The 72,089-nt window shown below is 39.1% G+C and overlaps 1 non-coding gene across 1 annotated transcript; it reads right to left on the minus strand.

Moving 5' to 3' along the window:
* Nucleotides 1-26,732: 26,732 nt before the first annotated feature.
* LOC138803730 (U6 spliceosomal RNA) lies at nt 26,733-26,837 on the minus strand. Its single transcript, XR_011365029.1, has one exon. It is a non-coding gene; the product is annotated as a U6 spliceosomal RNA (small nuclear RNA).
* Nucleotides 26,838-72,089: the final 45,252 nt, after the last annotated feature.

Here is a 72,089-nt window from a genome sequence, read left to right on the forward strand (position 1 = left end):
AAAGACTTTACATAGAGCTCCCCTACCACCCAGAAATCCCACTTTTGGGCATTTATCCAAATGTTACAAACAAAACCACACTAAAGCTACCAGCACAACTATGTTTATAGCAGCATTATTTACTATAGCTAAGATATGGAACCAACCCAGATGCCCATCAGTAGATGAATGGATCAAGAAAATATGGTATATATACACAATGGAATTCTATGCCTCTATCAGAAAGAATGACATTGGCCCATTTGTTAGGTAATGGAAAGGATTGGAAAAAATTATAGTAAGTGAAGTAAGCCAGGCCCAAAGAAACATAGGTCCCATGGTTTCCCTTATTTGCAATATCTAGTATATGTATGAGTCAAGGAGAAAAGTTCAGATAATGTGATGTTAGGGAAATGAAAGCTTAGATATGTATTTTAATGTTTTTTTCATGCCTTTGTTTCTAATGTATTTATAAGATTATTTCTTTGTTGCTTAGTATGTCCCTCGCCCACAGTACAACCCCTGTTTTCACTATATTTGATGTCGGTATAATTTGTGGAGGAGATGGGGAAAAACATGTCGTTTAAGGATACAGGTGGACCTGTTGCATCAATGAGAAGTACAAGTTTTCATGTCAAAAACGAACTTTGGTGGTGGTGGTGGATTTGGTGGGGTGTGGGGGAAGGGCGGGAAGGGAGGTGAAGGGTAAACAAAGGAGGAGGCTGCAATGTTTGATAAGAAATGGACTCATTATCTTGCCCATGTAATTGTAACCTCTCTGTACACTATGTTCACAAAAATTAAAAATTAAAATTAAAAAAGAAAAAAAATGTACTCATTATCTTGCCCATATAATTGTAAGTCCTCTGTACAGTATTTTCAATGAAATAAATAGATAAATAAAAAAAAGATTTTCACAGAAAGGAAAACAGTTCAACATTGGCTTCTTACTCCACCAATTGACTTGGCATTGCTGGGATTTGAACTCAGGGCCTGGAATGCCCAATTCATCAAGTGGTCAGTATACGCACAGCAGTCTCAAAATACTCACTGCCAGGTAGTTCCCAGGACCTGAGTTTTAGCCCAAGGAGTCCCCAATGTATAAATAGATAGGTGTGTAAATTATGGCAAATATATATATATATATATATATATATATATATATATAGAGAGAGAGAGAGAGAGAGAGAGAGAGAGAGAGAGAGAGAGAGAGAGAGGGGAGGGCTAGGGAAGAGAGAGAGATTTACAGGTTTATTCCATTGTATATTTAAATACATAAAAATAATTACAGAATGTGAAATGTCTATATATTAAAGTACATGTAATGTATTACTAATAATTAATAGGTATTGAATTATGCCTCCATTTAACGATGTATCATGTTTTAAGGCACAATAAAATGTTTCCTTGAGCAAAAGGAGCTCAGGGACAATGTCTAGGCTCATAGTTCAAGATTCAGGACCTGCCACCAAAAACAGAGCCATTAACTCCACGTATCTGTGTATGTATGAATGTATTTCTATCGGTGAAAATTCAGTTACGATGAAGAATGGAACTCAGCTAGGAAATAAGTTTGAACAGAATGATTTCATAGCACAGAGTGCTTTCAAGACAGTGCATGTTCCAGAGCTCCCGTCACTGTTCCCAGTGTACCCTGAAGGTTTCTCCACACCCCCTGCTCTAGGGGGAAGTCTGCCTCATTGATGGAACAGGCAGACAAAAGGCCTCACTCCTGTACAGCTGTGTAACAAACAATCCATCCTGGCCAATTAGTGAGGATGAGTGTGGGCAGGCTCTGAAGGTCAGGAGAAAAAGGCCTCTTTGTACCCCAAGCTATTTCTCTCCCCAGTGCTCTGTTTTGACAGGACTCTTCATTTGTGCCACCTCTTGTGGCAGGCCACATTCCCTGCACTCATCCTGTCTTTGTTACACTATGTTCCAGTGTTGAGACAAATTGCTACAATTAATTAAAGAGTCCTTCTGGCAGACAACTAAGGCCCTGAATCTAATGAAATTATTCATTATTGTCAGTGTTGCCTCCCTAGGTTTCCGGAAGTTTGCTAAATCTAAGCACTTGTGCAAAATCACAATGCTTCCTGTCATCTAGGGCTGGTGAAGCTCATAAGAATTTGAAACTTTTGACCTCTCCTAGTTGGGCCCTCGGTGGCTAGGTTTTGGGGTTGAACAGGGCGAAGGTGCTGACCATGAGTTCAAAGCAGAAGCTCAATGCTTTCCCATTTGGTTCACAGCTTCATTTTTGGCCGTGTGTGTGTGTGTGTGTGTGTGTGTGTGTGTGTGTGTGTGTGTGTGTGTGTGTGTGAAAGTGTTTGTGTGTGTGCATACACCAGTCCTGAAGGACTCAGGACCTGACCACTGTACCTGAGTTTCTCCTGTACAAGGACAGCACTCTACCATTTGAGCCACAGATCACTTTAGATTCTTTTTTCTAGTGATGTGGTACTGAGGATTCAAGCCCAGAGTTTCATACATGCGAAGCACTCTACCCCTAAGACACATTCCCAGCACTCCACTTCACGGTTCTCTTTTCTTATAAGTTGGAGGGTTGAAGTCTGGGCCTAGGTCCTGTCTCTGAGGTCTTCAGCTCAAGCCTAGAGCTCTACCATTTGTGCTAAAGAGCCCCTTCAGTTCATTGGTTTATTGGAGATAACCATCTCAAGGAATTTCCTGCTCAGGCTGGCTTTGGACTGTGATCCTCAGCTCTCAGCCTCTGAGTAGCTAGGGTGACAGGCGCGAGTTACCAGTGCCCAGCTTCCACTTCAAATTTCTAAATGGTGAATAGGAGATAACAGTCTCATGGGACATTTTGTGTCTGGGATAGTTTAGATTCCAGATCATCTGATTTCAGCTTCCTGAGTAGGCAGGATGACAGACCTCAGCTAAAGACACCTAAGCTGTGACACCTAGCTGCAAGGGGTCCTTGGCTCCACGTGGTAGAGTGCTAAACATGAGCACAAGATGAAAGTCAGAGCCTAGGCTCTGAGTTCAAGGTTCATGATGGAGAAAACTAAACCAAAATAATTGTCTACAGGAGACAACTCACTAGATTTCAGTACATACATCACTTTGGCTCTGTCATGTGGGCATATCTGAGCCTCAACTTTCCCATCTGTGCAATCAACTTACTTGTGGATCTCTTACAAGGACCAGATGAAAGAATGAACCCCATGAAGGACTAAGAACACAACAGCTTATGTAGAACTCATCACATGGCTGTATCCCACATGCTGTCATTAGAATTAGGGTGCTATCAACAGTATCACCATTCTTTCAGAAACACATCACAAACCTCACAAAGTTCACATCTAATGATTTAGAGAGGTGTTTTTTTGGGGGGAGTCAGCCACGTGGATTGCACTCAAAGGTTTGGGGTACTAACCTAAGATCTTTAGCTCAAGGCTAGTGCTCTACCACCTTGAGCCTCAGGTCAGAGTTTCACAGACATCCTGCCAGGGCTGGGTTCTAAACCCACCAGTGTCAGATCTCAGACCCCGAATAGCTTGGATGACAGGTGTGAGTGAGCCAGCAGCATCTGGTTCCATAGAGCTGGGTTGTAGTGGTTTACGTCTGGCTAAGTCAGGTTAGATGTCACCTGTCAACACCAGACCCCCAGCTTGCTCCCTGATGAGGTATTTGCAGTCCTATCTTTAATCATTGCAGTCAGAACATTTTATCTTTTTTTTTTGGTGCCAGTCCTAGGGTCTTGAATAAGGGTCTAGACACAGTCCCTATGCTTTTATGCTCAAAGCTAGTATTCGACTGCTTAAGCAAGACAACACAAGTTCAGGATTTTTCTGTGCATGTGGTAGTAAGGAATCGAACCCAGGGCTTTGCATGTCCTAGGTGAGCACACTACCACTGACCCCCAGGAGTGACAAGTGTACAAACAGATAAATGTGTAGATTGGTATATAGATAGGTAGGTAGGTAGGTAGGTAGAGAGAGAGAGAGACAGAGAGAGAGAGAGAGAGAGAGAGAGAGAGAGAGAGAGAGAGAGAGAGAGAGAGAGAGAGAGAGAGAGAGAGAGAGAGAGGTATATGCTTAAAACAAGAAAAAGATGTCTGTATATTATGAAATTGCATACATGATATTACTACCGATTATTGGCAATTAAATTATTCTTTCCTTTTTTTAGTATCATGATTGAATACATAATAAAGTATTAATTGAAAATTAATGTAGTATAATTGTTGTATACAGTTTTATATTATAATCATATACTAACTAGTAATTTATTTGTTACTTTTATAACATTTCATTTGTATGGATATATATCAGAATGCGTCTTAGGTTCTCCCACCATTCATTAGTGGCAGTACCAGGATTCGACATCCAGGACTAAGTTGCCTCTTTTGGCTATGGCTTCCCTAATAGCCCGCCAAACATCAGCAATGCAAGGTCATGTACACTTTCTGGGCTTTGTCATTTAAACCCAGGATGGCCACAATACAAAGGGAAAAAAATGTAAAACCACCTTATTGAATGACTCAGGGTTTTTTTTGTTGTTTGTTATTGTGAGAATACGGTACAGAGGAGTTACAATTACATGGGCAAGATAATGAATACATTTTTTATCAAGCATTGTTGCCTCCTCTTGTTTCCCCTTCCAATCTCAGTTTTATCCTTCTCTTTTGATTTTTTTTTTTGCCAGCTCCGAGATTTGAACTCATGTCCTGGGATCCCAGGGACAGTTGTGGCAGAGATGCCATGACCTGAGTTCCAGCCCCATGCTTGGCCAAAAATATAATAATAATAAGGCCCTGGCTTGGAATTTGTACCATTTTTCTGTCCGACCTTTGATTTGAACTCGGGGTCTGGGTAAATCTGTGAAACTGTTGGTGAAGGGTATTCTCCCAATCCTTGAAATCAAGAAATTCAGACCAGTTCCCAGGGCCTGAATTGAAGCCCCAGCACTGGAAAAATTAATATTTATATATGAGATTCATTTATATTACATGGGTTTACTGCGTATGATGTTTATTACCCTTATTAATTTAGTATTATTACACATATAATGATTCGTTACATGATATGAACTAGAATATATTTGCATATGGATTATACATGATACTGAGACCCAGGACTTTCACAGAGAAGGAATAAAATGTATCAAAATTATCTTAGTACTCCACGAATAAATTTTTGGCCATGCTGGGGTTTCAACTCACAATGCCCAATCCATAAATGGGGTCACAGTCTTAAAAGAGCTGCCAGGAAGTTCTGAGGACCTGTGATCAAGCCACAATAGTGCCCAGTATATATACATTGATAGATGTATACATATATGTATATATGAGTGTGTGTATATATATCTGCATATATATATATATATATATGTATATATACAGAGAGGGAATGTGAGGATATTGTTATATATATATATAACCAATTATTAGTGATTACATTATGCCTCCATTTAATGAAGTATCATGGTTGAATACTTACAAAAATATTAACATAAATTAGTGAATATCCTTCCATTAGGTGCTAGAATGGAAGATATAAATCCAATAATTTGTGTGTGGCATTCTAAAATAAAATCATGAATTAACTTCAAATTATTACTTTTATAACATTCCATTAGCATTCACATGAATAAGAATGAGTTTGTCAGATTCTCCCTCCATTTGTGGGGGGCAGTCCTAGCATTCGAACTCCAGGCCTGGGTAGTTTGCTTTGAATGCAAACTATTTGAATGGCACTGTGAAGACTTCAGATTGTCAGGATTAAAAAAAGAACAACAAGAAAAACAAAGCCAAGTGTCAGAGGCATCTGCCTGTAATCCTAGTTCCTCAGGAGGCTGAGATATAGAGAATGCCAGTTTGAATTCAGCTGGGGCAAGAAAGTTCCTGACACTCTTATTTCTAAGAGACGACAGGGGGAGAAATACACACATGGGTGGGCTGTGGCTCAAGGGCAGAGCACTACCCTTGAGCAAAAGGAGCTCAGACACAGGGCCTAGGCTCATAGTTCATTCCTGGACCTGCCAAAAAAAAAAGGAGGCAGTAATTCTAAGTCTCTGTGTATGGACGGATGGTGTATGGATGATGGGCATTCAGCAGGATGCCCATGCCCAGCCCCAAAACCTGAGCAAGCTCAGACAAGCACTCAGACAATACTAAGTCTGAGCCAGCAGCTTGAACAAAGCATCCTTCTCTGTCATTTAAGTACTGAAACCCCAAAGGCTTTGCCTGGGCTGGTGTGTGCAACGGGTGCATTATGTTCTGGGTGAGATGTCCCATCAGGACACCTAGAAGCCAGCCACTTCCTCCAGAAAGACCACACTTCCTAGGCTTTGGGAGTTGTCCAAGGTTCTGGCTCCATATTCTAGATCCCTCTGTAGGATGTGGGGCCTGGTGGCAATCACTCATTCATCATTCCTGATTGCCGAGTCTCAAGTTGGTCCCAAATTCTGGGAAAGATAGGAAATAGGCAGTGATTTCTGTGCTGAAAAGGGGTAAGCCAATAAATCCAATCCTCATATCTCCTGTTAGAAGTAAGCCTTGTGCTGCGAATGTGGCTTAGTGGTAGAGTGCTTACCTAGATTGCATGAAACCCTGGGTTCAATTCCTCAGTAACAGAGAAAAAGAAAAAGCTAAAAGTGGTACTGTGACTTAAATGATAGAGTGCTAGCCTTGAGCAAAAGAAGCTCAGGAACATGCCCAGACCTTGAGGTTAAGGCCAAGACTGGCAAAAAAAAAGGAACCCTGGTGAGACATATTCTTCTGGGACTCAGAGGAGGGCTGAGGATAAAAGTAAGAGGTAGAGGTCAGGTGATGGTGGCTCACCCCTGTAATCTTAGCTACTTAGGAGGCTGAGATGTGAGGACCAAATTAGAAGCAGGAAAGACTATATGAGACACTTTTCTCCAATTAAACACTCAAAAAGCCAGAAGTAGAGCTATGGTTCAAGTACTAGAGTGCTAGCCTTGAGCACAAAAGCTCAGGGATACTGTCAAGGTGATGAATTCAAACCCCCAGACTGGCACAAACACACACACCAAGATAGAGCATTTGCCAGTCGGCCTTCACAAGTTCCATATCTAGCAATTCAATATTTTTTTTAAAAGACCGAATGGAATTCTATGCCTCCATCAGAAAGAATGACATTTCCCCATTTGTTAGGAAATGGAAAGGCTTGGAAAAAATTATATTAAGTGAAGTAAGCCAGGCCCAAAGAAGCATAGGTCCCATGGTTTCCCTTATTTGCAATATCTAGTATAGGTATGAGTCAAGCAGAAAAGGTCAGATAATGTGATGTTAGGAAAATGAACCCTTAAATATGTATTTTAATGTTTTCGTTTCTTTCATGCATATGTTTCTAACGCATTTATAAGATTATTTCTTTGTTGCTTTGTATGTCCCTCCCCCACAGTGTAACCCCCGCTTTCACTATATTTGATGGCATTATAACATGTGGAGGAGATGGGGGCAAACAAGTCGTTTAAGGATTCAGGTGGATCTGTTGCAACAATAAGAAGTACAAAATGTCATGTCAAAACCAGCTTTACAATGTCGGTGTGGGGGGGGAGGGGGGTATAATTGGGTGGGGGGAGGGGGGAAGCTGGGAAGGGAGGTGAAGGGTAAACAAAGGAGGAGGCTGCAATGCTTGGTAAGAAATGTATGCATTATCCTGCCCATGTAATTGTAGCCCCTCTGTACAGTATGTTCTCAAATAAAATAAAATAATATTAAAAAAATAAATAAAAACAGGAATTATACTTCCATACAGATATTCAGTAAAATAAATAAATAAATAAATAAAGACCGAAAAGAGAAGGAAAGACTTACTCCAGGAGGTGATATAACCAGTGCTAAAATTCCACAGGAGTTCTAAGATGTGGATTCAGGACAAAGGGCCTCAGGCAGAAGGTGCAGCATGGGCAAAGGTCCTGAGGTGGGGTTTAGAGCAGGTGGTGTGGGTGGAATTAAGGTTCTTTTGCTTCAGACAAGTGTGGCAGGACATTCAAGGCTGGGTCAAGTTTTGTACTTGAGTCACAGGTAGGGAAGAGGGTGGGGTCCCAGAATCAGGCCCAGGGGGAAGATTAACTTGGCTTTTCACAAAGGACCCTATCCATTTCCAGTGGCTGGAACCCTATTTTTCAAAGTTCCTGACCCTCAGAGGCCTCCTTTGCATTTAGGAGTCAGGGCAAATGCAGGGAAGAACTCTTTTGTAAGAAAATCTTCTTGCCCAATGCCAATCGTGGCTCAACCTCTGTAAATCCTAGCTACTCAGGAGACTGAGATCAGATATCGTGGGTCAAAGACAACTCAGGGGAAGAACATTAGTGAAACTCTTTTCTTGCCAATGAACTACCAAAAGCCAGAAATGGAAATGTGGCTCAAGTGGTAAACTGCCAGCCTTGAGAAAACGTTAAGAGACCAGGGCCAAGACTCTGAGTTCAAGCCCCAGTACTTGCACAGAAAAAAAAAAAAAAGAAAAGCTTTCAGAAGCTCCTAGCCCACTGTGGTGAAAGGCCAGATCAGCTAAGTGCATGTGACTCACACATGTCCTCCTAGTTCCTCAGGAGCGTGAGATCTGAGGATCATGGTTTAAAGCCAGCCCTGGCAAGAAAGTCCAGGAGACTCTGATCTCCAAGGAACCACCAGAAAACCAAAAGAGGTGCTGTGGCTTAAGTGGTAAGCTGAAGAGCTGAGGGACAGTGCCCAGGCCCAGAGTTCGAGCCCCATGACCAACACCTACTTGGACCTCACTCTGTGGCTCTAGACAGAGTAATTTCTAATGGACCCCAAGGATCGGGTCTCCCAATGTCTAGGTGTCTTCAGAGCAGCCTCTTTGTTGGCCTTTGTGTATGGGATGGGCCACAGTATCAGAGAAGGGTCCAGCCTTGGGGCATGGAGGTTATCAGCCGGGTCATCAGAATGGCATCAGTAATGGGTGCAGTGTGCATCTGAGCAGTAAACCGATGTCTCAAACCACGTTACTTGGCCAGGAGGGGCAGGAGCTGCAAGATGGCACTCCAGGTAACACCCACTCATCCGGGTATCACAAGAGTGTGAATCTGTCAGGCACACCTTGGGCAGGTGTTGAGTTGGGCTCATGAAAGAGTTGTAGGATCAGGAATCCACAGCTAGCTGGCTGATGCTTGTAGCAGTTGCTATCCCAGGAGTCCCAGGTCTTGGATCCCTGCTTTCCTCTCCAGTGCTTGGGGGCAGATGAAGGTTTGCAATCCTGGACCGACTACAAAGGAGCATCCATAGTGTCCTTCCCTTGGTCCTATATGGTCCTGTGCACGGATGGAAGGGCAGATTCCATGGACCTTACTGCCATGGACCAGACCCACTCAGCCCAAGAAGGACTTAGAAGAAACCACTTGATCTGCCTTGAGAGTTTATTATGACTATGCCTCAGGACTGCCCCCAGTTCTAGCTCAGCTTATCATTACCACCTTCCTCTGTGTGTGTGTGTGTGTGCACGTGCAGCCGTACATCTTGGTGCTAGGGCTTGAACTCAGGACCTGGGCTCTGTCCCTCAGTTTTTTCGTTCAAAGCTATCACTCTACCACTTGAGCCATTGCTTTTCTTATAGCTTTTGGGTGGTTATTTGCAGACGAGAGTCTCACACACTTTTCTAACTGGACTGGCTCTGCATGGTAATCCACACATCTTAGCCTCCTGAGGAGCTAGGAATAGGACAGCATCAGCTATTAGCATCTGGCCACACTTCCTTCTTGGCTAAAACAGAGTACCTCTCTCCTAGCCCAGTACCCATCTGCAGCTATCCCTCCTATGCCAGGCTTCAGAGGAAACATTCCCTCCCCTGGGGACAAAGAAATAAGATCAAATTTGAGCTTTATGTTCTCCACACCGTCAGGGGCTGCTGGGAGCTGATGTGGAGGTCAGAGGATCTAGGGCAGGGCAAATAGGCAATGTGTTACAACAGAAGAGAGTATGAGAAGACATCCTTGTAGCTAGATGCCAGTGGCTCATGGCTATAATCCTTCCTACTCAAGACTGATGCCTGAGGATCAATCAAGATTCAAAGCTAGCCTGGGCAGACTCTTCTCTCCAATAAATCACCAAAAAGCTGGGAAGTGGAGCTATTATAGTTCAAGTGGTACAGCACCAACGTTGTGCAAACAAGCTAAAGGATACCACTTAGGCTCTGAGTTCAAGCCCCGGTAAACACACACACACACACACACACACACACACACACACACACACACACACACACACACACACACACACACACACACAGTTCCATGTGCACATAAATGCACATACACATGGTAATATCTTTAGCAGTTGCCAATGGCTCATACCAGCTACTCAAGAGGCTGAGCTCTTAAGATGGCAGCTTGAAGCCAGCCCTGGCAGGAAAGTCCATGAGACTCTTCTCTCCACTAAATTACTAAAAAAGATGAAAGGTTATCTGTGGCTCAATTGGTAGAGTGTTAGCTGAAGGACAGTGCCTCGGCCCTGAGTTCCAGCTCTGAGATGTTTTTTTCTTTGTAAGTTTTTTTTTTGGGGGGGAGGTCCAGTCGTGGGGCCTGAACTCTGGACCTGGGCGCTGTCCCTCAGGTCTTCAGCCCAAGGCTAGTGCTCTACCACTTGAGCCATAGCACCACTTCTGGCTTTTTTTTTCTGCTTATGTGGTGCTGAGGAATCAAACCCAGGGCCTCATGCATGCAAGGCAAGCGCTCTACCACTTAGACATCTTCCCAGCCCTGAGATGTTTTTTTCTTAATAGACACCCTTTGCCATCCCCATCCCCACAGGCCAGAAATCCAGATTTTGGTCATCCTAGATCTCACTTCCGCTACTGCCACTTCCACAGCACTGCCACAAATGGCCTGTGTGTGGCCAGCACTGGATTAAGAAGTGAATATACACAAGGGGGCATAGCCAGGTCAAGGCTAATGCCCCAGAACATTGAGGTATTGGCCATACCACTCTCTCACCCCCAGTTCCCTGGCCCTGGAATCTGAAGTCTGTGCGTCTGTATTCTGAGCATCTGCAATTGTCTAAAGGAACTAGAGAGGCCCAGCTGGGGCCAGAAGATAGACTTTCCTGTAAGGTACGTTGATATTTCCTAGACACTGACGGATACTTCCAAGCCACCTTGGCCTCATCTCCCATGTAGTCCCGGAAGCTCCTTGGTTGGGCAGCCTTCAGTCAGCTATCATGTTCAACTTGGCCAAAGCCACTGGCAACCACCCTTCCCCAACTCCACTGCCAGCCTCCAAAGAGGGACATGCAGCCAGAGGCCCAGCTGAGGCAAAGAACAGGGCATTGCATGACTGAACCCCTGTACCCTCCCCACCCTGTGGAAGGGGAGAACCTATGCCAGCCGGCCCTGTTAACCCAGAATCCCCTGGAGGTAGCCAAAGATATGGATAACCAGACTTGAGCCCCAAAGAAAAGCTGGAATATGCAGGTCTGTGGCAATTTAAGACTCATTTTAGACCCTGATAGGGGGCTAAAGGCAAGATTGCTGTAGAGGAGGGGCATCAGAAAGAGGCAGATAGGCACCCAGGAAGGGGACAGAGAAAGATGAGGAAAAAATACACACACACACACACACACACACAAACACGCGCGCGCACACACACAACACACACACACACACACACACACACACCAAACACGGGTAACCCAAGGCTTCAGCAGTCCCTGAGCATCTAAACATCCCAACCCTTGAGAAGATGGCACTATCATCCTCAGACCAACTGTAGACAAAACTCAGAGACTCTCACATGTTTGGAATGTCTCATGATACAGCATACCATTTCCTACGGTCCAGAACACTATGTAGAAAACTCAGCTACCTTATTCTTGGTTGTTGGTCATGGGGTTTGAATTTGGGCTTGTGCGCAGTCCCTCAGCTCTTAAATTGAAGGTGCGCGGTCTACCACTGGAGCCACAGAGCGACTTCCGGTTTTCTGTTGGTTCACTGGAGATAAAGTCTCACAGATTTTCCTTCCCAAACTGGCCTTGAAATGCGATCCTCAGATCTCAGCCTCCTGAGTAACTAGTATGACAGTTGTGAGCCACTGGCAGCATCTGGCTTCAGACACCTTCGTACACCCAGGGAAACCGAACTTGTCAGGCCACAAACCCCAAGCAACCCTTCACTTCAGACTTTGACACCAGCATACAAAACCATTCTTCCATGGATGGAGAGAATATAATTGACACTACCCACCCACCCCTATTCCCATTCGCCTACTCCCTGCCTAAGAAAGGCCACGAACTCTGGAGTTCTTGGTAAGGCAACACCCACCATGCTGTAACTTCACACTTGGGCAAATCTGGGGAGTTCTTAGAAATGTCTGTACACTGAGGCCAGCAGCTGGTCTCCCAACCATAGAAACCCCACTCCTTCACCATATCTTGCAGGCAAGGGGTGTCTTTCATTCTTGTCTTTTTTTTTTTTTTTTTGGTTGGAGGGGTTGAACTCAGGGCTTGATGATGAATTTTGCTCAAGGCCAGTGCTCTACCATTTGAGCTATAGTGTCACTTTTGGTTGGAGATTGAAGATAAGACTCTCATGAGACTTTCCTGCAGGTGCTGGGGAAACAAGATCCTCTGGATCTCAGTCTCCAGAGTAGCCAGGATGACAGGCATGAGCCATCGGCGCATGATTTATGGTGTGTCATTCTTTAGAATTTCCAACTAGTCCTCCTCTAGACACTACCACCTAGTCACTCCTCTAGATCCCTCAGGGACAGCAAAGGGAGGCTCGGAATCTGGGTAGGGCCATAGGCATTTAAGGGCCCCTTCCACATAATTAACCCTCTCTAAGCTCCCATCCACCTCCTCTGGATGGCCTGGTCATCTGGGGCAGATCAGACCCACTAGGACTTCTGAGTTCTGCCCTGTATGCCCCCGCCCAACTCAACCTGTATCTAAGGATTTCTGGTGCAAGTTGCTCCATGTCCTGGTGGAAGATGATGGGAGGGTTTCTGATAACTGGGTCCAGGGGATCCCAAGGCAGAAGGAGTGTCCAGCTCCCTTCTGTCAAAGATGGAGACACAAAAAATTCTACCAAGAGCTAGAGGGCATAACCATCCACCTGTCACCAAGGTCCCTCGGAGTGATGTTTTATGTTGACAGTCCTGGGGCTTGACCTCGGGGCCTGGGCTCTGTACCTAAGCTTCTTTTGCTCTACATGAGCTCTCTTCCACCTGAGCCACGGTGCCACTTCCAACTTTTTCTGTGTATGCGGGACCTACGAATCGAACCCAGGGTTTCATGTGTGCTAGGCGTGCCCACTACTGCTAAGACAACCCTGGATCCAACCCTGGATAGCTGTTCTTCTGTAACCCTTCGGGCCTGTCTCAGGAAAGTCTTGCACATCTGTACCGTATTTCTCAGCAGCAGCCCTGGCTTGAAATGAACATGCTCCTCTATGTTGTCCTTTATGTACAGCATCTTTGCTCTCTGTGCTTCCTGTCAGATCCTCCTTGTTAAGCAGGACCCCTTTTCAAGTGCTGCTTCTAAGAAGCCTGCTCCAATCACCCTAGCAGAGTGGGGTCTTCTCTGCTCTGCAGGCTGTTGGCCTTGTCACGCTCTGCCTTCCTGCTCCTGTGGGTTGAGATCACATGAAGGGGAAGGCCTGGCTTCCACCACTCAATTACTGAAGGCTCTGATACACTACCCAGAGACCGGTGTTGTATCACAATTTGTGAGAAGGCACTCAAGGCCCAGGCAATCTGGGGGCAACAAGATAGGTCCATTTCTTTGTGTGGGCTTGAACTCAGGATCTGGGAGCACTCTCTCTGAGTTTTCGTGCTCAAGGCTGGTGCTCTACCACTTGAACCAAAGCTCCACTTCTGAATTTTTGGTGGTTCCATGGAAAGAAGAGTCTCACCAGCTTTCCAGCTTATGGCTGGCTTCAATCTCTGACCCTCAAATGTCTGCTTCCCAAGTAGCCCGGACATCAGGTGTGAGCATGAGCCAGAGGAGACTGGCACCGGAGCCTTTCTTTTGAGCTTCTGTTTATCTCATGTCAACCAGCAAGCCCTAGTTAAAATACTCAGTTACAGGGGATCAAGTTCCTCTCCTGGGTCAGTTAATCCAAGAAGATAAAGTGTCTTTGAAAAGGCTAGTCTGAGTTGGCCTGGGTGAGCATGTGTGTGTGTGTGTGTGTGTGTGTGTGTGTGTGTGTGTGTGTGTGTGTGTGTGTGTGTGTGAGTACATCCAGGATCCCCAGCCCAAGAAAGGCAGGTAGGGGAGGGTACATCAAGTCATTTTGAGTGGAATGATCTGAATTCTATGCTGCAAGTGAAGCCTGGAAAGATAATGGAGAGTAGGAGAGGTTTAGAGGAACATCAAAAGAAGCCCATTACCTTTGGCTACAAGTACCAGAGAAAAGACTCAATCCATCCTTTTTGGTAGTAAGATAACAGGTGGCCACTATTCATTTACTTCATTATTTTTGTTAGTCCTATGGCTTGGATTCAGGGCCTGGGTGTCATCCTGGAGTTTCTTTTACTCAAGGCTTAGGCTCTACCACTTGAGCCACAGCACAATATCTGGCTTTTTTGGGGGGGGGGTTTGGTTTATGGGAGATAAGAATTTCACAGACTCTCCTGCCTGGGCTGGCTTTGAGTCACGTACATCAGACCTTAGCATCCCCAATAGCCAGGAGAATATTTGAGAACCACCGGCACATGACCACCACCATCTATAATCCCCTAGGACCAGTGCTGGGCCACCTGCACTGCACCCCCCTTGTTGTGAGTGGGAAGCAGACGTGGGTGGGTTTGATACTTCAACAGCCTACGTACCTTTGAGCATTGTTCCAGGTTAGTCTGATGGCAGCTTCCTCGTCATACACAGCAATGACTTGGCTCTGTCACACAAAAAAATGTCCCCATGGAGGTGTCAGTTCTGGGGTCTTTCCTCTTCACAGCACCCCCACTCCCTGAAATGACACACCCCAGAAAAGCAAAATAGACATAGAGTAAATTCATTTTCTTATAACCAGGGCCTGGCCAGAAAGGTAGCAGTGGGGAATCCTGATGCAGACCAGCCTGAGCCTGTCCCCCTGGGGAGCCATCCCCTGCGGGCCCAACCCCCAGGTCTTCCCAAGCTCCGTCTGCCACCAACCAGGCCCAAGGGAGTAGACAGCTCCAGGGCACACAGATACCTTGGTCTTATAATTTAACGGTGCTGAGTCCCCATCAAACATCTCTCCCTTCCAGGTCCCCAGACTCAGACACAAAGCTCATGTAACCCCCCCCCCCAAAGAAAGCAGGCAGAAGTTACCAAAGGGTCCAGCACTCATTGTTACAGCCCTCTTCTAAACACACACACACACACACACACACACACACACACACACACACACACTCACACACACACACACACACACACCCGGCAGGGGTGGTTCATGTTTGTCTTCCTTGCTACTCAGGAGGCTGAGGTTTGAGGATCACGGTTCAAAGCCAGCCCATGACAGAAAGTCTGTGAGGCTCTTATTTACAGTGAACCACCAAGAAGCCAAAGGTGGAGCTGTGGCTCAAGTATCAGAACAATAGCTTTGAGCACAAAAGCTCAGGAACAGAACCTAGGCCCTGAGTTCAAGGCCCAGGTCTTCTATCTCCAAACACAGATAGACACAGACACAGAGGAGACAGACAGACAGACAGACAGATACACACACACACACACACACACACACACACACACACACACACACACACACACACACACACACACGTACAGCCCAAGGATTCAGCAGCCCCTGAGAACAGAACCATGAACTCTCTCCATTAGGATCACATCCCACTCTCAAGAAGGTGGCACTACAGACATCAGACCCACTATAGACAAACCAGTAAGCCTCTCACATATCTGAAATGTCTCATAATCCAGCATGGCAGTTCCTACTGTACACACTGGTATGCGGAAAAATTAGCCCTCTCTTTTTTGTAGTTGGTCATGAGGTTTGAACTTGGCCAGGGCGCTGTCTCTCAGCTCTTCAGCTGAAGGTGAGCACTCTCCCACTTGAGCCACAGCACCAATTCCTGTTCTTTGGTGGTCCATTGGACATCAAGTCTAGCAGACTTTTCTGCCCATGCTGGCTTGGAACTATGTCTTCATATCTCAGCCTTCTGGGTAGCGAGGATGTGAGTTGTGAGGCATCAGCGGCTTCCGGTTTCAGCCACCTTCACATACCCAGAGGAAACCCATCCTCGTCAGGCCACAAACTTCTTGCAAGCCTTGACTTCAGACTTTGTCACCCAACATCCAAATCCATCCTTCAATGAAGAGAATACATACACAACAATCCCACCCCTGCAACCATTCACCCACTCCCTGCCTGTCACAGGCCACGTCCTCTTGAAGCTGGGGCAAACATGGGGAGTTCTTAGAAATGTCTGTACAATGAAGCCAGCACCTTGTCTCTCAACCAAAACACCCCCCTGTCCCCCCCCCCGCCACACTTCCACCATTATTGGCAGGCAAAGATGTTGAATTTCTTTCTATTTTTTCAGTTGTGGAGCTTGCACTCTGAGCCTGGGTGCTGTCCCTGTGCTCTTCAGCTCAAGGCAAGCACTCTACTACTTGAGCCACAGCACCCTTTCTGGTATTCTGGGTGGTTCGTTGGAGTTAAGAGTCTCAGGGTCTTTCCTGCTGAGGATAGCTTTGAACTGTGATCCTCAGCTCTCAGCTCCTGAGTACCTAGGATGACAGCCATGAGCTACTGGCACCCGGCCAAAGATACTCTTCCATTCCTTTCACCTTAGCCCCTCAGGAAATTGAGATCTGAGGATTACAGTTGAATGCCACCTTTGGCAGCAAAGTCCATGAGAACAATTTTTCTCCAATTAAACACCCAAAAAAGTTGCAAGTGGAGCTGTGGCTCGGTAAAGTGCTAGCTTTGAGCAGCAAAGACAAGGGATAAGAAGGAGGCCCTAGTTTCAAGCTTTTTCTAGCAAAGACCCACCCAAGAAAGTGAAGCAGGTGGGCACACAGGAGCTGAAAGCTCACACATAATACTCAAGACTTCCAGAACAGACCCCATCCTGCTCTGATTCTCTAGATTCTATGTCTTACACCATGGCAGTCTTATATGGGACTGACCATGCACCAAGTTATGATGTTCAAGTACAATCTCATCTCATACTGAGGATCCCCTGACCTTATCAAAGACTCAGGATCTCTCACTGTCCTGCCTTGACACTGGGCAGCAAGGTGAGTTCTAGTTATCCAACCACAGGATGTGGGAATGAAAGGATTTTTCGGCCAAGGGACTAGAGGGCTCTAGGTCCCTCTCTCTCAGGAAAAAGGAGAAAAGGGTTGATCCATCCCAAGAAAGCTCCTGGGTTTTGAGTATCCTCAAAGAAACAACCCTGCTCAGAGCCCAGTTCCTCTTGTTTTCCCACCAGCCTCCCCATGCCTGCCCCAACTTCAGTCAGCCCTCTCTGAATCCCAGATCTGCCAGGTAAACTAAAGGCAGAGCCAGCAAAAAGACCCACATCTGCCTCTGAGAATGGCAGTCTCGTGGTCCTAGCACCCCCTAGAGGAAGTCTCGAGGTAATTTGGGTCCCAACTCCCATTCTCATTCCCTGGCTGTCCTGTGCCAGTGGCCCACTTACCTCTGTCTCTGGTGGAGGAATGAAGACCGGGGGTGTCATGTTCAGATTCAGCCATTGAAAATCCCAGTCCCCAAAGATGTACTGCACAGATATCCTGCAGTGGACGACAGCCAGGCAGTCAATGGTGAACCCAAGGTGCCAGGTCTCTTAATTGAAGTGTGGCTGGGTCAAAGACTCTATAACTGGTGATCTGTGTTGTCATGCGAGGTCATGGTTCCAATGTCCTGACACACCTGACCTAGGATCGTCCTCCCTCTTCATCTTCCTGCTTATCCCTTACCCTGCCCCTGACACTCCCTCACCCCAACACCTCCCTAGCCCTTAGACACGTTCTTATTATCTGACCAGAAAATAACTTGCTGGGGCCAGGATGATTGAAACCTGGTGACTCACCCTGAGCCCTGAGGCTGCTTCCCCCAGGAGTTGGTGACCACAGAGCTCCTGAATATCATGAAGTTGTTAAAGGGTCAGTGGCTTACTCCTACATACTGTCTTTAGGCTCTGAAATGCTACCCACAGAAATAGTGAATGGTTGGCTCTCTTGATCCATGGACTCAAAACCAAGATTCCCATGCTCTCTTCTTCCTTTCCTCTTTTTTTCCCTTCATCCTTCCCTCCACTCTCTCTGATTTCTTTTTTGTATTTTTATTTTTTATTGTTAAAATTCTGTACAGAGGGGTTACAATTACATGGACAAGATAATGAGTATATTTCTTTCTTTTTTTATTGTGAGAATACCATCCATAGGAGTTACAATTACATGGACAAGATAACTCGTACATTTATTATCAAGCATTGCTGTCATCTACTTGTTTCCCCTTCCCATCCCTTCCCATACTCCTCCACACCCCCACCCGATCCGCCCCCCAACCCCCAACAAAATTGTTAAATTCGTTTTTCGACATAATGACTTGTACATCTCATTGTTGCAATGGATCCTCCTGTATCCCTAGTTAAATGATTTATTTCTTTCCCTCCACAAATTATAGGAATATCAAATACAGTGAATGTATGGACCATAGGGGAAGGACATTCAAAGCAACATAGAAATCATCGGATAAATAAGATAGAAACAATTGCATGAAAGGAAAAAAAACAAAAAAATATATTTGAATATTAACTTGGGGTATATTCCACTAACATCAACTTATCTGACCTTTTCTGCTTGACTCAGACATATACAGGTTATTGCAAATAAAGGAAACCATGGGACCTATGTTTCCTTGGGACTGGATTACTTCGCTCAATATAATTTTTTCCAAGTCTTTCCATTTCCTAACAAATGGGGCAATGTCTTTCTTTCTGATGAAGGCATAGAATTCCATTGTGTATATATACCACATTTTCGTGATCCATTCAAATACTGAGGGTCATCTGCGTTGGTTCCATATCTTATCTATAGTAAATAATGCTGCAATAAACATAGTTGTGCTGGTAGCTTGAGTGTGGACTAATTTGTGATAATTTGGGTAAATGCCCAAAAGTGGGATTGCTGGGTCATAGGGGAGCTCTATGTTGAGTCTTTTGAGGAAGCTCCATACTGCTTTCCAAAGTGGTTGAACATGTTTACACTCCGACCAACAATGCAGTAAGGTTCCCTACTGTCCACATCCCCTCCAGCATCTGTTGTTATTAAAGTTCTTGACTATAGCCATTCTAACTGGGGTGAGGTGACTAGGGAGGTTTTTTCAGGCTAGGGAGGTTGAGCATTTCTTCATGTGTCTATTGGCTATCATTCATTCCTCTCAGAGAAATTTTTCTTTAATTCTTTAGCCCACTTATTTGTTGGTCAGTTGTTTCTTTGAAGATTTGTTGTTGGGGGATTTATTTTTTTTGAGTTCCAGGTATATTTTAGATATGAGACGTTTGTCTGTTGTATGGGCCGTGAAGAACTTCTCCCAATCCGTGGGCTTTCTATCGATCTTGCTAGCTATGTCCTTTGCCATGCAGAAACTCTGCAATTTCATGCAATCCCATTTGTCCAACCTTTCTTTGATGTGTTGTGTTTCTCAGTCTCTATTAAGAAAATTTCGGCCTGTGCCAAGGAGTCCTAGGGTGTCTCCTATTCAGAGTCAACTCTGTTTGTTGATTCTATTTTTTTTTTTTTGGATTCTAATTCATTTAATTCTGATTTAATTTTAAATATTTCTTTTTGTCTTCTGGATTGGGGTTTATCTTGCTTGTGTTTTTCAAGGAGGCTCAGCTGTCTCATTAAATTGTTAGTTTCAGATCTCTCCAATTTGTTGATGTAGGAATTCAGAGCTATAAACTTGCCTCTGAGTATTGCCTTTGCTGTATCCCAGAGGAGCTGGTAGTTTGTGTGCTCATTTTTGTTGAATATCATGAACACTTGAATTTCCTTTCTAATCTCTTGCATGACCCACTCCTGGTTCATCAGTGTGTTGTTCAGCCTCCATGTGTTACAGGACTTTCTTTGTTGGCTTTTGGTGTTGAATTCTAATTTAATATTCTTATGGTCTGAGAGAATGCAAGGTATGACTTCAATGTTTCTAAATTTGCACAATTTTGCTTTGTGGCCTAAAATGTGGTCTATTTTGGAAAATATTCCATATGCTGGTGTATTCTGATGCTGCTGGGTGAAATATTCAGTAGACGTCTCTTAAATCTAGTTGATATATGCAGTTATTTTTGTCTGTGGTGTCTCTGTTGATTTTTTGCTGAGTTTATCTATCTAGTGGGGATATTGGTGTGTTAAAGTCCCCAACAATTAATGTCTTTGAATCTATTTGAGATTTGAGAGAAAGTAGTGTTTCCTGGATAAATTTGGGTACTCTGTTGTTTGATGAATAGATATTTAGAATTGTAATATCTTCCTGAAGGAGAGATCCCTTAATTAGTACATAGTGACCTACTTTACCTCTTCTAACTAATTTTAATGTGATGTCTATTTTATCTGATATTAGTATTGCAACTCCTTCCTGTTTATGGGGGGCTGTTTGCTTGGTAGATTTTGTTACAGCCTTTCACATTCAAAATGTGTTTGTTTTTATGGGCAAGATGTGACTCCTGAAGGCAACAGATAGAAGGATGTTGATTTTTACTCCAACTATACAGTCTATGTTGCTTAATTGCAGAGTTAAGCCCGTTAATGTTAAGAGATAGGACTAAGAGGTATTTGGGAGTGCCTACCATTTTATCCACCTTCTTGGGAGTTGGGGCACCTGGGTTTTTCCTATGGTTCTTGGATTCTCAGTTTGGGTGTGGTTTCTTGGCCTGTACTGTCGTCTTGTTCGTTTTCTATGTTTAAGACATCTTTCAGTATCTTTTGTAGGGCTGCTTTGGTGGAGATATAATATTTCCATTTTTCTTTGCTATGGAATGTTTTTATTTGACCTGAAGTTATGAAGGAGAGTTTAGCTAGGTAAAGTATTCTTGGTTGATTGTTGTTTGTCTTTAGTGCATGTCATACATCATGCCAGGATCTTCTTGCTTTGATTGTCCCTGCTGAGAAATCTGAGGGGATTCTAATTGGTTTCCCTTTATAGGTGATTTATCTTTTCTCCTTCGCTGCATTAAGGATCCTTTCCTTGGTCTGAGTTTATCCTTTGCAGATTATAATGTGATGGTAGGATGTCTTGTTCTGGTCTGTTCTATTTGGAGTTCTAAAAGCTTCTTGTATCTGAATAGGCCTATCTTTTTGTATGTTTGGGAAGTTCTCTGCTAGGATCCTGTTAAACAAATTTCCTAGACCATTAACTTCTGTCTCTAGGTGTTCCTCTACACACATTATCCTCACATTAAGCCTTCTGATGATATCTTCCAAGTGTTGAATAGATCTATCTTATTTATTGGACTTGTCTTGGATGGTTGTATGTTCTTTCTCTATAATATGTAGGTTGTCTTAAATCCACGAGTTTCGATCTTCTGCATGGTCTGACATACTGCCAAGACTTTCTACTTTGTTATTTTTTTTCCCTTCTAATTGATGGGCTTTGATGGCTTCAAATTCTTTGTTGGAACTTTGTTCTAGATCTTGTGCGAACTTCTTTACTTCCTTAATTTGGTGTTCCATGTTTATTCTCAAATCATTTAGTTGATTTGTTATCGTTTCCTTGGACTCTCATTCCTTCTGATTGGCTCCAGTGAGCATTACCTTCCCAGTCTCCCTGATTTCTTTTTTTTTGGGGGGGGGATCAGGTCATGGGGCCTGAACTCTGGGCCTGAGCACTGTCCCTCAGCTCTTTAGGTCAAGGCTAGCACTCTACCACTTGAGCCACAGTGCCTCTTCTGGCGTTTTTTCTTTTTGCTTATGTGATGCTCAGGAATTGAACCCAGGCCCTCATGCATGCAAGGCAAGCACTCTACCACTGAGTCCCCTTACCAGCCCATGTCTCCCTGATTTCTTTCAGCTCTCTGTTTTTGTATTCCATTAATGCCTCCATTGATATTTGTCTATTCTCAGCCCTATCTCTCAGTTCCTGTATTTCTCATTGATTAGCATCCTCACGTTCATGCATTTCCTGTAGTTTTCTTTGAGTGTTCTCAGCTTGTTCACGCCATTGCTGACTTGCTCGTTGTCTTTTCTCAGCCAGCTCACATAACTGCTATCTTTCTCTTTGACTGATCTGAACCTGCTCACACAATTCCTTTATTTCTCTTTGAATGTTCTCAATCTGCTCAGGAAATTCCTGTATCAATCTTTGAGTAGCTTCCTCATGCACATGAGACTCCTGTATTGATCTTTGGTTTGCCTCCTCTGTCTCCCACTCACACTGAGACCTTTGCATGTTTTCACTCTTTTCATTTACGCCTTTTACCTGTAGTGTTTGTAGAGCTTTTTGGGAACTCTCCTCTGGATTGTTCATTATCTGTTCTGTCCCCTGATTGTCATGAGTGGGAGTTGAGATCTCCAGGATTGCCATTTTTTCTTGTGTTTTTCCAGCTTGTTCTGCCCATTTGGGATGAGAATAACACCAGTTTTGTGTTAGAACACTATTTTAAGGTAACTATCAAACAAAGTCTGTAGTTGCACAGTCAAAAGTCTGCAGATACAATCTTGTTCAAGAGATACAATCTATTGAACATTGAACAACTATGTCTTAATGGCCTAAGAACAGCAAAGGACAATTTGGCAACCAGAAATTATTAGGTTTATGGAAAATGTGGAGAAAAATAGCATTAGAGGGATGTGGGAAGGTGAGGGAGAGTGGAATTAACAATGTCCTCATATCAAAGAGGGAAATGGATTGGACAGAATGATAGCAGAGAGAGGAAAAAAGGAAAAAAGAAAAAGAAAGAAAAAAAAGAAAAAAGAAGAAAAAGAGAAAAGAGAGAAGAAAAAATGGAAAAACAAAATTTAAAAAGTAAAACCCTTAAAAACTGCAGTGATAGTATTCAGAGAACAATGAGGACAGGATGAGAGGAGGGGAGGGATAGAAAGGAGACATGAACAACTAGAAAAATAAAAATGTTTAAAATACTATATGGGTATAAAGAGGTAATACTGCTGTTAAAGAATTTAAGTCTAAGAGGTTTTGAATTGAGTAATAAATTTCTGGATTAAGTGTATACACAATGGACGATAAGATCTAATAATCGGCGACGCGTATATTTGAGGGTGAGCAGAACAGCAATTAAGTCATACAGAAAAGAATGAAAGAGAAGAAGTGAAAATAATGAGAAAAGAAAGAAAAAGAAAGGAATCAAAACGTCAGTATAGAAAAAAAGATATAAAACAACAATTTAAAAATATTAAAATTTAAAAAAATTAAAAGTAAGGTTCAAAAGAAGAAAGGTCTTTGATTTTTTGGGGGGTGGGGGTTGGGAAGATTCTGTATCTCCCTTGTGTCCATAACCAGTCTCTTGGTGGAGTCTCTGGTCTGCTTGTGGTGTTTGGTTTTCCTGCGGCTTGATCAAGTTACTTAAGTCAGTTTGTTTGGGCAAGCTGAAAAGTGCTCTGCTTTACCCAGGATTTTGTGATCCTCCTCCAAGGCTAGTTCAGTGGGAGAGGGATCTGTTTTGAGTATCGCAGAAGCGGGAGATGGCTGTGCCCTCTAGTTTGGAGATGATGACATAAGGCTAGGTTCTGGGTTGAGTTGAGGCCTTTCAGCAAACAGTAGTTCTTCCCTGAGGGTCTAGCTTCTGAGACATTCTCAGAGTCCAGCCTCGAGCCTTTCTCAGGATTATGTTTACTGAATTTCAATTGATTATCTAGGCTGCTGTAGGGAGGGGCAGCCTCTGGCTCTGTTTACCCCATGAAGAAAGCCACTCCTGGGGGCAGAATTTCCTCTGCCTGGGGTGGGTGACTATTTCCTGGGAGGGGTTGAGCCTGGTAGGTCTGGGCAGGTTCCTCTGACCTGCTAAATGACTGTCTTGTTATCTCTCAAGGCCTAAGTTGGAGCTGGAAGCTCATCCAGGCCTTTGTCTGTATCAAGATGGAGATTTGTGCTGAGAAAATTGTAATTAAAGGCAGTAAGTGCATAGCCTAAAGACACAGTGAGGAAGGAAATGAGTCAAAGTTTCCAAAAGCCTTTCAGCAATACAAAAATGGTAGGTAAAATCTCTCCATTCTCTTATACTCTCAATTCAATATTCATATTGTCCAATAACTAATAACATAACAATTATGACCGTGGTAATTGCTTTTTGTCACATTTTGTCTTCAACACAGACTGTGTTGGTGACATTGGATTATCATGCACAAACTGAGATTATAAATTGAGGTCCAAAGAGAGCCAATTTTCTTCTGTTCCACGGTTCTAGTATCCTTTTTAAAAAGTATTAAACTTTTAAATACATTCAGTTATTGTCTTGTAAGAATCTCAAAACGAAATAAATTCACATATTATCACTCCAAAATGCTTTAAAAGTAGGAAATGATAAAAGAGGACTCCGTGAAGTACAGTTTCTTCTACTTTTAAAATTATTCTTAAAGCCGTGTGCTGGTTGGACACACCTGTAATCCTGTCCACTCGGCATATCTACTTAGGAGATTGAGATCTGTGGATAAGTGTTGCAAGCCAATCAGGGCAAAAAAAAAAAAAAAAAAAAAAAACCCATAAGATTATTTTTCAAAAATTTAAATGAACTAGAAAAGGGCCAGAAATGGAGATGTAGCTAATATATTAGCTGACCAATCTAGAGAGAAAAGGCCTAGCGAGTCCTTGAAGCCCTTAGTTCAAACTCTGCGCACGCCAACAATCAGGTATGCACACGCACAAGCATGCATGTGCACACACACACACACACACACACACACACACATTCAAAATATCTTCATGTCAGTGTATTGCATTAATTTCTTTGTTAACGATATTATATAGGTAAAATAATAGAAGTAAACTCTTCCATCTCAGAACATTTTTAAACTTTTTTTATTGTAAGAATACTGTACAGAGGGGTTACAGTTACATGTGCAAGGTAATGAGTACATTTCCTATCAAGCATTGTTACCTCCCCTTTATTTTTCCCCCACCATCCCTTCCCTTCCACCTTCACAAGTACATTCCTCACCACCCCCCATCCCAACCCCGCCTAAATTGTAAAGTTCGTTTTTCAACATAGTGTCTTGTGCATCTCATTGTTACAATGGGTCAACCTGTATCTCTATTTAAGCATTTTGTTTTTTTCCCTTTCCCTCCCCAAATTAGAGAAGTGTATATACAATACGCAGGCACAACGACATCAAATACAGTGAAAACAGGGGTTATGTTGTGTGGGAGGACCATATAAAAAATAAAAAAATCACATTGTACGTTATAATTACATTAGAAACAATAGCAAGAAAGAAAAAGAAAACCGTGTTCCTATCTTGGGGTTCATTTAGCTTAACATCATCTTATATAGTCATATGCACATAGTTTTTTTTATCATTTCTGCTTATCCCAGACATATATTTACTTAATGCAAATAAGGGATACCATGGGACCTATGATTCTTTGGACTTGGCATATTTCAGATAATATAATTTTTTCCAAGTTTTTCCATTTTGTAACAAATTGGGTGATGGCATTCATTCTGATGGACGATAGAATTCCCATACACAAACACACACACACACACACACACACACACACACACACACACACACACACACACACACACACACACCATTTTCTTGATGCATTTATCTACTGAGGGGCATCGAGGTTGGTTCTATATCTTAGCTATGGTAAATAATGCTGCAATAAACATAGTTGTGCTAGTAGTTTTAATTTCGTCTTGTTTGTTTGTGATCATTTGGGTGAACGCCCAAAAGTGGGATTGCTGGGTCATAGGGGAGCCCTATGTGGAATCTTTTTTTTTGTGTGAAAATATTGTACAGAGGGGTTACAATTACATGGGCAAGATAATGAGTACATTTCTTGTCAAGCATTGTGGCCTCCTCCTTTGTTTTCCCCTTCCCCCTCTCCCCCCAAACAATCCTCCCCGCTCCCCCACTCGCACCAAAGTTGTAAAGTTCATTTTCGACATAACGACTTGTGCATCTCATTGTTGCAGTGAGTCCACCTGTATCCCTATTTAAACGATTAGTTTTTCCCCTTTCCCTCCACAAATTATACCTACATCAAATACAGTGAAAGCAGGATTTATACTGTGGGGGAGGGACATACAAAACAACAAAGAAATAATTTTATAAATGTGTTAGAAACAATCTCATGAAAGAAAAAAAAAAAAAACATTTGAATACATACCTTAGGGTTCATTTCCCTAACATCAACTTATCTGAACTTTTCTCCTTGACTCAGACATATACTAGATATTGCAAATAAGAAAAACATGGGACCTATGTTTCTTTGGGCCTGGCTTATTTCGCATAATACAATTTTTTCCAAGTCTTTCCATTTCCTAACAAATTGGGCAATTCATTCTTTCTGATGGAGGCATAGAATTCCATTGTGTATATATACCACATTTTCTTGATCCATTCATCTACTGAGGGACATCTGGGTTGGTTCCATACCTTAGCTAAAGTAAATAGTGCTGCGATACACATGGTCGTGCTGGTAGCTTTAGTGTGGTCTTGTTTGTAAACATGTGTGTAAATGCTCCCAAAAGTGGGATTGCTGGGTCATAGGGAAGCTCTATGTGGAGTCTTTTGAGGAACCTCCATACTACTTTCCAAAGTGGTTGAACAAGTTTACACTCCCACCAAGAGTGCAGTAGGGTTCCCTTCTGGCCACATCCCCTCCAGCATCTGTTGTATAAATATAGACTGCTTCAGAATTTGCTTGTCATCCTTGCGCAGGGGCCATGCTAATCTTCTGCATATTGTTCAATTTTAGAGTATGTGCTACCAAATTGTACACAGAACATTTTTTATATATAAGGTGGAATTGATTTTCTTAAACTAGATAATTCAACAAAAGGTAAGTTCTAAAGTATTGTCGTGAAATTTTAGAACCATATATTTCTTACATAACCACACATTTAAGAATAAAGTCAAGATTGATATGTCAAAAACATAATAATTCCGGATATTTGTTGTTCAAGAGATGTGTAGCAAGAGGAATTCAGTTATTCTATACAAGCCCCCTGTCATAATGAACACAGCAGCAAGTGTTAAGGTTTGTTAAAAGTTTTAATGTTTTGGGCTGGGAAGGTGGATCAATGGTAGAGCACTTGCCTTGCTTGCATGAGACCCTGGGTTCTATTCCTCAGCACCACATAAGCAGAAAAAATAGACGGACATGGTGCTGTTGTGGCTCAAGTGGTAGAGTGCAAGCCTTGAGCTGAAGAGCTGAGGGATAGTACCCAGGCCCAGAGTTCAGGACTCACGACTGGACCTCCCTCCAAAAAATTTAATGTTTTAAATATGTTTAATTTTGGGAATTTGCTTATATATGCCAAAATTAAGACTTTTTGTCAGGTCATAAAACTTTTCCATAAAGTATTTAAGATTTATGGTAGCAGATATATACTACTAAGTATCTCCATTTCAGAGTTTATAGAAAGGATACTAATGAGAAGTTGCAAAGACTTTGTGTAAAGAAACAGAGCAAGAGTTAATACTTTTACTACAAAGTTTCTGTTAAAACTTTAGGGCTTCCTTTCTTTATATTTTAGTGAGGAACAAATGATGATATAAGCCATATATAAATTATGAGATGAGACATAAATAGTAATCTTAGAGGGTAACTTTAAAGACTTCTCATAGCCTATAAAACTCTTGTTGAACATCATAATTTTAGCCAGTTTTAAATGTACAGAAATATGAGAAATAGTAAAATCTAATATGCAGTACACTTGAAATACTGGAAACACTGGGATTTGGTTTTTATTTTATTAATCATTAATATTTAATTATTGCTTTTCTTTATTTGTAGCATTGTTTTCCTTGTTATAATATAATACAAATTTTTGTAAGTTGTCATTACGAGGTACTTTGAGAATGTTACTGGGATGGCAAAACCATTTTTTACAGGTGCATGTGAATTTACAAAGAGCAAAATTAATGCAATATTGATTAAAAATTTTCTCAAGTAGCGTCTGAATCAGGAGTGTTGATAAATGTCCACACCGAAAATCTTAGCCCTATGCTGAATCAGTGGTATTACAGAGTTGAGGCCACAAAAGTGAAGAATGTGTTTTGCTTAGTTTTTTGTTTTTGTTTTTGTTGGTTGTGGCGCTTGAACTCTGGTTCCTGGATTCTGTCCCTCAGCTCTTCAGCTCATAGTTAGTGCTACCACTTGAGCCACAGCACCTCTTCTGTCTTTTTCTCCTTATGTGATGCTGAGGAATCAAACCCAGGACCTCATGCATGCGAGACAAGCACTCTACCCCTGAGCCACCGACCCAGCACCTGAGAGACTGTATTTAAAAAAAATCATCCAAACAACATTTGCTTTCTGCTTTGGGTTATATAATGAACTATATGAATATCTTTTTATATTTTTATGTATTGTCATACTTCTAAATTTATACTAACTTCAGCCACTTTGTCCTTTTAAAAGTCATGAAATATCTCTGAGTGTTTGCTTCTGTGAAGATTGTTTTTGCATTTATAATTTCTTCTGAGTATTCTTTATTTTTATCAAAATCACTTTATATTTTATGTTGATGGGTTATCATATATCAAATATCTTCAAATGTACCTGTAGAGTTTAAAAATAGCAGTATGAATATTCTCATACATTTCTTGTTCATCTGTTATGCACTTTAATAATTATGACATTTCTCTCTCTCTCTCTTTCACTCTCTCTCATTCCTTCTCTTCTTCTTTCATGCTCCATGTCTGCTTCTTAGAATATCTGCTGGTCTACTATTATCCTTCAGGATCCACTGGTTTTGTGGAAATATGATAGGTACCATCAGTTACTCTTGCATTCTTTAAGAGTTATAACAGTGCCGTGAAATTATTCTTTGCCATTCTAAATGGCAAAACAACAGATCCAGGAATTCTTTTTCACTTTTAGTACTATTATAAATTTTATCTCATAGGAATCATTGGGACGGATAAGATACTTTAACCTGTGACCTAAAAGTTCATTTTCTTTTACAAACATCCTTTTTCTTTTATTATCTGTAAGTAACAAAAACAAAGCTATCCTATGGAAAGTAGGCTGACGTTGTTCACAGGGATGAAAATAAGGTAATGAGGGAAGTGAGCACAGATCCTCAGAGCAGTTTATCATGTACATTTTGTGAGAATGACAATGTGCTGTAAACTCTAGATTAAATCAATCACTGAACACCTGATATATATGTATATATATATGAACATATATTTGTATATGTACATTTATTTATATATGCATATATGTGTGCAATTGCCCTTATATATGTACACATGTATGTTATACACACAAATACACACATACATATACACATGTATACATGCACACATGAGAAAGACACATAGATACAGCCAACACAAGTTTCAGTACCTGCTGAATATGCATTAGACTGAATGCTTGGAACCAATTAGGTTGAAGATGTATTTGTCTCTAAGAGTTCTTTTAACGCTCCTACTATCTCTTAAAACTGGTAGGTTTTGACAGATTCGACTTGCAAAATGCAGTACATGTGACAGCAAATCACTCAGAAATCTCAGTAAGTAAAGTTCATATGGTGTCTCCTTTCTCTCCATGGAATGCTTGCTCTTGTATACACTCTCAACAACCAAAACAGCAGGAGAATAACTTGGTAAAGAATAAAGTTATAAGGCTTTAAATGGCATCCTTCCTTGAGTTCTTTTCCAACAGCCAGCATCAATTCCTAAGCAGATGAGTGAGTCCTCACAAGACTGGAGCTCAGGTCAATATTTAACCAACCTATGTGAAAAGTCCTATGAGAGAAATGTTGACTGAGCTGTTGCTGATTTCCTGGCAAGAAAATTAGAAAAAAAGAAAGTATTTTAACGTATTAAAATTTGAGAATAATTGGTAACTAGTCAATAAATGTGTAGAACACAATTATACCACCTGATGTATAAAATGGCAGGAACTCCCAAATACCTCTCAGTCTTATCTCTCAACATTAACGGACTTAACTCTCCAATTAAGCAACATAGACTGTCTAGTTGGATTAAAAAGCAAGATCCATCTATCTGCTCCTTTCAGGAGTCACATCTTCCCATAAAAACAAACACATTTTGAATGTGAAAGGCTGGAACAAAATCTACCAAGCATACAGCCCCAATAAACAGGCGGGAGTTGCAATCCTAATATCAGATAAAATTGACTTCAAATTACAATTAGTGAGAAGAGATAAAGCAGGTAGCTACATACTAATTAAGGTATCTCTCCTTCAGGAGGATATTACAATTCTAATTATCTATTCGCCAAACAACAGAACACTCAAATTCAACCAAGAAACACTAATTTCCCTCAAATCACACATAGATCCAAAGACATTAATTATTGGGGACTTTAACATACCACTTTCCTCACTAAATAGATAAACTCGGCAAAACCTCAACAGAGAAAGTGCAAATCTAAACAACTGCATGGATCAACTAGATTTAACAGACATCTACCAAATATTTAACCCAGCAGCATCAGAGTACATGTTCTTCTCAGAAACAATGGAATATTTTCTAAAATAGACCACATTTTAGGCCACAAAGCAAACTTGTCCAAATTCTGAAACATTGAAGTTATGCCGTGCATTCTCTCAGACCACAAGGGCATAAAATTAAAACTCAACAGAAAAAGCCACCAAAGAAAGTCTTGTAACTTATGGAGGCTGAACAACACACTGATGAACCACCGTGGGTAAGGGAAGAGATTAGAAAGGAAATTTAATGTTCATGTTATTAAACAAAAATGAGTACACAAATTACCAGCTCATCTGGGACACAGCAAAGGCACTACTCAGGGTCAAGTTTATAGCTCTGAGTTCCTACATCAACAAATTGGAGAGATCTGAAACCAACAATTTAATGAGCCATCTGAGCCTCCTTGAAAAAGAGCAGCAAGATAAACCCCAATCCATTAGACGGAAAGAAATAATTAAAATTAAATCAGAATTAAATGCATTAGAATCCAAAAACAACCATAGAAAAAAATCAACAAAAGAAAGAGTTGGTTCTTGGAAAAAATTAACAAAATTGACAGACCCTTAGCAAATCTTATCAGAAGAAGAGAACACACCCAAATAAATAAACTCAGAGATGAGAAAGGAAACATCACCACAGAAACAACCAAGATTCAGAACATTATAAGGGAATACTTCTCAAAACTTTATGGTAATAAGTTCGAGAACTTGGCAGAAATGGACCTTTTCCTAGCAAATATTGACATGCCATAACTAAACCAAGATGAGTTAAACCATCTTAAGAAGCCTAAATCAAGCATTGTAATAGAAACAGCAATGAGACCTCCCGTCTAAGAAAAGCCCAGGAGCAGATGGTTTTACAGCGCTTGACCCATTGCAACAATGTACAACACATTATGTCAAAAAACGATCTTTACAACTTTAGTGGGGGTGGTGTGAGATGGGAAGGGGAAACAAAGGAGGAGACAACAATGCGTTATGAGCAATGTACTCATAACTTTGCTCATGAATTGTAATTTCTCTGTATGTTATTTTCACAATTAAATAAAAATTGACATAACGTTTTGTACATCTCATTGTTGTAATAGGTCCACCTGTAACCCTATTTAAAACCTATTTTCCATTCCCCTCCACAAATTATATCAACATCAAATACAGTGAAAGCAGGGCTTACACCCTGGGGGAGGTACATACAAAGCAACAAAGATATCATCTTATAAATATGTTGGAAAAAATTACAAGAAAGAAAAAAGAAAACATTTGAATGCTTATCTTGGAGTTCATTTTGCCTAACATCAACTTGTAGGGGGGGTGTGGAGTTTTGGGGGGGTGGAGAGGGGAAGGGATGATATGGGGAACCAAAGGAGGAGGCAACAATGCTTGATAAGAAATGTTCTCACTATCTGGCCCATGTAATTGTAACCCCTCTTTATGGTATTTTCACATTAATAAAAATATTTAAAAATAAAGATTCTATGCAGAATTATAGTTTAAATGATGAGTTGGTACATATATTTTGTAGATTCTGACCTCACATATGTCAGAAAAATATCCGTGGATTCATAACTAGAAACTCTGAAGGATAAGGTATATTAATTATGTAAGTTTCATTAGATAGCTAATGAAGAGAACACCATATGATATTCAGTCAGGTAAATAGTCTATATACTGATCTGCTGCCCATGCCATACATGGTGGAGAGGCATATAAAAAAATTGGGGGGGAGGTGACCCAACCTTGGGCCAGGAAGTATCTAGGCCAAGGACTGGATGAGTTATTGCCAGGTGGGGGAGAATTCTGCCACACTGCATCTGGATGTGACCTCAGGGCCTGGGACTCTCCTTTGGTCAGATGGAAAGTGTGACTAGAGGCTGACCAGGTTGTGGTGTAGCAGGAAGGGGAGGTGGCTGCCTCCAGGTGTGCCAGATACCTAGGTAACACATAAAGAGTGGAAACATAGCCAAGACATGTACAGGTGTCTGAATAGGGTCTGCATGGCAGGGGCAGACCTAATACCAAATACAAGTAGTACCTCTGCCATGTGACTCCTGACTCCAAACCATTCATTTTCATTTTCTTTCTTTCTTTCTTTCTTTCTTTCTTTCTTTCTTTCTTTCTTTCTTTCTTTCTTTCTTTCTTTCTTTCTTTCTTTCTTTCTTTCTTTCTTTCTTTCTTTCTTTCTTTCTTTCTTTTTCTCTATTTTTCTTCCTTCCTTCCTTCCTTCCTTCCTTGCTTCCTTCCTTCCTTCTTCCTTTTTTTCTTTTTTCTTTCTTTTCCTTCCTTCCTCCCTTCCTTGCTTCCTTCCTTCCTTTCTTTCTCTCTCCCTCTCACTCTCTCTCTATCTCTCCTCTCTTTCACTCACCCTCCCTCCCCCCCCCCCCCGCCTCAGTATTCTCAACTCTCAAATAATGAACACTTGGTGAGTTGAAATCACATGCTGCGAAGAGCAGCTCAATTGGCAAATGTGAAATTAATTTAATGTTTCCTTACACCTCTACCACAGGTCACTGGAATCAAATAATGAGCACTCAGCAACATGGCATCTCAAGACATTTGGAGGAGGAAAGCAAGAAAGTTCACTGCAATCTGCGAGGTCCACCCTGAGAATGTGGGGCAGACTCTTCCCTCCTCTTGGCTAAATCTCAGCCCAGTTTCGGCATCAGGAGATGTGACTGCCTCTAAGTGAGCCAGTTACCTAAGTGACGCAAGTACTGGGCAGAAACTTAGCCTCTTGTGATGAGATTAATGGCATGATTCAACATGATCCACTAGTTTGTCGAGATTGAGACTTTCTAAATTTTTGGTTAGGCTATGTTCAAATTGTGATCTATTTATATCTGATTGCTAAACATGATTATAGATGTGAGTCAGCACATCAGACCATTCAAAGTCCTTTATCACACATGGAAGACATGAAGCTTCCCAAATGACATACAAGTTGACAGACAGCAAATAAGTCCTTAATTCTGGTCGAGATGTGTTTTTAATGTGAAGCAAAATTACTTAGCCAAGTATCTGACTACTGTGATTATACTTTCCAACTTAACCTACATTTTAATATCAAATCACCTATTAGCCAATGATTCACTCAAATTACCTGTAATCATTTATTTCTGTCATATCTTCTAGAGGTAGAACAGAAGCACACACTATTAACTAAAGTGGTAGAATTTGGGAAGATCACAGTTGTGAATCAGTCTAGAAAGGAAAGTTTCACCTATATCAACTTACTAGGTAGGGATATTGGAATGCCATCACGATCCCTGCTTTTTAGTCTGGGTGCAAAAATTGCTACTCTATGAGTAGAGTAACTTAAACAAGAAAGGATTGGTGGAGTGACTTCAGTGGTGGAGTACCTGTATGGCAAACAGTACATCAAAACTGAAATGAACTTCCTAAAGATAAAATAAGAAAAGTAAAGAAACAACAACTCATACTGAGCATGTTTTCAATGCAAAGATTTACACTAAATTATTGTAGTTATAATGCCATCATTTATTTCTAGGGGCAAACACATTTTACATCAAGCCTAAGTGAAAAAATAACACAGTATTTACAAAGCTTTCATAAAACACAGGTCTGGCTTACAATGGTGAACACTTAAGTTTGCATGTGCAGTGGTGTTGCAGGGTTGTTAAGGTTTATGGAAGTCCATCCTTTTGAGGAACTTGACATGATGAAATTAGCTAACCATACCGTTCACTGGACAGATACTGCTGTTTTATATATATATACATATACATATATATATATATATATACATATACATATATATGTATATATATATATACATATATATATGTATATATATGTATGTATATATATATTAAGTGGCATATAAATAAAAATAAAAAATTTACAATAAATAAATTTAGTGAACAGATAACCTTTCCCACATAATTATTTTACCTGAATAAATCCATGTCTTATAGTCTTCAATGCTATATCACACTTAAATGATTTCTTATCCCCTTCAGCTTTTTTATAATATTGGTTTTTTTTGTTTTTCAGATGAAAAAGCCTGTCAATAACTATACTTGTATGACATTCCTTTCTTTAGAAAATGAAAAGCACATTGTGTAATCTGGCTCTTTATGTGTACTCAAAATCACCTTTCATAATTTCAAGTAAACATTGACTTAGACTTAGATCTCTCTCATTTTCTTCCAATAATACCTATGGGAAGGAGAAAATGAAGGATCATTCTGTTACTTTGGGAGCTTCTGTTACTAATCACTGCAATAACTATTATGAAAATGAATTTCTGAAATTATTAAGAGAGATGACTTGAAAGTTACCTTTCTACACACTCATGCTAGTCCCTCAACTAAATCATAGAACTTAAGTAACATTTTAGCTGGGACCCAGTGGCTTATGCCTGTAATCCTAGCAACTCAGGAACTGGGATCTGAGGGTGGTAGTTCAAAGCTAGCCCGGGCAGGAAATCCGTGACACTGTTATCTTCAATTAATCACCAGAAAACCGGAAGTGGCACTGTGGTTCAAATGGTAAAGTGCCAGCCTTTATCTAAAAAGCTTAGGGACATCGCCCAGGCCTCGAATTCAAGCCCCATGACCAAGAAATATAAAAAAGGAATAAAAGAGGGAAAAGCAACATTTTAATGCTAATGTGCACATGTACACAAAAATTGTCTAGAAATAAAATTATAACAGCCCCTGGACTGGCAAAAAAAGAGATTAAAGTGAAATTGCCTTCAATCATTCACATAGACAATCTATACTGAAGGCAGGATATTGGAGCTCACATCACTAACTAAAGGGGTAGAAATTGAGAAGATCACTGTTCAGAACCAGTGTGCAAGGAAAGTAATAAGATTCTCATAACATCTTAAAGCCTGGCATGTTGGAATGCATTTGTGATACTAGTTACTTTGCAGACAGAGGTGAACAACTTAGCATCTGTTCAGCCCTCAGCATAATTGATAATCTATGAGCAAAGTTACTACATTGAAAAAAGGATTGTTCTAATGGTAGAATACTTGTTCAGCCAACAAAATATCTAAATTCACACTCATTTCCTAAAAGAGAAAAAAAAGCGAAGAAAGAAAGAGAAAAGAAAGAGAAAGAAAGAAAAATAGAATAGGAGGAGGAGAGAAGGAAAGGAAAGAAGGAAGGAAGGAAGGAAAGAAGGATGGAAGGAAGGAAGTTAAGACGGACGGAAGGAAGGAAGGAAGCAAGGAAGGAAAGGAAGGAAGGAAGGAAAAAAAGAAAGAAAGGAAGGAAGAAAGAAAGAAAAAAGAAAGAAAGGAAGCAAGGAAGGAAGGAAAAAAGAATAGAAAAGAAAGAAATGGTGGAAGAAAGAATGGGAGGAAGAAAGAAAGGAAGAAAGAGAAGTATAAATAAAAACCTCAGCAGGTGTTAGATGTTAATAATGACCCTATATACTTTTAGTTATAAATGCCATCATTTAATTCCCTGGGAAGAGACATTTTGTATCAAGCCCTGTTGTATGGACTTGGGACCCATGAAAGACCACCAGAGACCACGACCAATGCAAACAGCAAAAGAGACATTTATTTGCAAGCTCAAGCTCAAGCTTGTTTCCTCCGCACATCAGTCCCTGAGCACAAAATCAGCACAGCTTTTATAGTACTGAACAAACAAGTTTAGGGAATTTGCACACAAGCAGTTACATGATTGGTTTGAATCCACCCTAACTGCTCTGCCCTCTTTCTGAACTATTGGTTTATCCTGTTCCTGGAACACTTGGGCAACTGTTCTTCTTTCTTAAGTGTGGGCAGGGTTGGTGACATCCTGTATTTTTTTCTCTATCTTGGGGTTACTCTGAGGGCAGCTTAGCACAATATGGTGTGGTTAATCTCAAATTGGAGTTACTTTGGCTCTTCTTTCTCTCCTCTTCTAGAACATCGGGGACCAATCATGGTCTCCTAATTGGCACAGTCTTCTATATTTAAAGTTTGGTATTGGGATCTCATAACTAATAGATGGACTGTGCTGATTCTGTTTTTACAAAGAACACCAGTCTACAAGGTCCGATTGTGAGTAACAAAATTAACAGTAACAAAGGCCCTTACATTTTCTTCCAGCAATCCTCACTCCGTATACCACACCTAACTTACCTTTATACCAGCTGTACTCATAAGCTCCAATTTTAATACATATTCACACCATTTGCTACATACTTAAACTTTCTAATGTTTGTCTTCTTTATGAACATTTTAAGACAATCCTTACTTTTTAAATCCTTTCTTATCTAGAGGATAAGAATTTTCCCTAATTCCTTTCCTAAGTCTTTCTTTACTACACTCCGCTTCTTTACAATTCCTTGAGCTTCTTTGTGGCTAGAATTTAAAACTGCCCAATTTCCTTCAACTTGTGGAACCAAGTTATCTCAGAAAGCCTCAAGGCACCAATGGGATGAAAAGCTTACTAGATTTTAAGGCTAAGATTAGGGCTGGTTCTCATTCCTCCTCCTACTTCCATTGATTTAAAAAAAAATCTCTCTTTTATCTTTAAAACACACCCAGGAGGAAGCAGGTTATTACCATACCTGAGCCAAACTAGGCTGTGACCCTTATGTATGTAAGTCAAGCCAGTGATATACTTGACCCCAATATCCACTGTGGGAATAGAAAGGTTACTGGATATCACCAAAAGAATGTCCCACAAGATTTTAGTATCAGCAGCGTTCAACCAGGAAACATTTTCAGGTGATGGAATCAGGCAGGAGTTGAGTCTACTTTTACCAGGGTGGGGGTGGTCTGGGTGATGATATAGATTTCCTCCAGGTGACTGTCAAGCTGTCATTGAACTTTACTCATTAGGGTGTGCAGCAGCAGCAGCAGTAGCAGGGTTTCTCAGTGGCTCCAAGGGATTATCACACCTCATGCTGGGCTACAAATTCCTACACAGACCTGTTATGGATACATTGCATAGGTTTGGCAGGCTATGACCCCACTAGTTTTTAAGACTATTTAGAAAATATCCCAGGACAATTGACCAAGATAACAATTTTTTAAACGAGATAGTTCTTTTAATAAGGCTAGGATTTTCTAGGCAGATATAGAGAGCTCAGGCTTGTACTATTCTTTCCCATGTCTTTTCCTTCTGTCTATTTTACCACATTTTTTAAAAAGTGACTGTGATCTCTTGTTCTTAAAAGGGGATGATTGGCAAAGATTCATCTTCTGTCACTTCTTCAAGCTGACTCAGGGGTGTTGATCCTACCTAACCAGGAACCTATATTCTTAGCCTATTTTACAAAGAGGTTACCAGGATTAGATGTCATTAAGAACAACATTTTAACTTTTGACAAATTCACAGACCTTTTTCTAACTACAGCAGAGTAGATTATTTAGTCTTCTGGTTTGCAAAAGGCTCTTTCTGGATGGCTTAGTAATGTGATCTCTAGTAACCTAAGAATGTCTGAGTTACCTATGCAGGCCTTCAGACAGATATCAATAGAAACACACTCTTAGGTTTACAAACTTTTTCCTGAGCAGATGAATTTCATGTAGCTGGAGTCAGCTCAAAAGTTACTGCCAATTAGAGTTTTGGGCACATACAGAGGTTGGAATGTAAACTATCCTCCACATTTTACAACCTTAGATTTTTAGTGCTATCACAGATGACTGACTAGTTCCTGTCCCTTACAAGGTAGTCATAGACTTTAGGCATGCTTACAAACTATCTTCCCATGACCTCCTGATTCTAACCAATTTTTGAAGGGCCACATACAAATGACTCTATGATCTGACATTATTTCTGCCATTCAAGCAGTGGCTTACAATCTCTGGATGCTCCTCCATTGCTTTTGTCCCAGGAGTGTCTTCTCCACACTGGGAAAAATGCCTCATTGGCATTTCCCTTAGTTGGTTGCTGGACTTGAACTCAGGGCCTGAGTGCTGTCCATAAGCTCTACAGCTCAAGGCTCACATTCTGCCACTTTAAATCCTAAAGCAGCTCTGCTTACTCTTTCAGCCTTCTGCTGGCTGAATAGAGGCGACAGTCTCACACGGACCTTTTCCTGCCCGGGCTGGATTCAAACCAATTGCAAATCAATGAGTCGCAAAAATGCCACTTTACTCCAATTAAAAGCAAGAAGGTGATCAACACAGAAGTAGCTTTTAAGCATATCCTTACCTGAAACTTACTAAGAACCAAAGTTACATCTGACAAACTTACAAGAATCCTCACTTCTTTTTGTGAGCCTGCTGGGAACTGTTAAAAAAAAAATACCTATGAGAGCAAAGTGAAATAGTAATTAAGCAATTATTTTGGTAATCCTAATTTTTCCTTTTTGTACTTTGAGGGAAATGTTTAGAATAATTTTACTTTTAAACTTTATATACAGAAATCCATTCCTAATTTATGAGCCTCCTATTAATCTGTTTTAATATTCTGTACTTTAGTTTTTAGCTGCACTTTGAAAAATCCCTTGAACTCTAAAGGCTAGGTGTGTTACTCATTTTCTCTTGGCTGCTTGTTTTAAAACAGATACACATGAAATCGTTTAAACTCAAATAACATATTTTCTTAATCAAAAATTACAATCACCATCATTTTACCAAGAATCTAGCCTTAACACCTTTATGCCTTAAAAAAAAAAACATATCCAATGGCAGAATATCATTGAGAGCAAATGACGTTGAACAAATAAACTTTTTAACCCTCTTTTTAAGCCCTTCTTACTTTTAATTTTAACACATCCAAGGGGCAGTTTTAGCAATGCTAATCGGATCTTCACATCACTCATTTTTACCATCATGTCTCCAGTGTCTATCTGCAGGAAATAGTGACAGAATAAAGATGGGCCACTTGGCCCTTCCTGTGGAAAGGGCACGCACCCAATCTGACTCTTTAGCATTAGATGAACTGTGTTTTTGCCAGCTTGTCCTGTTTAACCATGCGTGGACTCCGCCCATGGCCTGTTCCACCATGCATGACCAGCTAAACTGCACTTCTGCCTGTTCACCATTCACTCCTAAAGATAGGTATTCTGTTAGCTTCTAAGTTTCTCCTTTTTGTTAAGCCAGATATATTGATTACTGTATAAACAGCTTTATGCATTTGAAAATACCAGATTTTCTAATTTTTAAGTTAAAGAATCCTTAAAAAACCTATTTTAAACAATGTGAAAATGCTTTAAAAATGTTTTGGTAATGTCCAAATCTCATAACCGTTTGAATTTTAAACTTAAACTCACACAATTTTTACAAAATGCTAACAATTTCTATCATGAACATGTTCACAAACACATACAAAACACACTCAAATCTTTAAGCACCCCAAAATCAAAATCAGTTGTATGTACATTTTCCAAAGTTTTCAAACAAAAATTTAAGACAATATTTCTTTTAACTGAAGTAATTTTTTAGAGCTTCATTTTCCCAGGGCTTGATTGTTAGCAAGGCATTTCACCAATTGGTCTTGAATCCCTTCTGTTGGAGGAAGGATGTGGGGCGCAGGGGGGGGGGAGCCTGAAACTAAACTGGCCTGATTTTTATCCAATTTTATTTTTAATTATTTATTTTTCTTAATTTTTTTAATTGTGAAAATACTGTACAGAGGAGTTACAAATACATGGGCAAGATAATGAGTACATTTCTTATCAAGCATTATAGCCTCCTCTTTGTTTCCTCTTCCCATCCCTTCCCATCTTACCCTGCCTCCTCACCCAAACCTCCTCTCTTCCTACCCCCCCCACCAAAGTTGTAAAGGTCGTTTTCAACATAACGACTTGTACATCTCTTTGTTGCAATGGGTCCACCTGTATCCTTATTTAAGCGATTTATTTTTTCCCTTCCCCTCCACAAATTATACCGACATCAAATACAGTGAAAGCAGAGGTTATACCATGGAGGAGTGACATACAAAGCAACACAGAAATAATCTTATAAACGTGTTAGAAACAATCGCAGGAAAAAAATAAACATTTGAATACATATCTTAGGGTTCATTTCCCTAACATCAACTTATCTGACCTTTCTGCTTGACTCATGCATATACTACTTATTGAATATAAGGGAAACCATGGAAACTATATTTTTTTGAACCTGGCTTACTTTACTTAATATAATTTTTTTCAAGTCTTTCTATTTACTAATAAATGGGGCAATGTCATTCTTTCTGTTGGAAGCATCGAATTCCATTGTGTATATATACCATATTTTCTTGATCCATTCATCTACTGAGGGGCATCTGGTTTGGATTCATATCTTAGCTATGGTAAATAATGCTGCAATAAACATAGTCGTGCTGGTAGCTTTAGTGTGGTCTTGTTTGTGATCATTTGGGTAAATGCCCAAAAGTGGGTTTGGAGGGTCATAGGGGAGCTCAAGGTGATTCAAAACTTTGGCAAAATATCAGGGTATAAAATTAACCCTCAAAAAGCAATGGCTTTTCTGTATGCCAACAATGAGAAAAGTGTGTCTAAAATTAGGAAAGCAACTTCATTTGTAATAGCCCCAGAAAAAATAAAATACCCAGAAATTAACTTAACCAAAGAAGTGAAGGACCTCGGTGATTAAAATTTTGAAAACATGAAAAAGGAAATCAAAACAGAACTTAGAAATTGGCAAAAAAACTTCCATGCTCCTAGATTGGAAAGATCAACGTCGTGAAAATGGCAATACTTCCCAAGGCTATTTACAAATTCAGTGCGATACCTATCAATATTCCAACATCATTCCTCAAGGAAATAGAAGAGGCAATCCAAAAATTCATATGGAATAATAAAAGACCCCAAATAGCAAAAACAATCCTCAACAGAAAGAACAGTGCTGGAGGAATATCAATATCAAATTTCAAACTCTACTACTAAATCCACTGCAATAAAAGCAGCTTGGTCCTGGTATAAGAACAGACCTCAGGACCAATGGAATAGAATTGAAAACCCAAATAATTGTGAAGCGAAGCATCAGTTTCCTTTTCATTGGGCACCAGCATTGGATGTTGCTGGCAGATCAACAACACCTTTGCTTCATGTAGTACAGATATGTCCATTCATGTCTGCAAATTAGGACAACAGATATCTATTAAAACATTCCAGGGACATACAAATAAAGTAAATGCTATCAAGTGGAACCCCACTGTCAATCTTCTGGCCTCCTGTTCTGATGACATGACTTTGAAGATATGGAGCATGAAACAAAATAATTGTGTACATGATTTGCAAGCACATAATAAAGAAATTTATACTATCAAATGGTCCAGCAGGACCAGGGACAAATAATCCAAATGCCAACCTTATGTTAGCAAGTGCGTCCTTTGATTCTACTGTTATGTTATTGGACGTAGGCCTAGGGATTTGCATCCATACTTTGACAAATCACCAAGAACCTGTGTACAGTGTTGCTTTCAGTCCCGATGGCAGGCATCTGGCAAGTGGTTCTTTTGACAAATGTGTGCACATCTGGAAAACAGACAGTTGCTCTAGTTCACAGCTATAGGGGAACAGGTGGAATTTTTGAAGTTTGCTGGAATGCAGCAGTAGACAAATTTTGAGCCAGTGCATCAGCTGGTTCAGTTTGTGTATTAGACCTTCAGAAATAGCGCTACTAGTTGGAAGCCATGGACTGACTATGAATGTGTACATAGCCAAAATGACTGTCCGTGGCCCATATACTGCTACAGTCCCACCTAAACCATGGCCATTCCACTACAGACAAATCTAAGAGAAGTATAACCATGCAATGTATATACAAAATTGCACTCTGAAGATGACAGAGTTTTGTCACAGCTTGTGAATTATTTTCACCAAGTGCTGGAATCTAATCTGCTGTGCCCCTAAAATAGCATTTAGAAGTTGGGATAAAAAAAAACAGAAGAGAGAAATAAACATATGCTATAAAAGCAGACCATATAGGTACCAGAGTTTGGATACTAATGACAGCCTTGTTTCTCCTCTTTGAATCAATCAGCAGACACCATTGATTGTATTCTTTTTTCCCTTCATTAGTGAGCAGTTTGTATGTACAGAGAAAATGGATGTAACAAAACTTGCAGCAGTAGTTTGTTCTTGCTTTTAATTTTTTTTTTAATTTAATTTAATTTTTTATGAACATACTGTACAGAGGGGTTACAATTACATGGGCAGGATAATGCATATATTTCTTATCAAGCATTGCAGCCTCCTCCTTTGTTTACCCTTCACATCCTTTCCCAGATGGTCCCCGCCTCCCCACCCAATCCTCCTCCCCTCCCCCCGTCCGCACCAACATTGTAAAGCTCGTTTTCAACATGACAACTTGTACTTCTCATTGTTGCAACAGGTCCACCTGTATCCTTAAAAGACTTGTTTTTCCCCACCTCCTCCACAAGTTATACTGACATCAGATATAGTGAAACCAGGGGTTATACTGTGGGGGAGGGACATACAAAGCAACACAGAGATAATCTTATAAATGCGTTAGAAACAAATGCATGAAAGAAAAAAAACATTAAATTACATATCTAAGGGTTCATTTTCCTAACATCACCTAATCTGAACTTTTCCACTTGACTCATACATATGCTAGATCTTGCAAATAAGGGAAACCATGGGACCTATGTTTCTTTGGGCCTGGCTTACTTCACTTACTATAATTTTTTCCAAGTTTTTCCATTTCCTAACAAATGGGGCAATGTCATTCTTTCTGATGGAGGCATAGAATTCCATTGTGTATATATACCACATTTTCAAGATCCATTCATCTACTGAGGGGCATCTGGGTTGGTTCCATATCTTAGCTATGGTAAATAATGCTGCAATAAACATAGTTGTGCTGGTAGCTTTAGTGTGGTCTTGTTTGTAAACATTTGGGTATATGCCCTAAAGTGGGATTGCTGGGTCATAGGGGAGCTCTATGTGAAGTCTTTTTAGGAACCTCCATACTGCTTGCCAAAGTGGTTGAACAAGTTTACAATCCCACCAAAAATGAAGTAAGGTTCCCTTCTGTCCACATCCCTTCCAGCATCTGTTGTTGTTAGAGTTCTTGATTTTTGCCATTCTAACTGGTGTGAGGTTGTATCTCAATGTTGTTTGGATTTGCATTTCTTTTATGGCTAGGGAGGTTAAGCAATTCTTCATGTGTCTATTGGCCATCCTTCTTTCTTGTTCAGAGAGGTTTCTCTTTAAGACTTTAGCCCACTTATTTATTGGGCAATTGGTTCTTTGAGGATTTGTTGTTGGGGGATTTAATTATTTGAGTTCCAAGTATATTTTAGATATGAGACCCTTGTCTGTTGTATGGCTAGTGAAGATCTTCTCCCAATCCGTGGGCTTTCTATTGATCTTGCTATCTATGTCCTTTGCCATGCAGAAGCTCAGCAACTTCATGCAATCCCATTTATCCAACCTTTCTTTGATTTGTTGTGTTTCCGGGTCTCTATTAAGAAAATTTCAGCCTGCACCAAGGAGACCTAGGGTTTCTCCTATTCCATCCTGTATTGTTTTCACAGTGTCTGCTTTGACTTCGAGGTCTTTGATCCATTTGCTGTTGATTCTGGTGCAAGGTGATATATAAGGATCGAGGTTTAGTTTTCTACAAATAGTTAACCAATTTGCCAGCACCATTTACTGAAGAGGCTCTCTTTCTTCCATTCTATTGTTTTCGCTCCCTTATTAAAGATTAGATGGCTATAGGTCTGTAGGTTCATTTCTGGGTTTTCAATTCTATTCCATTGGTCCTGAGGTCTGTTCTTATGCCAAATTTTGTTTTTGGTTTGTTTATGGATGCATGAAGTATGGGAGTGAATCAGTTTCTTGTTTATATTTTTTTTCACCTTTTAAACAATAAAAATTTTCTTAAAAATAATTTAAAGCGTTCTTTAGAAGAGGTAGATTTTTGGTCTATTTTTGGCTCCCAGAGCATATGTTCAACTGGTGCATATTGTGGAGAGTGGCATTGGACATTAAATGAAAGCATAGGACTTTGGTCATGTCAATCTAGATGAGACATCCATTAAGAAGGATATTATGCTCTGTTTCTGTTTCTCTTTCTCTTTCTCTCTCTCTGTCTCACTATATTTTATTTTAGTGATGTGGCTTAAATACAATAGGTTATTTTGGGGGACATATTTCTGCCAATTAAAATCTAGAGGGGCACAAATGTTTTGCTTTTCTTTAAGGACCATTGAAGATACAAAAAAATCTTCTGATGTTTTGTAACCATAAGTAAATTATGGATAAAATGTGCACTATTGCAAAAAGGAGCAAAGTAGTTTGGGGCTTTTAAAAAATTGTTTTGCTTTGATTTTTAAACGAGTAAAATATTTCTGGATGAGGAATAGCTTCTCAAAGTGTCCATCATTCTGTATAGAAGCTTAAATATGTAATGTAACCAAACTCCAGTATTAAAAATCTCTCATGTTATTTTCTTTTATACAAAGCAAGATAATGGCATATAACAACTGCCATTACATGGAAAAATGTTTGCTACCTTAGTTTCAAAACAATGTTTAAGACAAAAGACTTGCTTCAAGGTGTTTTTAAATAGCAGTAATTCAGAATTTGAAAAAGAAAAAAAAAGTGATTGCACTAACGTCACTGATGCTTTGACTCTGCATTTTTGGTACTCGTGACTACATATATATGTCTATATATAGATAGATTTACGCTATTTTTTTCCCCAGAAATCACTACTATATCCTGTCCCTTACTCTGTTTATATCAAGTATTTTCTTAAAAAATATAGGTATAAAATCAAATTTCCTCTTGTGCTCATGCAGCTAAAAGTAAAGAAATAGATAAATGTTAGCATGAGCCATGCCTATGTGTATGATTTAAGAAGGTTTGTCATGATCTGCATAAGAATCCAGGACTATCAATTTTAAAGAAAGTAGTTGTCAAATTTTTATCTTAAAAATTTTTAATTAAGGATAAAGCTTAGCAAATTTATAACACTACTTCTGTTACTAATTATTTTGAGGGCTTTACTAGTAAAAGTTTAACCTATGTTCTAAGTTGAACTAGAAATTGATTTAACCCAAGTAATGCAACTCTTTATTTTCAGCATCTGTTGTTTTGTTATTTTACAAAATAGCATTGATTGAAGCAAGTCTTAGTTTACTAAGGTAGGGTAGCATTTGCTATTGGTGAAAAGAATAATTTCACTATACTATGATACTGTAATGTTTTTAAAAATTTACATCCAGGGAGACAGTCATTCACGATGGTTTTGTGCCAGTTTTTTTTAGGGTTTTGGATCACGTTAGAGTTATTTAGAACTTAACAGCCCTGTGACTTATGTAGGAAACCTAATATGCTGAGTATCTGGCACTTGATATCCTGCTTTTATTGCTAGAGGTCCACATCTGTGTTTGACTTCTCTTGTTGTTTAAAAAAATAAATAAAAATAAAAAAATCTGTGCAATAATTTGTAAACATGCTCCCAGGAATATACACAAATGTTTTGAGTATTTTTAAGCTGCATTTTCCTTTAGGGATGCATGGCCAATTGCACTGAAAATAAATCTGAAAGTCAGCTGTGATTATTGATAGTACTTTTTTATTTTGATATGGACAATTTATTCATTTGGATACAGTTAATGACTTTTTCCCAGCTGATTTAAAAGATAGTCAAGAAATTCTGCAATATAGCTGCCAAAATAGACAGCTACATTTTTATGATATTGTCATCTTTTCTGTTTTTTTATTCTTCTGCTATTTTACTTAAATCATAATAGCCAAGATAGGACATACATTTAAAGACTATAAATTCAGAGCTTTATTATCCTGAAGTCTAGGGTGTTTCAAGTATAATCTTCTCTGAAAGGTTTCCATGTCATAAGCTGGTTCTTCATGAGCATCCATGTTTTGTGAAATTAATGTGATGCATGTTGTTGTTGTTGTTTGCAAGGCCTGGACATTGTCCCTAAGCCTTTTTGTGCTCAAGGCCAGCACTGTACTACTTGAAGCAAAGGGCTAATTGCTGCTTTGGAGTGGTAAATTGGAGATAAGAATCTAACATGAACTTTTCTGTCGGGGCTAGATGTGAAAACAGTTGTTAGATCTCAGCAGCCAGAGGAGCTAGAATTATAGGTTTGAGTTACTGGCACTTGGTTTGATGATTTTTTTTTAATTTTAATTATGTTTTAAGATGTTTGTTTCACTTTAATGCACACAATTCCATATATATATATATATATATATATATATATATATGATGACAAAATCCCTCTAAAAATGTATGAATTTCTACCCATATCATTTACACACACACACATATATATTTCTGAATATATAGACTCCCTTAAAAACTTTTATGCTACTATTTTTTACCCTTTTCATTTCAAAGATATATAGTCTATTTTTCCAAAATTTTCCTAGATTAAAATGACTAATATATCAATAGAAAGTAGAATATATTATTTTCAAGGTAATTTTAGATATACACATGATCTTGTAGTAATATTTATAGTATATATTGAAAAAATTCTGTTCAAACCATTAACTATTTGTGTGTAATGACAGGGAGAGAGGAAGTTAGTTCATACTGGTTAGGAATGTGCAATGCTTCAAAAATCTGTTCAATAATTTGTTATAATCACATAGTCAAGCTACCTGGCATGGCTTAGTTTTTTTGTTTCTTAATTTATTCAAAATTTTAACATGGATGCATGCACAGTGGTAATATTAAAATTATTAATCAAAATACAAATAATACAAAATCATAGACACATACCAGGCTTTCAATAATTAGCACTTATCATGTTAATAGTAATTTTGTTGAAGATGATGGTGACCACAGTGACCCTGATAATGACAATGTTATGATTGAAAAGGAAAAATTTTTAGACATCTTTGAAGCTAGATTTCCCACATTGAATACATAACAATAAACAGAGTTGGATTACATACAATAAGAATAACAAGAGGAGAGTTTAAATATCAAGAAATACAATCACATAATCAGGTGAGACAGTAAATCCCTAATGTTATTCTTGCAGTCTCTCTAATGTATATTCACATTTCTTGGTGGTATTGTTTGCTTATAAATAAAATCGTTTATTTCCACATGTTTATTATCCCACTTAGATAAAATATAATAAGCTGAGTGCTTTGTTATCAAATGATCTTGTTTGTTCTAGCCTTGGGAACTTAGGAGAAAGCCTTTCACCACCCACATAGCCAGTGGCTTAGTTATATATCCTTAGAAGTTAACAACACATTCGTCAAGCATGCTTCACTCATTAGGCAGAAATCCTTGTTCAGTTTTAGTTCCTATCCAGTTCACTGAAGAAAATCTATGTATAAATTTATGAAGAACACTTGGCAACACATACAGCAATAAGAAAATTTTGGTGGACTAAGATTAGTTTTCAACCTAGTGTGATTATTTCAAGTAACATTCTCATATAGATACTATTCAATAATGAATGTTTTCCAGTGATATGTTGAGTATGTTCTTCAATGCAACTGTAGACACATGACCCAATTTACATAATACACTTACATATCTGTAGTTGCCTTAAAAAGACACAGCCCTTAGAGCCAGGAGTTAAAATTTATTTTTATTTCTGCATGAAACAATTTGTGACTTTATACCAACAAACTGAATTTGACTCTTTCCTTATTTGTAAGCTAAGGTGGAAAATGTAAGGACTCTTCACTTTTCTTTTTTCTTGCTATAGGAGTAAGCAAATGTATTCTTCAATATTTCTGGTAGATTACATCCATTTACAAATGAGAAATGTAAGGCCAACAGTCAATGTAGTGAGTAAATAATGATACTAAAATTTGTGTCTGAGCTCTTCCCTCTGCATACTTACAAGAAGCAGTAATTTGTTGATGGAGAGGACTAATATGAAAAGACTATGGGGAAAAAACATACTTTGCAAATAGTTCTTTAAGACTAGGTGACCAGTGATGAGTACATGAAATAGACTTGTGTCAGTGGCATAGAAAGGAGTACATAGAAATGATATTAGTGCTGGGCCCCAGAGGCTCATGTCTGTAATCCTATCTACTCAGGAGGCTGAGATCTGAGGATCACGGTTCAAAGCCAGCCCGGGCAGAAATGTCCATGAGACTCTGATCTCCAATGAAAACCACTAGAAAACTCGAAAATGATGCTGTAGCTCAAGAGGAAGAGTGCTCACCTTGAGCTGAAGTGCATAGGGACAGCACACAGGCCCAGAGTTCCAGCCCCACGAACAACAAAAAAAGAAAAAAGAAAAGAAAAGAAAAAAGAAATCAAATTAGTAACAGAAACTGAGAAAATCTTGAACATTCATCTTATATAATGGGTGGAGTAGAAGGGTAAGAAGAAATCTAAAGGGTTCTACATCTATGGCCAGGCAAATGTGTTAGTGATATTCTTGGGGATAAGGATTACAGGTGAAAATGATGGAGTATGGGAAGAAACTCTCTGATAGTTCTAAAGTTTATATTAAACAGATACAAAGATAAGTCTGTCTAGATATCATCAAAATATCCATGACTATGAATATGAAAAAGAATGATAAAATTGGGGGCATTTTTAAAGGGAAGAGGAAAAGAAAAGTTATGACATAAGTGTAGCAATGTGAGTACCAATGTGGACAAGATTGGAAGAAAGAGATAAGGAGACAAGAAAGTAATAAAAAACAGATTTACAGAAGTGAAGAAAGGAAAGAATTTGCAGGAAGAAAAGGTCAAAACTGTTACAGAGACATTGAAGGAAATATGCTATTTGGATTTGAAAACTAAAAGGACATAGACTAGTTTTTATTTATTTATTTATTTATTTGTGGGGGGGGAGGAGGTCCGGTCATGGGACCTGAACTCTGGGCCTGGGCACTGTTCCTCAGCAATTCAGCTCAAGGCTAGTGCTCTACCACTTGAGTCCCAGCACCACTTCCGGTTTTTTTTTTTTTTTGCTTATGTGGGGCTGAGGAATCGAACCCAGGGCCTCAGGCATGCAAGGCAAGCAATCTACCAGTGAGCCAACTTCCTAGCCCGATAGACAAGTTCAATAAAAACAGTGTTTTGGTGAACTGGTAGAGATGTAAGTCATATTGATGAAATTTTGAGATATGAATGTGAAGCCATCAAATTCTAGATCCATGAATTCAACAGATCCTGTTGATTTTAAATGTTGGGAACAAATGCTTTTATCCTGACCTTAGAAGTATTATACAGATGTAACTGTCATGACCTTTACTTAGATATATTCTGTGAATATTTTTGAAGACTGTTTAACCAGGAGATTATGGATTGAACTATAGCACAGACAAGCCTAATTTGCCCTACAGTTCCAATGAGTGACCCATGTATCTACATCAGTTTGGAATTTTATTGAAATATTGTTAGATATGTTTGGTTATCTTATCAGGCTATTCATTATAAATGTAGGACAAGTACCACCAAGTAAACGTTGAACATACAGTTTTACTGATGTTACTGAAGACTCCGCAAATTGATTCTTCTTTAGAATAGAAAATGCCTTAATAACCATTGATACGTCATAACTGTCATATACTCTATTTAAATATAATTCTTGTTATGGATATCTCCATGCTGAAATAACCCTCTCAATGAACCTGCCACAAATTCTTATATGTAGGAAGTGCTCTTATAAACTTCAAGCTTTCATTGAATGGAAGAGTTCAGACATTACACTCACCACAAGGACTAAATGCCTAAAAAGATAAGACATTTTGTTTTAATGCCTTTCTTTCATTTTCTGATACACATATGAATTTAGGGAAGGATCCTGATGTAACAATAATACAATGGTGACTTGTAATAACACAACATCTAGGATCTAGTGTTAATTCAGTTACTTACTAATTAGCTCCAAAGTGTGTGGATATTTATATTTCTCCTGGGTAAACTAATGAGCTCCAAGAAAATATCCATAAGGAGCCTTTCAATTCAGATATCACTGTTTGTATTAAAATGCCTTAAATTCTACACCCTCTAATATGGGCATAGAGTTATACTGTGGAATTTTTCTCCTCAGAGAGTGAGTACTACCCTATTAGTTAACATGGACAAAGTACCTTCATACATAGACTGGGTGTTTGCAAACAAAAAGTGGTAGTTGAACAATGTTCTTAGCAGTTTGTACAGAATAAATGGAAATAGAGCAACTGTGAAATCAAAAGGAACATGCAAAGAGACAAAGGTACAAAGTAGAATGTGCCAAGAAAATGCTGATGTACAATTTCAAATAATGTGCTCAGGTGTGAGGGTGTATTCAAAGTACAGCCTCAGATAATATACTTGGATACCTTGAGAAAAAACTGCATTAAACTATTCTGGGATTATCATACAAGTAGAAACCTGTTACACTGACTCTCTAATCAGTCACAACATCATTAATTTAGGAAGTATTTTCCAAGAGCATACTGAGAAAAAGAGGACTCATCACAATTATTGTTCAGGTTGAAGTAACGAGAACACATAAAGTTTCTTATAAGTCTTCATTTATTTTGGAGCATTAAAGTGGGAAAACGCCAAGTAAATATTTTGCATGTATCTAAATTAAGTGGGACATATTATATTGGTCTCTCTTTAACTTGGAAGTTATATTGTACCCTAAGTTGGGACAATGATCTGCTTTCAGTTATTTTCTTCTCTTCCCCTTCTTTCGCCCTTCCACTTAAAGAGACATAATTGAGCTTGCATTTCTAAATCCTTCAAAATTATCTGAATTTCTCCATACTTCTCGCAGCTTCCTATATCTTTCTCAAGGGAATATATTTTCACTACCATTTTTTTTTATCGTATATGATATTGGATATCTTCCTGTCTAATTCAGTGCAAGATACACATCAGACTCATCCATATATCTCAACACTTGTACCACCATAATATCCTATCTTACTTAGAAATCATGATTTTAGTATGTCTGGGGAGGTGACATTTGTCATTTTTGAATGACCATAATTGATACTTACATGCAAGCATGTTTTAAACCAATATTCCTCTCAGTAGATGAATGAATCGGCATGTTCATTGTGGCGCTGTGGGCTGTGGCAGGGACGAGGAAGAAAAATGGTTGGCTGCCCTCGGTTATTAATCCTGGGGCCCAGGGCTGGCCAGACGGAGAATTTCTCTCCATAGGGTAAGCATTTTTATAGTTATTCCTTTATTTCCTATTTTTGATCTACACACTTGGAAAGAGTGTGCTTTCCTTTTTTACATTTAGGGCAAATTCCTGTTCCTCTCTTGTTAACGTCAGTAGCCTTTTTACAATTCTTCTTTATATGTCCCATTTGACCATATCCAAAACATTTTAGATTTGAGGGTTTGGTTTGTAAAGCATGGCAGGTAGTGGGCATAGCTTCAGCAAACAACTGCATAAGCCGGGATTCAGATGTAATGTCTTTACTCGCCCTTAAATATGTATTTACATCCCCATATTTAATAGGCAATAGGGTTCATCTACAGTCCTCATTAACAGTCTCATAAGCCAACATGCCCAGCAGTTGTTGCTGTGCAGCCTCTTCCACAACAGTAAGTTCCAAGGTCAGTTTCAATCATGATAAAAATTCAATATAGGATTTATTAAGTTTTTGAATTACTTTCGTCCAGGAGCCATAATGCTCTCCTACCAGCTGAATCCTCTCCCATGCCTAAATACCTATGTCTCGTAACTACTCATGGATCTCTTCAGGAGAGTTCACTTGTATATGAGCATCTGCATATTGTTCTGTTCTACTCAACATGGGAAAGGTTATGACCTACAGGCGCGGATTATTGCTTTGTGGATTTTGTCTAGTCCTTTCTGTACATAACTCAGTAAACCACATTTGCCATTGTAGGTACTCAGGATCCTTAATTAGGCTCTACAAAGCATCTTCCAATCCTCGAGAGCAAAATTATTGTAATGTCGGGCAAGCCCCTTAAGCAATTCTTTAACATAATGAGACTGAGGACCATACAACCTCACTGCCTTCTTAAGTTTACCAATATCATTGACAGCAACACCCTCATATCTGGCTGGTTGAGCTAAACCATTCACAGGGTGTGGTCAAATTACAGGATAAGAAAAAATATGCATTTCATCATCAAACTCACTGTCTAAGCCTTCTGTTTTGTGAGGGAGTAACACGGTAAAAATTGCTTTGGCAAGCGGAGGAGCAGAAGGCTGTTTTACTTTCACTTCCTCAGATTCTCTTTCACTCTGCTAATTTCTAACTCCATATGTTGTAATCTTGATAAAAATCAATTCCATTTGTTCAGACATTCTATTTACGCTTTCAGATTGTTCCTTTTCAGGCTTCTTTACCTCTTGTTTTTTCTCCATTAATTGTGATGCATCCTTATCTATTGCGTCCTTAACCTCAGAGTCCAATTGTAAATCTACAATAGAAGGGGTGGCCTCTTTTCTCATTTAAAGCTTTAAAAAAGGTATGTAAAAGAGCCCAAATGGACCTAAATCTAACAGGAATCCTTTCCCCTTCTCGAACAGCTATTTCTACATTGTATTTTCCTCATTTCCAATTATCAACATCTAATTTCCCTTCAGCGGGGAACCAAGGATTCCATTCCCTAACTACATTAATACACATTTCTATGTCAAAAGAAGAAATAGTTACACCATAATCAGCAAGAAAATGTTTTAGCATATGTAAGTACGGAGTAGACTTAACTTGTCCCATCACCCTGTAATTTAAAAAGTATTTACCTGAATATACCTTCCTGAATTCAACACTGCAGGTTCCCTGTTTGGGTGCCAGTTGTCAATGTCTAAGGCATTGGGGTCCCTGAGTAAGGGTCACAAAATCACCAGGAGACAGGGGATGCAGAGTGCAAACAGCAATTGCCACTGCATGCTGTGATTTATTGCTCGTGGATATTTCAAGACAAGCAAGTATTATCTTTGCCAAGATTTAGTCAGGAGACATTCACACAAAGAATTTCAACAGATACAATTTTGCTTAAACTATGAGACAATGTCTTTGTATATTTTTATCTAAACTATTTTAGAGTAAGGTCCAGCCACTTCCCTGTACTCAGGAAAATGCTTGACTAGCTGTTCGTCTATACTTAAGTAAGCAGAAGAGCTACTTCCTCATCTCCCAGGAGTCTGACATGAGCTTTGAGATAGGGTGAGAGAACATATTCCCTCTCTAGCCTGGCATGCCAAGAGCTTTCCACATACACAAATACAGTCCTCAGATAATCCTGAGGCCTGAGCCTGCATCATTCTGCCCCTCCAACACAGACCCTGAGGCTTCACACAGATTGTCTCACCAACTCTTCTATTACTTTAAGCAAAAACAAAGCAAAGCAAAGCAAACAAAATAGACTTTATGGTTAATTAAGCTGGTACTAAAGATTCCAGGCAGAATTATACTGTTAAATGATGTTAGTAAATATGTTTTGTAGATACTGATCTCACATGTGTCACAAAAATAACCATGGATTCATAACTAGAAACTCTGAAGTGTAAAGTATATTAATTGAGTTTCATTAGGTACCCAATGAAGAGAACACCACACAGTATTCACTCAGGTAAAGTAGTTTATTTACTGAACTGCTGCCCATGCCATACATGATGGAAATGCATGTAAAAAAAATGGGGCGACCTAACCTCAGGCAAGGATGTATCTATGTGAAGGACCAGATGAGGTGTGGCCATTTGAGGGAAACTCTGACCACACTAGATCTGGATGTGACTTCAAGTTCTGGGACTCACCTCTGGTCAGAAGGAAAGTGTGACCAGAGGCTGACCAGGTTGTGACTTAACAGGATGGGGAGGTGGCTGCCTCCAGGTGTGCCAGATACTAGGCAACACATGAAGGGTTGAAACTTAGCCAAGAAGTGGGAATGTGTCTGAATAGGGTCTGCATGGCCTGGGGCAGACCTAACACCAAATACAGGTAGTACCTCTGAAATATGAATAATGACTCCAAACAATTCATTCTCAATCATTTTCTTTATTTTTTTCTTTCTTTCATTCTTTCTCTCTTTCTTTCTTTCTTTCTTTCTTTCTTTCTTTCTTTCTTTCTTTCTTTCTTTCTTTCTTTCTTTCTTTTTCTTTTCTTTCTTTCTTCCTTCCTTCCTTCCTTCCTTCCTTCCTTTCTTTCTTTCTTTCTTCCTTCCTTCCTTCCTTCCTTCCTTCTTTCTTTCTTTCTTTCTTTCTTTCTTTCTTTTCTTTCTTTCTTTCTTTCTTTCTTTCTTTCTTTCTTTCTTCCTTCCTTCCTTCCGTCCTTCCTTACCCTCTCTCACTTTTATTTTTTTTGTCGGTTGTGGGATTTGAACTCTGGGCTTGGGCACTGTCCCTCAGCTCTTGAGCTCAAGGCGAGCTTTCTACTGCTTGAGCCACAGCGCCACTTCTGGATTTTGAGTGGTTTATTGGAGATAAGGGTTTCACGGACTTTCCTGCTCAGGCTGGCTTTGAACCGCTATCCTCAGATCTCAGCCTTCTGAGTAGCTAGGATTACAGGTGTGAGCCACCAGTGCCCAGCTCTCTCTCTCTCTCTCTCTCTCTCTCTCTCTTTCTCTCTCTCTCTCTCTCTCTCTCTCTCTCTCTCTCTCTCTCTCTCTCTCTCTCTCTCTCTCTCTCTCTCTCTCTCTCTCTCTCTCTCTCTCCCCTCTTTCACTCACCTTCCATCTCTCCCCTACCTCAGTATTCTCAACTCTCAAATAATGAACACTTGCTGAGTTGAACTCACAGGCTTGGAGAGCAGCTTAATTGGCATATGTGAAATTTATTTAATGTTTCCTTACACCTCTAACACAGGTCACTGGAATCAAATAATGAACACTCAGTAGCTTAAGCCATTCGGAGGAGGAAAGCAAGCATGCTCACTACATTCTGTGAGGTCCACCCTAGGAATGTGGGGCAGACTCCCCCCTCCTCTTGCTAAAACTCAGCCCAGTTTCTGGATCAGTAGAGGTGACTGCCTCCAAGTGTCCCAGTTACCCAAGTGACACAAGTACTAGGCAGAGACTTAGCCTCTTGTGGTTCTGAGATTAATGGCATGATTCAACATGATCCACTAGTTTGTTGAGATTGGGACTTCCTAAATTTTTGGTTAGTCTTTGTTCAAATTGTGATCTATTTATTTCTGATTGCTAACCATGATTATAGATGTAATCCAGCACATCAGACTATTCAAAGTTCTTTATCCCACCGGGAAGACGTGAAGTTTATTTTACCAAATGACATACAAGTTGACAGACAGTAAAAGTAAATCCTTAATTCTAGTCAAGATGTTTTATTAATGTGAAACAAAATTACTTAGCAAAATATCTGACTACTGTGATTATACTTTCAAACTTACCCTACACTTTAATATCAAATCACCTATATTAGCCAATGATTCACTCAAATTACCTGTAATCATTTATGTCTGTCCTATCTTCTAGAAGTAGGGAGAACTGGAGCTCACACAATTAACTAAAGTGGTAGAATTTGAGAGGATCACAGTTCTAAATCAGTCTAGGAAGGAAAGTATCATCCATATCAACTTACTAGGTAGGGATATTGGAATGCAATCATGATCCCTGTTTTTTTGGGCTGGGTGTAAAAATTGCTACTCTGTGAGTAAAGTAACTTAAACAAGACAGGATTGGTGGAGTGACTCCAGTGGTGGAATACTTTTCTGAGAAACACAACATCAAAACTCAAATCAACTTCCTAAAGATAAAATAAGACAAGGAAAGAAAGAACAACTCATATTGAGCATGTGTTCAATGTAAAGATTTACACTAAATTATTGTAGCTATTAATACCATCATTTCTAGGATACACACATTTTGTGTCAAGACTAAATGAAAAAAATGACACCCTATATATAAAGCTTTGGTAAAACCCAGATCTAGCTTAAAATGCTAAACACTTAAGTTTGCATATGCAGTGCTGTTGCAGGGTTGTTAAGGTTTATGGAAGTCCATGAACTTGACATGATGAAATTACCTAACCATACATAACCATACATTTCACTGGACAAATACAGCTGATATATATATTGCACAAACATGTGTGTATTTATATATTAAGTGACATATAAATAAAATGAAAAAATGTATAATGAATAAATTTAGTGAGCAGATAACTTTTCCAACGTATTACTTTACCTGAACCAGTTCATGTCTTAAAGTCTCCAATGCTATATCACAGTTACATGGTTGCTGATCCCCTTCAGCTTTTTTATGATATTGTTTTTTTCTTTGTTTTTCAAGTGAAAAGCCTGCCAATAAATATACTTTCATGACATTCCTTTCTTTAGAAAATGAAAAGCACATTGTGTTATCTGGCTCTTTATGTATCATTAAAATAATTTTTTTATAATTTCAAGTACATATTGTCTTAAATCACACTCATTCTCTTCCAATAGTACCTATGGGAAGGAGAAAATGAAGGATTATTCTGTTACTTTGGGAGTTTCTGTTATTAATAACTGAAATAAATATGAAAATGAAACTCTGAAATTATTTAGAGATGTAACTTGAAAGTTACCTTTATTTTTTTTTAATTTAATTTAATTTTATTTGAGAACATACTGTACAGAGGGGTTACAATTACATTGGCAGGATAATGCATACATTTCTTACCAAGCATTGCAACCTCCTCCTTTGTTTACGCTTCACCTCCCTTCCCAGCCTCCCCCTCCCCCCCCACCCAATCATACCCCCCTCCCCCCCCCCACACCGACAATGTAAAGCTTGCTTTGACATGACATTTTGTAATTCTCTTTGTTGCAACAGGTCCACCTAAATCCTTAAACGACTTGTTTGTCCCCATCTCCTCCACATGTTATACTGACATCAAATAAAGTGAAAGCGGGGGTTACACTGTGGGGGAGGGACATACAAAGCAACAAAGAAATAATCTTATCAATGCGTTAGAAACATATGCATGAAAGAAACGAAAACATTAAAATACATATTTAAGGGTTCGTTTTCCTAACATCACATTATCTGACCTTTTCCGCTTGACTCATACCTATACTAGATATTGCAAATAAGGGAAACCATGGGACCTATGTTTCTTTGGGCCTGGCTTACTTCACTTAATATAATTTGCCTCCATCAGAAATAATGACATTTCCCCATTTTTTAGGAAATGAAAGTTATCTTTATACACACTCATGTTACTCCCTCAACTAAATCACAGAACTTTAAATCAGTAACATTTTTAGGTGGGTGCCAGTGGCTCATGCCTGTAATCTTAGCTACTCAGGAGCTGGGATTTGAGGATAGTAGTTCAAAGCTAGCCCTAGCAGGAAACCTACGACACACTTACTTCCAATTAACCACCAGAAAACCAGAAATGGCACTGTGGCTCAACTGGTAACCTGCTAGCCTTGATCTGAAAAGCCCCAAGGACAGTGCCCAGACCCAGAATTCAAGCCCCATGACCAAGAAAATTAAAAAGGAAAAAAAGGGGGAAAAAGTAATATTTTAAAGCTAATGTGCATATATACACAAAATTTGTCTAGAAATAAAACTATAATAGCTCCTGGACTGGCAACAAAGAGATTAACGTGAAATTGCCTTCAATAATTCATTTAGATGATCTATACTGAGGGCAGGCTACTGGAACTCACATCACTAATTGAAGAGATAGAATTTGAGAGAATCACAGATCAGAACCAGTGTGCAAGGAAAGTAATAAGAATCTCATATCATCCTAAAGGTTCGCATGTTAGAATGCATTTGTGATCCCCGCTACTTGGCAGACAGAGGTGAGGATCTTAGCCTGTGTTCAGCCCTCAGCAAAATGGATAACTTATGAGCAAAGTAAGTAAATCGAAAAATGATTATTCTAATGGTAGAATACTTGTTCAGCAAACGAGTATACTCCTATAAGAGGAAAGTAAAGAGAAGAAAGAAAGAAAGAAAGAAAGAAAGAAAGAAAGAAAGAAAGAAAGAAAGAAAGAAAGAAAGAAAGAAAGAAAGAAAGAAAGAAAGGAAGGAAGGAAGGAAGGAAGGAAGGAAGAAAGAAAGAAAGAAAGAAAGAAAGAAAGAAAGAAAGAAAGAAAGAAAGAAAGAAAGAAAGAAAGAAAGAAAGAAAGAAAGGAAGGAAGGAAGGAAGGAAGGAAAGAAGGAAGGAAGAAAGAAAGAAAGAAGAAAGAAAAGAAAAGAAAGAAAGGGAAAAAGAGAGGTATAAATAAAAACCTCAGCATGCATTACATGTTAACAATGACCCTAAATCATTTTAGCTATAAATGCCTTCATTAATTCTGGGCAGAGTCATTTTGTATTAAGCCTGAAAAAACTATAGCATACCACAAACAAAGCTTGGGTAAAATACAGGTCTGCCTTACCCTGTTGGACCAATAGGAGTGTATGTCTAGTGCTGTTGCAGGTATATTAAGGTGTGTGGGAGTTTATCATCCATCTTAATACTCTTTCCTCAACCAAAGTAGAGGATTTAAAATAACTAATATTTTTAAGTTAATGGACACAAATGTGCAAGAAAATTCTAGTAATAAAATGATAACTCATGAAACCTTACTGATACTTCAAAGAGTGCTTTCCAGTTAGAGGAATCATCTTCACATATTTTCACACAATATGTATCTGCCTGGTAACAGAACCCCAAACTAGACTAAGGCATCTAATAACTATCTAATGTTTATTGTCTTTCGGTAATACCGCTTTCTTATCATATTCATATTCATACTAATCAATATTAGTATGAATTCTGTGACTATGATAAAATCACATTTGTAATAAAAGTTACTAGATGGGAACTCCAAGGATGAGGTGGTGTGGGGTTTCTGGTGGAGCCCTGTCTGGTTCAAGGGAGGAGTTTATATTGGCACAGCCTCTGTGGTGGAGCAGGGCGGAGCTTTGAGGGTGAAGGCCAGTTTGTGTAGGGCTTTTAGACAGCAGGGAGGGGACAGGAAAGACTAGACTTGTTAAGAGCAGGGTCTCTTGTGAAGTAGGTGGGAATTTAGGATGGAGACTGGCAGGTGGATGGGTTTTCAGTGGAAGATGGTGGGGTCACTGAGGGAGAGGCTGTTTGGGGCAGAGGTTTGAAAAGAAAGAACAAGGCTACAAAGGAGGAGGTTATGTAGAGGAGGGGTTGTGGTGTAGCACTGTGAGCCCTTGTGGGATATGTAGGGTGAGGTTTTCCATAAGGCAGGGAAGAGAATGAAGGCAAGATACTGACAGAAGTTGGGGATTAAGGTGCAGGAATGCAGAGCTATGTGGGAGAGGCTTTTCAGGGTCTGTAAGAGGGCAGAGCAGTGCTAGGAAGAAGTGGGCTAGTAAGGTGCAGGGTTTCTGGTGGAGAATAGCAGGCCTTTTGGAAATGTGTTAGGATGGAGGTGGGGTTTCTGGCAGAGCAGAATGTAGTAACAATGTATAGAGGAAATTTTCAGGAACAGAGCTTTTTTGAAATTGTATTTTATTTTATTTGTGAACATAATTTACAGAGGGGTTACAATTACAAGGGCAGAATAATGCATACATTTCTTACTAAGAATTGCAGCCTCCTCCTTTGTTTACCCTTCACATCTCTTCCCAGCCTCCCCCCTCCCCTCCCAATCCCAATCCTTCTCCTTCTCCCCTCTTGCCCCCCCCCCCCGCACCAAGGTTGTAAAGCTCATTTTGGACATGACAACTTGTACTTCTCATTGTTGCAACAGTTCCACCTGTATCCTTAAACAACTGGTTTTTCCCCATCTCCTCCACAAGTTATACTGACATCAAATATAGTGAAAGCAGGGGTTATACTGTGGGGGAGGGACATACAAAGCAACAAACAGATAATCTTATAAATGTGTTAGAAACACATGCATGAAAGAAAAAAAATAAAATACATATCTAAGGGTTCATTTTCCTGACATCACATTATCTGACCTTTTTCGCTTGAGTCATACATATACTAGATATTGAAAATAAGGGCAACTATGGGACCTAAGTTTCTTTGGGCCTGGCTTACTTCACTTAATATAATTTTTTCCAAGTTTTTCCATTTCCTAACAAATGGGGCAATGTCATCTTTCTGATGGATGCATAGAATTCCATTGTGTATATATACCACATTTTCTTGATCCATTCATCTACTGAGGGGCATCTGGGTTGGTTCTATATCTTAGCTACGGTAAATAATGCTGCAATAAACATAGTTGTGCTGGTAGATTTAGTGTGGTCTTGTTTGTAAACATTTGGGTAAATGCCCAAAAGTGGGATTGCTGGGTCATAGGGGAGTTCTATGTGAAGTCTTTTGAGGAACCTCCATACTGCTTTCAAAAGTGGTTGACCAAGTTTACATTCCCACCAACAATGAAGTAAGGTTCCCTTCTGTCCACATCCCCTCCATCATCTGTTTTTGTTAGAGTTCTTGATTTATGCCGTTCTAACTGGAGTGAGGTGATATCTCAATGTTGTTTTGATTTGCATTTCTTTTATAGCTAGAGATGTTGAACATTTCTTCATGTGTCTATTGGCCATCCTTCTTTCTTCTTCAGAGAAGTTTCTCTTTAAGGCTTTCGTCCACTTATTTATTGGGCAGTAGGAACAGAGCTTTGTGAGAGCAGGGATAGGATCCAGTAGACTAGCCTAGTTAAAACGGGGTTTCTGGTGTAGCCAGTCACCACTTAGAAAAGAGGAGTAAGTTTGTGTGGGGAATTCAGTGTTGCAAGGCAGGGCATTAGACTTAGGACAGGGTTTCCAGTAGGGTAAGGCAACCTTCAAAAAGGGACTATGAAGGGACAGGATTTACAGTTGAGCCTGGTGAGACTTCCAGAGGGAGGCCAAAGGATGCAGTGTTTTCCATTGGAGCAATGTGGGAGTCGAGAGATGGGATAGTGTGGTGGGGGTTGTCTAGTGGGGGTTTTCTAGAGCAGGTCAGGCTTGGAGCCATGGGGTTAATTGGAAGTCCTCTTCCAATTAACTTTGAGAAGGAGTGGAAAGTCTACAGGGCAGGGTATTTGGTTGCATAGGGTGTGGATCTCTCGGAGGATCCAATAAGAACAGGATTCATCTCGGGAACAATGCAGCCAGTGAGCGAGTAGATATGGGATGTAGAGAGGCCTGTGGTGGAGCAGGGCTGGCTTTACAGGCAGGAGATGGGCTGTGTGAGAAGCTTCTGGTCAACCAAGGCGGGGCTACAAGGGCAGTTATAGAGAGATGGAGGATTTTTGGTGTAACATGAAGGGCTTTGTGGGAAGAGGTAGGTTCAGGGCTGTGTTTGAGATGTTAGGCCACTTAGAAGTTGACTAGTATGGATGGAATTTCTGATGAAACCAGGAGGGGTCGAGGGAGAAGTCTGGTTGGGAGTGGGGTATGAAAGGGAAGGGAAGAACTTGGAGGTAATAAAAATATGGGAGCAATGGGACTATGAGGTAATAAAATAGTTAGGGAAGGGGTATCTGATGGATGATGTCAGGATTAGAGGGAGGAGCCCGATGCAGGCGGGGTTCTTGCTGCAGCAAGGCCGATCATAGGAGGAGATTTGGATGTGGCCTGGTTTCTGGTGGTGCAGAGAAGGGATTCCAGAAAGGGGTGGAGTGGAAGAAGGCTTTCCCTGTAGCAGAGGCGGGCTTTCAGGAAGGATTCTGGTTGCAGTCAGGGCCTTGAAAGTTTATAGAAGGACTACCAGGGGGTAGGTTAATTAAGGTTGGACTTTTTAAGACGAGGCTGAATGGAAATGGGTTTCCAGTGGATCCAGTAAAGTTTTATGGGAAGGAGGGGATAGGAAAGGGACAAGACTTAGTGAAGAGTGGAGCTACAAAAAATAAACAATTATTCTAATAGGAACACCATTTTCAGTCAGTGTAGTATTATATTACTTTTATGTATGCAAGAGATATTGGAGAAAGTAAGCAAGTAATAATTTCTTCCTAGTGAAATTTTTCTTTATTCCTGTTGAGTGAAAATAAAACCACAGGTCACATCAGGTTCAGAGGCCCACAGTAGACTCAGACACATGAAGTACTGGACTTGATTCCCCAGCACAACCTTTTAGGACTACAAATAAAAATTTTAAAATATCTCACTTGGTCATAATGGACACTCTATTATTTTAAAATTGTGAATGAATAGAACTTTTATTCTCACCGTTTTAGAAATCCTAAAACTAAGTAAGTGATAATGTTTTTAACTTTATCTAAAATTGGGAAATATACTACAATAATTAGGAAAATATCAAATTGTACACAGAATTTGTTGTCCAGCATCAATTTTAATCTAAAAGAATTTAAAACCAAGAAATTGTCATATAGTGAGATTGCAGCATGGTTTCTTTTCAGTCATCAAAATGGTGACTTAAGGAATGTGTCTTCATCACTGGATGCATCGATGTTAAAACTTATCTAAAAATGTGAAGCACTACACAGACCCTGAAGAAACTCAGAAGGACCCGTGAAATGAGGTTGGAATAAATTAATGACTAATTACAGTAGGAATTGATCTTCACTAGACCCATAAATATTTCCAGAAGAAAAGACTACATTGAAAAATAAACAAAATAGTGAAAAGGAAGAAGGCAGGCAGTCCTTGAAGTACACATTATCCAATGAACAATGTCTATTGAAGCATGATTGCAATAATCTTTTACCTAAGTTACAGTACTGATCTATTTTCTTCCCTTATGCCAAATAAGAAAGCCATGAAAATGTAGTAATAATTTTCAAGGCATTAGACTTTACAGAAGGAATTCAATGAATGTATTACTAGAAAGTAAAGATAGATGTCTGAGATAAAGAGTAAAGCAAATATCTCCAATTTTTAGCACTTCGAGGTGAGATGGGTACAAGCCGAAGCACGAGGAGAATGGACAGAAGTACAGTAGTGCATAACAGTAGTTCCCAAGAGGCAATGATGAATCCAACAGGGGAGAAAATCAACATGACCATCACAGGACTTAGCACTAAAGAGTAGAAAGAAGAACATTGAAAATCAATGGAGAGTTACAAAGGATGGCCTTGCATATTTGGCAGAATTTTGCATGGCATTGAGGTCTAAAATATGAGGAGATATTATAGGAAACTATTTGTGCTCATATGGTGCCTCAAGAAGTGATAAACTTATGATTTACAGGACATTGAATAATTATAAAGGTCTTGCTTCAGTAGTGCAGAGTTAAACCTTGATACATTCTGTTTTTAAACACCTAACACCCTATAAAACCAAGACAAGAAGATTCATTATATATAAGTGACTTGACTGCAACAATAGAGTTCAAAAAATCAAATCACATAATGTGGATGCAAAAGGATTACATTATTAAGGTAATTTTTAAACAACAAACATTTTATGTGAATAGTCCTGATTATAAATGTTTTGTTTTCCATACAGATTTTGGATGCACAAAAACAACAAAAACAAAACAAAACAAAGCAAATGACACTTGGCAATAGAGCTAGATGCAAGTATCTCATCTCATGAGGCTGATATTGCAAGATCATGGTTCACAGATGGCTGGGGTAGCAATCCATGAGACATTTATGTTCAATTGTTCACTCAAACAGAGAGTTAACCTTGGTTAAAATAGCACAGATTCAGTCAGTCATGAGTGAAAAAAACAAGCAAGATTTTGAGGCTCCGAGTCAAGTTTCATTACTGCACTCTCTCTCTCTCTCTCTTTCTCTCTCTCTCTCTCTCTCTCTCTCTCTCTCTCTCTCTCTCTCTCTCTGTTTTTCTCTCTCTCTCTTTCTCTCTCTCTCTCTCTCTGTCTCTCTGTCTCTGTCTCTGTCTCTCTGTCTCTGTCTCTGTCTCTGTCTCTGTCTCTGTCTCTCTCTCTCTCTCTCTCTCTCTCTCTCTCTCTCTCTCTCTCTCTCTCTCTCTCTCTCTCTCTCTCTCTCGGAATGGGAGATGAAGATGGAGAGAAAAAAGCGAATATTAATGGTTAAAAAAATGAACCTATCTGCCAGGACTATACTAAGCATATATTAATTAATGAAAATGAGGGAAAACATAGAGCTTATGTTTCTTTGAGTGTGGCTTCCTTCACATAATGATTTTTTTCCCAAGTCTTTCCATTTTCTTAAGAAAGGGGCTGTGTCATTCTTTTTGATAAAAACATGAAATTCCATTGTGCATATATACGACATTTTCCTGATCCATTCATTTATTGAGGGGCATCTGGATTGGTTGCATATTTTAGATATGGTCATAATGCTGTAAAAAACATACTTGTGCTGTTAGTTTTAGTGTTTTATTTTTTAGAGTCCGGTCGTGGGGCATGAACTCTGCGCATGGGCGCTTTCCCTCAGTTTGTTAGCTCAAGTTTAGCGATCTACAACTTGAGCCACAGCGCCACTTCCGGCTTTTTTCATTTGCTTAAGAATTCTTTTTACTTAAGAATCGAACCCAGGGCCTCTTGTATGCAAAGCAAACACTACCACTGATCCACCTTCTGAGCCCGAGAGAAGATATTTTACCTTATTTTCTACAAGTAAATTAATATTAAGCAAAGCTAATTAAAATAATTATTTATTTACTCTTCAGAGAATGAGTATTGTACTCTTGGATATCTTGGAGGAAAAGACTTCAGACTCATTACAACTGATGCCTTGCATTGAAATTACAGGCTAAACTTTCTTCTTCATGAAACAAAAGCTTCAGTTCTTCCATATTAGAATTATAAAATCATAATACCTGTATGTTGATTTGTTTTCCTCTACTATATTCAATTCCATTCTTCATCCATTAGCAATCTAGAGATAATTTTAACAAATCCCCATGAGTGGGATTGCTGGCTCCAGAGTTCTGTACATTTGACCCTACAAAATTATAATTGAAATGAACTCCAAGACATGGAAACAACAAGTCGTTTTATTTCAGATATCAACCTTGATGTCAGTAAAGTGATGTATCTAGATCTTATTTTATTTCATTTGTCTTTGATTTATCCATGGAAATCTCTCTTGATTCTGGTACCTTGCATCTTGTATATACGTTATTTGATTTGGAGAAGGAAAGGGAAATAACACAATGATGAAAGAAGTGAACCATTGCAACAATGATATTCATAAGACACTATACTGGAAATAAACTTTACAACTTTGGGGTGGGGGAGTAGGGGTTGGGGGTGGGAAAAGATAGGAGAACAACTCATGTAACTGTAAACACTCTACAGTACCTTTAAATAAAATAAAATTTTAAAAAGTGAACCTACCCTAGAAAAAAATATCCTTTTCAAAATAACCGATCTGTAGCAGTACTTGTGAGGGATTCTAGAGTCAAACTGTTATACCTGGAAAGGGATATATTGGGAAGCCATCTCAAACAGCAACCAAAAGCCTGAGAGCTGTGCTCTGGAAAGGTCAAACAGTTAAGGGAAGACAGGGGTATGGGTTATTACCTCAAAAATATTTAAGTTAGAACTGTTGGACACTACAAGTTTAAGACTTTGGAGACAAGATGGATGTCTGTGTTATGGTTGTAATGACAATTACTCCTTTCTGCTCCCTAAAAATAAGGGATTGAATTATCACTATGTATACAAACAATACCTCAGTTAATAGTTGTAACCACAAACTAGATTGATGCCTTAGTTTTGGACGTACCTGTAGCCATTCACTCCCACACCCCTGTAGTAGAATGAATATAAAGCATGTTAAGCAGGATTTGGGGTTCCGGAACCTGGCAATGAGGCTTTGGGTCCTCTGGTGTCTTCTTTCCTATCACTTCCTGTTATTTCTCAGTTCTTTGGCCAGGTATCCCGTCACCTTTGCTGTTCCATGGTTTTGATTAGTGACAGTACTGATATTTTGAACACCTCAAAACAAACTATGGGAGAACACTTCCTCAAAGAAAATTCACAAATTTATAGGAGCACCTGAAAAGATACCAAATACCAGCAGTCACCCTGTGATCCTCTAACAAGGAAGTATAATTCAGGAGTATCTTAACTTCTGATAATATAAGCGATGGACAATTGTCCCTTTTGTACATTTGGTATTTGGTATTGCATAAATTTTCAGAAACACATATACATTGTGAAATAATGTTATTTATTTCATAGGTCACAAACCTCGTCACTGGAGTAATGATCCTAATGTCTTATCCCAGTTGCCTGATTCAGACTTAGATGAGGGTGAATTGCATAATTATGAACATTTCTCCATGAAACTTAACAACAGAGAATGAAATGTGAGGGTCAGGGCACTCCATACCTATAAAGATTTTACATATATTATAGAAATACACACCTAAGCTGCTCAGCAATCTCAGCATATTGGTTTGTTATAATTTTCTTCAGATTAGAAATACTCTAGAGTTTAAAGTAGAATGATGAGCTGTACATTTTCAACGCAAAAGTGATGATCACCCCCTGCAATTATTCTCAGTGGAAAATCCTTCCTATACATTTTACTGGCTTAGATTCTACTCTGTGCTTTACCATTATCAGGAAGGGTCACACTGTATTGAACTACAATACAGCAGCAACCTTAACTGCCTTTGAAATTTACCTCCAATCTTGATACCAAGGTCAACTCCACATCTCTAATCACATAGTGGATACCTGAACTTTCCAAGCTTGGTTAAAATTACAGCTATCATTGCTCATTGCCAGTGTTAAAGTTCTCACTCCATTAGATTTATTGTGTATAATCTAATATTTCCAACATTGCCTTAGATGTTGGTTGTTGATATAGAGCTTTTAGTTTGCATTTGATTTATAGATTTAGTGATGCCAGTTGAACTGCATATATTATAATGTAAGTAATTTGATGTTTTGACATATTAATTTAATTTTGTCAATACACATCACTCACAAAAGTTTCTTTATATGTATTGGTATTGCTTTATTGTGAACTTCCTAAAAGCCAGTCATAGGGGTACATGTCCTAATCCCATCACTTCTGTCACTGAGATGAGGCTTGAAAGGTCCCAACCACTTGGGAGTTCATAGTGAGAAGGTTTCTACAATGAAGGGTGAGAGAATAGCAAAAAGAGCAAATGAATCTTCCAACTGATTTGTTACATATTCTTTACACTTAGCCAGTAAGACACCATAATAATGTTTTTATGACTTCTTACCTACTCTTTTCCTGTTCTGATATGTTTAATTTATGGATCTCTAAGAAATCATATAAGAATCATATAATAAATCTATAAATCATATAAAAACATAAAAATAGTTTGTTAGGGATATATAACCTAAAAGGAATAATTTCAGGAATGTATTAAACACATAAAATGTAATGCACACCTAAAATTGTCTCTTTATTTAAAACTTCAGCAGATGTAGTTTATTTATTCTGATAACAAAGTTTATTAACTAAGTTACAACAGTATTCCAAATGGAACACAGAACTAGAAACATGAAGGGTAGCACTAAAGAATGCTACTGCTACCACTAATAGAGTAAGAATAAAATTTAGGCAAAACTCCTTCAGAGTAAAAGCCACAGGACAGCCCAACATTACTTTAATTGTTTCATATGAAGAAAAGACCTTTTTTTGTAAAGACAAATTTTCACTGATATTAACGTCAGTTGGGTATATATTTCTTAAGGCTTTCAGGTAAGATGCTGTGACTATGTTGATGGAAGCTGACTTCTTTGGGACTTACTAAACAATGTGCAGTCCCCATTCTAAGCACTGCACCTGCATTAGGGTAATTTTAGTGCTCATGATAGTTCTTCCAGTTAGGAAATGAATTAAGTGTTTTATTAAAAACAGAAGTCAGCAACAAAGCCAAACAAATTTCCCAAGTACCTAATACTGATCAATTGTAGACCCATAATACAAATCCAGGTTTCTACCAGGCATATCTGAGGATATGCTGTAAGTTTCACATTCATTACCTTTCAAAATGTATGGAGCAGATGATCCCACATTATCTTCCTAATTATGGTTATAATGGCAATAACATTGCTACAGAATACACATATTTTTTAAATGAAAAAGGTGTGGGTAATGACATTGTAGGTGATCTTTATACAAAATAAAGCCTGAGCAAAAAAGTAAAGTAAGGAGCTGGGAAGGTGGCTCAGTGATAGAGTGCTTGCCTTGAATGCATGAAGTCCTCGGTTCAATTCCTCAGCACCACATAAGCAAAAAGAAAAAAAAAGTTTGAAGTGGCGCTGTGGCTCAAGTGGTAGAGTACTAGTCTGAGCTGAAGAGCTGAGGAACAGCACCCATGCCCAGAGTTCAGGCCCCACAACCGGACCCCCTCCCCATAAAAAGAAAAATAAAAGAACCTAGTTCCCAAATTTAAGTCATAGTACTAACACTCATATACCATATATATATATATATATATATATATATATATATATATATATATATATATATATATATGGTTCCTAAAATATACAGTGAGTTAATTTGCCCAATCCTGGTCATAGATTAAATATGAGGTGTCAAAAAGTATGTAAGTCTGAAATGACTCCAAGTTATTTTGACAAGAGAGGTGGAAGTGTTATCACTTAATGAAATAGTAATGAGGGATTGGTTTGTAGATAGAGATCAAAGCTCACTTTGGGATCTTTTGAGTTTGCTCAAATCAGTAGCTAGGAGTTGTCAGTTGACAGAATGCTATTAAGGACTTGAATTAAAGAAAACAGAGCTAGAGAAAAATACAGAAATAATTACTGTGCTCAGTAGTAACAAACATGAGAAGAAATATTACAGAGCTAAGCCCTGGGATACACAAATATGTAAAACATGACAAATGAAGAAAAACAGTAATAAATATGTAATGCAGACTTATATGGGTAGGTATTTTTCATGTTTAAGGGCTATCAAGTGATTGTGTGATGACCTAAAATTTACGACATTGGTAAGGTCAACTATCCCTTGGGCCAACCATAGCTAAAAGTTTAAGTAAAACGGGGCCACAATAGTGTGTATAGTGTGTCTTGATTTACCAAAGTGAAAATAGGCCAATATTTGGAAAGCCACTTTTTGGACATGTGATTGGAGTGGCAATTACTGCAGTTTGTTCAAGTGTTAGTAGACAGCTACAGGTTTAGCACAATCAAGAAATCTTTCAGGGATCTGGTAGATTTTCTCTCTGTCTTCAATTTCCCTTTTTTCGTGAGAGCTAAAATATCATTATTGGAACCCTGTTCAAATTGTGCCTTTGGCAAATTAACAGATAGTCAGTCTATCACAAGCCCAAATATAAGAGAATGGGAACAGGTCTACATTGAGCACTCACAGTCGACGAGTCTCTGGACTTTCTCAGGAAGAGACTTCTGCCATTGTGGGATGGATAGGGCTGGATAATATGTAAAATAGACACCATATATTGAAAGTATTCTGCTATGTTGACACTTGAGATATCGGATGTTTTATCTGCATTGTATTGATTTCTATGAATCAGTTAATCAGATTCTTCATACCATATGATTTTACTAGATTAAAAATGCATGCTTATTGCATTTCCTTTGTATAACATATAGTATGTTTTGAAATTTGGCATAAAACATTCGTCTTTTCATTTAGTTATTTTTAATATGGATTACTCCAGTTCTCAAGAGTAGGGAAATGCCCTGGAACTTCGTAATTTGATGTCATATGTAATTATTTTTATTTTTATTTATTGTGTATTGCAGCACCCATCTTTCTAATAAATATGTAATCTATTCAATTTTGAAAAGTACTGCTGTACCTCCCACTTATTTGTGGCATTTCTGAAATCCAAGTTCCTCTGTGTGTCAGGGTGGATACTTTTGCCTGTAACAGTTTTGTTATTGAATACATAACATGTGGCTACTTAGGGAACAAAGGATGTGAAGCTACAGGATCCCGCAAATGAACTTCCAAGACAATTCAAGGGCAACTCATGTACTCTCTGTGTAGGTGAATAAGAGCATAGAAAAGAAATTTTCTACATGAAAGTGACTGAGATTGTGTGCACATAGGTGTTCACTTATTTATCTGTTGCTATAGTTTTACATATTCACTATTATTAAACGATATTTCATATATATATGATATATATATATATATATATCATATATATATATTATCACAGTTTCCAAATCCAGAGAACCACATCCATGGGCATCGCTTTCATATGTTCCTCTTTGGGTAATAAGAATGAAACCTGGTATTGTCCTGTGGTAGAGAAATAACTCAGAGTTTCAAACATTTTTCTTTCAATATGCTGCTTGCTCCTAACTCTAAAAATAGGAAGTCTGTTAATATGTAATACATGTTATAATATATTTGATATATTATATAATGTCTAATATATTCTATATTATAATATATTATATATAATAACTGACAGTAATATATATTTATAAAGAAAAATACAACAATCATATCGATGTCCATACTTTCCTAGCCATGATTAGGTTCAGTAGAGTTAGGTGCATTACACCTCAACAAGGTAAGTCTGCTGAAGTTCTGATGACCTTGAGCTAGATAAGGAGAATTTCTGTAAAAGGAGCCTCTTTTCAGTTATGAGAAAAGATAAGTTTTTCTTTTGTTTTATTTTTTTGTTTTTATTTAGGCCAGACAGCAGGCCTGAACTCTGGGCCTGGGCACTGTCCCTCACCTCTTCAATTCAAGGCTAGTGCTCTACCACTCGAGCCATAGCAGCACTTCTGGCTTTTTCTGCTTATGTGGTCCTGAAGAATCGAACCCAAGGCCTTATGCATGCAAGGCAAGCACTCTACCACTGAACCGCATTCCCAGGCCAAGTTTGGAAGTTTTTGAGAAGAGGTATTTGGCATTTACTTTGCATCCTTGATTAGTAAAGAATAGATATCATTTTGCTCCAAATTTTGTCTCCTTTTATGTTCCCTAAACAGTTACACATGATCATCATTACATCGTATATATTTAAGTCCTTCCTTTATTTCTTTTATCATTATTGTTTCTTGTTGTTGTTTTGCTGATCCTAAAGCTTGCACTCAGGGCCTAGGCATTGTCCCTGAGCTCAAGGCTCTTGCTCTACCACTTGAGCCACAGCATCACTTCTGGCTTTTGCTGCCTGGGCTTGCTTTGAATCATAATACTCGGATCTCAGCCTCCCGGTTAGCTAGGATTACAGGTGTGAGACACCATTGCCCAGCAAGTTCCTGTCTTTCAGTTATTATTCTAAAAGCCTCCTATCCAAGGTCACTCCTAAGATAGTAAATGAACCTATGCCAATAGTTCCTTTATACTCTCATCTCCTGTTATGGCTATGGAGTCTTTTCCATCGTATGCTGAACCTAGTTCACTGTTCTCTTCCTAATCCATGATTCTGGATGTATTTCTAATAATTACCTAAATCTTGTGGCTCTAAACCCTAAATTATTCAACTATTAATATCATTTAATTTTTTTCAATATGATTGTTGTTTTGCACAAATCTGAGCTTATATTCGCCGCTTGCATCTACCTCTTGGCATGAGCAGAGCCTGGGCCAATTCTACCTTAAATGCAAGAGGTTAGCCAAAGAATAGACTACAGTATTCCTGCCTAGGAGTCAGGACAAGTAGAGTGTCTGAAAGAAGCAATGCATTCCTGACATGAGAAGGGGTGAGAGAGACAACAGCCTAGAGAGCAAACTGGCAGTCACAACATTTAACAACTTCTCCTTTGGGGAAACTGACCTCCTGCAAAGTGGCAGTGAGATAACTTACCTAGTGAATTTTCTTATGTGAAGGAAGTTGTCATGTCTCACTACACTACTCCCTTGTAGTCAAAGAAAGGGTCATTCTTTTGTGTCCTCGTTAGGCCCAGGCTCAGTTTATCTCCATCTTAGATTTTGCTCAGACTCTATTCCTACCAGAAAGTCCCTTATGAGGACGAA

The sequence above is a fragment of the Dipodomys merriami genome, unplaced genomic scaffold, assembly GCF_024711535.1.
Source record: "Dipodomys merriami isolate MVZ:Mamm:240054 unplaced genomic scaffold, mDipMer1.0.p SCAF_347, whole genome shotgun sequence".
NCBI lineage: Eukaryota > Metazoa > Chordata > Mammalia > Rodentia > Heteromyidae > Dipodomys > Dipodomys merriami.